Raw genomic sequence first — 72,089 nt, 5'->3', positions numbered from 1 at the left:
GTCAGACCTCATTTCGATTTTGGCATGTGTCTTGCTGGTCCTTCTTATCAACAATATGTGAGGCTCATCGAAAACGTGCTGAGACGAGCAATAAAATGCATAAGAAGTCTAGTATCAGCCTCATATAAGGACCGCCTCAATTACCTCGAACTACCCACTCTGGTTTACCGACCCTTTCGCAGCGATATGATGCTTACTTATAAGCTACAGAACGAAAAGTCAGCAATCTTTGCCGGCAATCTCAATAACAGCCAGCACAACATAAGAAGACACTCCAAGAAGCTACCAAAGTCAAGCTCCCGATCTAAAACTCGCCAAACATTCTTTTCGAGGAGAGTCATAAATCATTGGAATAAACTGAAAGATTCAACTGTCAGTGCCCCTCCATCCAGTCCTTCAAAGACCAACTTGACAAAAAGTGGGAGAAGAAGCAGTGGAGGTTTGACTGGCAGTCATCGACTCAAGAGCACTACAGGTCTTGAAGACCTTAAAGCTCTCAGATGGATTAAGGTAAGGTAAAATGTTTTACACATGTCCATTATGCTTGTAAACATTGGGTAGCTGGTGATCCTGTGAGAATCGTACTTTTTTATGACTATAATGAAAAGTGTAGATTATGCAATCCATGCTAATTGCATAGAGGGTAAGCAGTGCAAATTAAAGGCAGTAATTCCTGTTTTGAAGAGTTTTGTGACTCTCAGATTAGAAGTTTCCTATACTCCAATTGTCACTATGATAAATGTGGTCAATGGAAAATACTTACCCTGGCATGACTGCAAAAAACCCTAAACGTGATTTCAGTTTATTTTTGAGAGACTGGTATCGTCGTGGTTTTAAACTGTTTTGGGAAGAAGAACCTGGTCTACTCTTTAAATGCTGGAACAATATAAGAGTCTGGTTTCTACGACATCACTGTAAAGATACAGCTTACTATGGTTACAAACCTATTGACTTTTATTTGGCTCTTACAGAAAGTGATTCTTCATATTAGAATTTTGTGTGCCAAATTGCTTCAAATTAGCAAATTGAAACATGCGAATTTTATAATAGGAATCAGAAGGGTACTATTGACTAAACGAAGATATTTAATTTAAAAAAAAGTTTTTGTTAACTGAAAGTAAGGGTCAGCATTGAAACTTAAAACAAACAGATATTATTCCGAATATGAAACTGTTGTCCCCGCTCTTTACGCTAAAGTGTTTTATTGTTTTAAAAAGTAAAATTGTGAGAATGAGTCAAACTTAAGCATGTAGACTGGGGCATTAAGGAGAAGACAGTCCTTTCATGTACAGAATAATTTCTGTTCGTTTTAAGTTTTAATGTCGCTCTTTACTCTCAGTTAAAAGAAACTTTATTTTATTTAATTTCTGGACGTTTTTTGAATTAATGCAGGTTTTGATTTTGGCTCAACACACATGAATTATTAAAACGAAATTTGCATATTAATTTTGCTTTTTTGGCTAAATGGCTTTCTCAAAGTTTTGATCAGACGGTTTTGAGAAAAAAGGATAGGGGAGGGGTTCTAGTTGCCCGCTACTTGTTTTGGTCCCTTAAAAGGCCACTAGAATTTTTCATTTTATTTACGAACATTTTTATCAGTAATAAATATATTTAGCTTACAAAATAATTTTACATAACCAAATTCTATATTCGTATATTTTTATTATGTACATAAGGGGTTCGCCCCTTTGTCAATACCTCGCTCTCTACACTAAAGTTTTAATTTGTTCCAACTCTTTAAGAATGACCCCTGAATCATAAAGGCCGTTTAATTCGAATAGATAGGTCTTTTCAAATTACCAAAAATAGTTTAGTGTAGAGAGCGAGAAAATGAGATGGGGACGAAACCCTCATATTCGTTAACACTTCTTTCGTTCGAAGTTTTAATGTTGCTCCTTACTTTCAATTGAACAAACTTGTTTTTTTTTCTATTTAATTTCTGAATGTTATTGAGTTATTGCAGGTTTTAATTTTGGCTCATCGTAGATGAGCATTTAAACAAAATTTGCCAATTAATTTTTTTTTTTTGGCTCAATGGCTTTCCCAAAGTTTTGACCGGAGGATTTTGAGAAAAATGGGCAGGAAGGGGGCCTAGTTGCCCTATATTTTTTTTCTGTTTTTTTAGAAAGTCCACTAGAGCTTTTAATTTTATTTTAAGATCGTTTTTTATTAGTAACAAATATACGGAACTTACAAATTAACCTCCGCAATAAACTTAAATTTTTATATTCATATTTCTTATATGAGGGGGTTCACCCCCTCGTCAATACCTCACTCTTTGCACTGAACCTTGAACTTTGCTCCATTTCTATAAGAATCACCCCTGAATCACAAAGGCCATTTAATTAGAACAAATAACTCTTTTGAAATTACTAAAAATACTTTAGCGTAAAGAGCGAAGCACATAGGAGGGGACGAACGCCCACATAAAATAAAAAAATCACCAATGCAACAGCACAAACACAGAAATAAACGCACATCAAAGAACCAAACATAAAAAATATAAATTATAAAAATAAGAATAAATAATAAATATTAAATAATAAAAATCATATAGAATTTAATAAATAATAAATAATAGATAATATTGAACATTTTTTTAAGCCATATAAACAAAAATGAAAGACAGGAAGAGAGTTGAAGACTGTTTTCCTAGCTTAGTAATTAATATAGATCACTACTTGAACGAGGCCTGAACCCTATTCATCCATCCATTTACATAGGTCAAACAGCATACCCACTCACGATTAACCGCAAAGAATAATCCATGGACAGGCAGTCGTGTTGGAAGTAAGTATAAGTCGTCATATACCGAATATTAAAACAATAAATAAGACAAGTAATCCAAAGGTGACCATCCAACACAAGGGCTCATTAGGAGAATACACACTTGACTATTTGGTTTCGGTGCGTTACATTCTCTACCCATGCAAGTGGCGTTCCTACTAAAAATTACCAATGGTATCCCCGTGCTAAGTATCGCCCCCAAAATATATGCCTATTAAAAAAAAATATGAAACAATCAAATAACTCCAGAACTAACTTATCTTACCTTAGTTTTGGCCCTCGTGTATTTATGTTAGCCTGAATGATCATAACTATCCACATTGAATATTAATACTGAACTATTGGTAAAACATTTTTACATTATTTTCAAATCTTCTCTATCGATGTAAATGTAACATAAATAAAATTCAAGGAAATGAATGCAAATTAGACCTTTTGAGAATACAACATATGCAAACTCAGCCGGTAATCCACTGTCAAAGATCAGGGACCCACCATTCTCAGTGGCAAGGAATCTAAATCAACCAAAAATTTCACAAATTATTTTAAGATCATTCTTTCGGTATTTACTTAAAAGTTCATTATAATGAAAACTAGATTTTTCAAATTCCCAAGTTAATTTATTTGCAGAGAAACTTCTTAAAATCAATTTTTGGCTTAAAATTTTACATCTATTTTTAAAATCAATATAACTACTACAAATCATTGCATATCTAAGTAATTGTTAGTAACATGCTGAGTGTGTGATGTTTGAGTATATATTACTTTCGAGGGAAGGGAGATTAATCACTTCAAAATCAAAATCGTCCGTTTTATTATACATTTTAAAACCCATTTTGTCATTATCAGAAATATTAATGTTCAAATCTAAAAAATGATCTTCTAGACCGGTGCCATGACTAGGTTCAAGAGTCAGCTGTGATGGATTAATATTTTTAAAAATATCAATAAATTCCAAACAATTTAAAACCAAAATATCATCTAATTATCTTTTAGTATTTGACAAAGCATGTTTAAATTATTTGGATTATTCTTATCCATCATATATTTATATTCGAGTTGCCTTAAAAACAAGTCAGCTAAAAATGGGGGGAAAACAATGTCTAAGCTATAACATCTCGAACTCATTGTAGTGTAAAAAGCAGTTTATCCATCTGGCTTTTTCATTAAAAGTGTCGATTTTTAAGAACCTCTTAATAGATAAAAGGAACAATTTCTTAATGACGGTTATTAAGTTTCCTAACACTACATTATGTGATAGATTAGTATACATTGTCACAAAATCGAAACACTCGATTCATTTAGCCAAAACCATTGTTAAAGAGATCACCTGCAGTGAATTGTTAACACTCAAGTAAGGATTATAGCTCTAAAATTTTTTTATACCAGAACAATAGGTCTTGAATTTATTTATAGTTTCCTTTATAATGAAAGAGTGGTCAGTGGCAACAATTCGAGTTGGACATCTTGCTGCTTCGGCAATAAACCGTGGCTTAGGGGGATTCTTATGAAATTTTACAGTTAATTATAGGAAAGGGAACTTTTATCATTATCATTAATTCTAATATTAGATTTTTTAAACAATATTTCTTCTGTTTTTTTTTCAATTTAATTTTCAATTTCTAATTTTACCTTTTCATAGACATAGGTCGTACCTAACTCCCTTGTTAAGACATCACAGTACATCTTCTGACAAATGATGGCAAAATTTTTATTAGCTTTATCAACCGGTACAATTAAAAATTCATTCTGCAGATTAGCAATTGCTTATTTTATCCTAGCATTAAAAAATATCGATTTAATGTTACTGTTTTTAAGTTAGCATATATTTTATTTCGTATTCTACTAATAATTAAATTCTTCCAACTTTGAAAACTGTCTTTAGTTTTATTCTCGTTCTTGCACCACTTATCAATAAATAAATTAGAATCATTTTCTAAGCTACCATGAATACTTGATGGTTTCAAATAATGGGAAAGACGGATTTAGTCCTCAAAGACATAGTTATTAGATTTTTTGAATATGCTGAATAAACTACTATTATTAAACTGCTACTATTAACAATGACAAGGGTATTGTTAACGTTTTGAATATGGTCAAGAAAATCCGAGGATATGCAATAGAATTTGTGTTTGGACATGCGAGGATCCAAATTGAATATATTGATTATTTAATTTATATTCAAGGTGCCAAGTCTAATAGAACACTGCCATTAGGGGCAGATTTAGCATTAGGTTTCAGATTGATTTAGCAAGATTAATGTAACACTATTTTCCAATGGTTCAGCAAAGGTACACTCTAAGCATACAGTTCCCGTTTGAACAATAGTCATATCTTGAATGCCGGACAAATCCAATACAATGATAACGTGAGATTTTGCAAGCGTTTCTTCGGTTATAATATTTTCAAATAGTTGCGAATCTAGATCTAGAGATTGCATTGTCATATCATTTAAGTTCTTGTAGGATTTATCAAAGAATAAATTGTACAGTGCAATTCCATTTACCTTACATACAGGAGATGAAAGTAAAGAAGCACTTTTTACAAGAGCCAAATATAGTTTTGAAGGAAATTCACTATTAATAAATGATGAATCAGTGCAGTTACACGTATCCGTAGCAATATGTCGTTGATTTGGGATTGTATGAGGGATGAGAAAATTGATGTAATTTCCACTAGATCTTAATTTTTCAATTGTCAAAGCAGCAGAACTCATAAATTGTAACGAAAAGATTGATCACGCGGGCAGCTTCAGTTACCTTGTTAGTATTATTAGTGAAGACGATGGGAGCAGTGGAGACGTTGAAATTAGAATAGCCAAGGCACAGGGTGTTTTTTCGCAATAAAAAAAGTTTGGAAGAAGAGGAAGATAAGTTTGCAAACCAAATTTAGAATATTGGAAGGTACAGTGAAGAAATTGGTCAAATATGGCTTTGAAGAATGGGCGCTCAGAAAAGCAGATGAAGATTTACTAGACGGTTTCCAGTTAAATCGCCAACGGATTGTTTATGGTGCCCCGCTGACTGATAGTATTTTAAAAAGAAGACTGTTTGAAATACTATAAGAGTAAAAAGTGTGGTTCAATCCTGCTTTCTAGGGCTAAAAGGAAATACAGGTTGAGATCGTTAGGGCAAATTTTGTGGATAAAGACTGACAGTTCGCCGAAGATTGTCCAGTTTGGCCAAGAGTCTAGGGCTAAACAAACAGAAGGCCGTCCTCGTCTGGGGTGAAAGAATATCATAAAGAAAGAATTAAAGGAATTGGAACATCTTGGGATAATTTATAGAGAGATGCTCTGAATTGATTGGGACGGACAAGGAGCGAGTATATCTGTGTACACACCATATCAATAATCGGGTTTTCTCAGAATTTTTTCCACAATTTTGTATTGCATTCGTTAAAAGTGTTGTTTTACCAGACATTGATGGTCCGCAGAGAAATGATCTGAATGGTGTTCTAAATTAATATATATTCTTCTAATCTCAAAATACAACCGACAAAATTTAACCTCCATCGGTAAAGTAAATTGTCAAAAAATAAAATACATTTCATTAAAATATAATTAAATAAACTACGATTTTCATAAAAAGACAACATAAAATTGAAACTTGAATATATTTGCATAGGCAATAAAAAACTCTTCGGTATGCCACCGGGTGGGGGTCGGGCTGGGCTGGAGGGTTCGGCGGAAAAAACGTTGGTCGGAAGGCGCTGCCAGGGTTGGTTGATAGCACATAAAACAATATCATAATGTTATACACATTTTAAAACAACGATTCCGGTTCGCGCAAAAATAAGTAAATATGAATATATAAAATAAATGAAAAACAAACACATTGCTGAGCTGGACACTGCCGAGGAAGAGGTTGAGAAAAAATGGGCCCTCATCCCACCAACTATTGAACTTTCTCCAGAACGAGACACCGTCTATTCTCTACATAAACATTTCGATCTGAAGTGAGATAATGACCGTGAGTAGGCACTTTCTAACCGTCCGCGCATACATAAACTATGTCCGATACTGTCGAAATAATGTTTTTTTTATTCAAACCTTATAGTTTTTAAACTTTAAAGAGCGAATTGCATTGACCTTCGCTCTTGGAACTAGATTATTCTCTAAACAATTTCTATAAACACTCATATTGAAATTCTCCTTTATATAGTATAAAGGCATCCCCTCGCAGACTTTTTGATATTCTTAATGTGTTTTTGCATACAGTACACCTTCGGACCTGCAAGCACACCGTGGTATATCAGGTCACTCAAAGTCTCGGATTTTAAAAACAACTTATTTGGGGCCTGGTGCTTTACTAGTTCCGGGTAAATGGACTCGTCCATTTGGTGTAGTCCATTCGGGACCAAATGTGTATACTATCTTCCGAATCGTCTAATAAATTTTCAGTCTTAACTTTTGACACTAACAGATTGGTATCCCCATAATATATTCGAACTTGTCCCTTCCAAACCACTGGAGCTTACATACATTTTAATAAAATTCCAGCATAAGTTTTTTCGACATTTCTAAAATGGGAGGTCCAAACGTTTTTAGCAAATTCATAATTGACAGCTGTGCATTGACAATCGTGAAGTCAATTATAAAACGCTTCTATATGCGGCAATTTTTCCTCATATAGCCTCGAGATGGAATTTTAGAACATTTCATCACCTGGAAAGGTGTTTGAGGAGAAGTAAACTATTGAAATCGTCACTTTTTTGTACTTGATGAGTTGACTAAGGGATATGGGGAAGAAACTACATGAATCTAGGAAATGGATTTTATTCAAGTATGTTTTGCCATATTCAATCATTTTCCATTTAAATTCTCAGAGCAGCAAGTTCCCAGATGATTTGGGTGTGATGTTATAAGAAAAAGACCATCTACCCAAGTGTCATCTACAACTTCACCTTTCTGCAAACGTGCCAGCACTATTAATATGAATTTCAAATCTTAGTTTGAATTGTGCATTTAAACAGGTAGAAATATTGCTGCCTAACATTTGCATTTTAAGATTGATGTGCCACCCCCCGAAAGTTACTCCCTCCCTATAAAATAGGGTTACTTAAATGTTCATGATCGTGGACTTTCATATCCTCACTACCCTAAACAAATTTTTATTACAGACCCAACACATATCACTATTTTTAATGGCCAACTCGTCTTCTGGAGATAGAGCTATTGGATAATTTGTATTGCGCAGCCTCAAAATTGACTTATTGGCTGTTTTAATAAGTGCAACCATAGCTGTGCCTACACAATCTTCCCCACCAAATGTCTCAAATACCTCTACAAATTGCATAGTATTGCTCGAATATCTTTGCCAGTGAGCAAAAGAGACCGAAATGACTTCATGTTCTTGAAGACGATTGGAGTTTGATGGAACACACACGTCCATGAATTTAATCTTGATGTCTAATTCCACCTTGTCACTCTACAAGAGTGAATTCCGGAAATTGTTAAACCGCAAGATGGCATGGTCACCCAAAACTGTTTCCACAAATGGGCACCCACGACGCTTACAGTGGCTAAAGTGGAGTTTCAATTTTAACTCTTTGTAAAATCTAGAGAGACTCATTGGACAATAATAGCGTGAAGTGTAATCTTTCCCTTGACTTGAAATCCCAATTAATGTGGGAGAGAGGAAAGAAATGAACCGAGTCCAATTGAATCAGTGTCTTTGGCAGGCTCGTAAAGAAACCATAACCAGTGTTTCACCGATTCAATGGAAGGAGCACTTACTGAATGTATTACCCCTTTTTTATCTTTATTTTCCTCCCTCTTCATATACGGTATCATACTGTAATACTGAAACCCCAATCTTTAAATCCTCGTTGGCATTTTCAAAACTATATATCCCCTTAAATGTTACAGGAAAATGTCCCTTTAAACAGTTAAAATCTATTTTTGGAAACTCTACCCCTCCCCACCCCTATTAATGGCCAAATTGTCCAAATGCGTCTTAGTTGCATCCTGAAATGGCTTATGCCCTGCAACGAGGACTGAATACTTGAAGCACTCTAAGCCCATATCAAAACAAAAATGCTTTAAACCTCTACAGCCCTTTAAATCAGCATTATATTTTCTAAAATTACCCTCCCAAATCCCACCTCTTAAAACAAGTTCGTTTTTAAATTTTGTCATCTTTAAACCGAAACTTTCTGTAAAGAAAACTACCGGCCCACTCCCATCTTCATTATGATTCTCCACCCTATCTACTCTGCACAACGCCCTCAAAATTATGCAAGTCCGGTGAAGTATCTTCATTTCCGTTTGTTGGTAATGCGAGTACACATAACCCGTCTTTTCATTTAAAAATATTTTTGTTGCGATGGATGATTTCACAGTGTTCCTACCTGCCACCTCCCGAATGTGTTTTTCGAGAAATGCCCTAATCTTGCTGACATAGGATTGGGCTACGTCCAAGAGCTCTGTATCGATACTACCCCTTGTAAAAGTATTGAAAGGGCCTCATAACTCAGCTCTAGAAACATGAATTTCCGCAAAGCGGTATTTACTAAAAATAAATCGGGTAACAAAGGGGATGAGCTGGCACCACTTTGTTCTAGTTCTCTCATATCACTGTTAGGGACAGGAACCTGTTCTTTCGGTATCCTCTTGACCTTGGTAGGTGGCAAAACTATGGGTTCTATAACTATCTTAGTTCTATGACTATCTACCTTTGTTCTTCTGCCCTAGGAATGACGCATGGAGAAATAATAGATAGACTTATCTATTAACAAATGAACTAACATGTTTTTTTTTATACAATCCTCATAAGGGGGTTAATACCAGTTTTGCCTCTAACTCTGTTGGGCTATCTTTCTTAGTTTTTTCTGCAATTAGCCATGGCTTGATGTCCGCAACTATTCAATTTTCATTCAAAATCAACGGAGTGTGCTACGTCGACGGGATCCGTATGGATACTGCTACTTGTAATAGTATTGAAGGGGTCTCCTACCTCAGCTCTATCAATCAATATTTCAATCAATCAATATTTATTAATTCAAATAAAAAATATGCAAAAACAATATTATGCCCCAACAGAGAGCAGAGCTCGTAAGGCTGGGGCAGCACAAATGCATAAAAAACACAGCGTCTCGTCATACTAATAATTCCAAAAGGAGAGAGAAAAAACTAAGACAAATAAACCATACGAGAGAAAAAAACATACAAGGTAGGAAATCAGAGAGGAGGCCACCCCAGCGCAAGAACACCACAGCAAAATACATACTAAAATCTATTAATAATCAATCCCGACATCGAGGCAAAGAATTATTTTCGAAGTATTTTTTTTTTCAAAGAAAATCGACCTGTGAAACTTCGGGACATTTCTACTAATTTAAGTTTATTTGCAATATGAGGAATTTGGTATTTGATTGAGAATCTAGCTCTTTCTGATTTGATTGGCGGAAGGTGATACTTCTTGGAGCAGATGCAGGGGGCAGGAGAAGTGGGAGTCCCAATTATACCCAAATCATGGAAATAATTTGCTGAGGATTGGATATCATATCACATTGTCTTATGCACGTCCTTCAACTGTTTGAGATTAAGTATATCGAGAAAAATATATAAAGTTTGGGTTTTTGACAGATTTTTAAGTCTCGGAGGGCGATGAACAAAAGCACCCAGAATTCTAATTGCTTTATTTTGAATTATCTGAAGAGGTTGCAGATGGACAATAAATGTGTTGAGATAAACTATGCGGCAATAATTAAGATATGATTCAATTAGAGAATGGTATAAAACTTTAAGGATGGAGAAAGAAAACACCTGTTTCAATCTGTGAAGACAACCTAAGTGATGGGCAAGTTTCAATCTCAAATAATCAGAATGCTTACGGAAAGATAAAAGCTCATCGAGAATAACCCCAAGGTAACGAAATGAATGTACTCTTTTTATCCTACTTTGATTTACAATTAACTCATCTATGGTAATTTTATTTATCGTCCGTTGTGACCACCCGAAAATCATGAAATCAGTTTTAGAAAACTTCGGAGCTAGGCAGTCACACGCAAACCGTTTATTCAAAGATTTCATTGCTGTCACCATTTTCTCAACCAACAAAGATGGGGTTTTAGCTTTTACTGTTTCAATTTAAAGTTCAAGGTGAATGCATCTATCTCAAAACCGGATATTTATGAACGAAATCAAACGAATAAGCTTTCTCAGTGATCTTATGGATATTAAATTTTAATCCCAGTGAAGCTAGTAGGATTTTGAAAAATTTGGCAAAAGATTGGTTTTAATTAAAACTTGTCTGACTGGTTTACTCCAATTCCATTGCTGGATAAAAAGATAAATAAGGAATTAATTAGAACTTTGATTGATCGATATTTCTGATTGAAAAAGAGAGTAAAGAGTATATAAAGAGAGAGAGTTGTTAACTTTGGGAACGGTAGAAGCGCCGCATTACCCGATAATAAGCGAGCAGAAGAGGGGAATTTTCTTGTCGCAAGGGCCGTTGTACCTGCCGGGAGTGGTTTCTCCCTTAAACTGCGGGGATCAGGTAGCAAGAAACTACGCTGCCCTCACTTATTATTGACATTGCGAAAATGGGTGATAACCTAGTGCGGAATGCAGTGCTGAATTTTGTCTCAAGAGCTATGATAGCAGGTGTAAAAACAAATGTTTTTACTAGGCAAGGACTCGAGTTTTTCAGCCGTGAAGCGATTCTAGAAGCTAATCCGTCTTACTCAGTAGTCTTGAAAAAGCCTCCTCCTGCCGTTGCTACCGCAGAAGAAAGGAAAAACTTCCTGTCGAATATTTGTGGTGATGCTTTGAATGATGACGATTTTGAACTCCGCCGAGGGAAGTACGAATGGCGCCTCGTAAGTAAGAACAAATCTAAAGCAGCAGTACTAGCAACATCTATTAACAAAAAATCGCCTGAAGCACTGGCAATCGTTAAAACTCCCACTTTCATCGGTATGATCAAGTTTGTCCCAGCTCAAATTAATGGTGACGAGCTTAAAAGAATTATACCGAATTGTGAAAAAGCTGATCAATGTGGCAAAACCAGATCCTTCAAATTATACTTCTCATCCCGCCAGTATCTGAACCACGCCATAAAAAACCTTCCTAAAATTGACTTGGAGCGGTACCCCATCGAGGAATTTATCTTTCTCCCAAAGCGCTGTTTTAACTGCCAGAATTTTGGTCATATTTCTGCTAATTGCTCTAGCCGGCAAATTTGCTCTCGATGCGGAGAAGTAGGTCATAGTTCTAGCACCGACCAGTTCTGTGGAAACCCTATAGCACGCGCCCTCTGCAAATCAAAACGCCACACTTGCCATTCCTTCAAGTGCCCCAAAATAATAAAAATCGTCAATGAGCTGAAGCGGCCCAATGTCTAATAGCCCAGCCTGTGTCAAAATTGCGTCATGGAACATGAACGGAGGAGTCCCCAACAAACCCGCCATAATTCAAAAATATTCTGCAGACTGTGACATTATGTTTATACAAGAATTTATGCTCTCTCCTCACAATATTTCTCTCCTAATGTTCTCGCACGAACTTACTTTTTACTTCGAGCCGGCAAAAGTTTGGTCTTTCGGACGCCCCTCCGGTGGCTTGGAAATTATTTGCCACCCGTATATTGAAAGTAAGGTGCTATTTACGCATGATCACTTCTTGGCTATATCTTCCGGCAGTATCGCATTCTTCAACGTATGTCTTCCTTCAAACTACCATGATGACAAATCGGAGCGAAAGTTTATGAACGCAGTTCACGAACTAGCGAAGTGCCTGAAGTCTGTGACCCAGAGAGATTTGCATTGCGTAGTCATGGGGGACTTCAACTGCAACCTTCTTGACAGCAAGTGTGCCCGTAGTCAGCTTCTAAACGGCATATTTGATGACAAACTTATCATCCTCCCAAAAAACAGTGATTACTCCTACGTTCATAATTCTGGGTTCGTTTCGAACATGGACCATACGGCCTGCTCTAAGAATATTAACGGAAGTGTAACTGTTCTAAAATACGCTGTCTTCGCTGATCACTTACCCCTGCTACCATCTCTAAGCATAAAACCAGCTCTGCGTCAACCCAAGAACGACAAGTGGAAAGTAGTAAGTGAATGGGATAAAATTAACACTACTTTGTATCATCAGGTGCTGAACTCACTTCTTGTAAAGATTCGAATCCCCTTCCATTTACTCCAAGTGAATTCGAATTTTGATCCCGCGGATGCAAGAGTACTCATCAATATATTTTGTGCCGAGATTACTCACTCGCTTCTCGTAGCTGAAGTCCTGTTAACTCTAACATCCAGTCCTGTTAACTCTATCCATTTATGGACTAAACGAAAATTTGACAAGCAACTGAAAGCTCATCGTACCAAATTAAAAGAAGAGTACTCCTCCAGAATCGTAAGTGACCCAAAACTAATATGGAAAGCCCGGTTGAGCGAACCGGTCACGGGAAAACCCCATGATTTGATTAGTGAAAAAGATTGGGAATCGTACTTTTCCAACGAATTCAGTGCCCCCGACCCAAATATGTTTAATACCTTCGTAAACCGGCTAGAATCGGTATTATCCAGCCAGTGTGTCCCTGATTTTCTCGTTACTTACGGAAGCGTACATGAAGCTATTTTAAAGCTGAAGAAGAAAAACTCCCATGGTGTAGACTAACTGTGCGCGCTAAATCTGCTACACGGTACTACTATGCTTCTTGAATATCTGACGCTGCTATTCCAGATTATTTTCACCACTCGTATAGTGCCTGACTCTTTTTGTGTCCGTTTGCTCTCGCCCATCCTTAAAAAAGGGAAACCAACAGACCAATGCTCTTCGTACAGGCCAATCAATGTTGTTCCAGTGCTCTGTAAAGTTCTAGAGATCTTAGTCTCAAAAGAAATTCAATATTCGTGCCGAACGCCTGACCACCAGTTCGGTTTCCGACCGGGTCTGGGTTGTGCTTACGCTCTTTTCAGTCTTGCCGCTATTCTAGCAGATTCTCACAAATCTGGTGACCTTATAGTGATTGGTGCTTTTGATGTGAGTAGAGCGTTTGATTCGTCGATTCACGCTCAGGCCCTTTTAGCCGCTTACCAGCAAAGTGTAAACCTCCGTGTCACTAGCTACTGTACGATATGTATTGCCGTTTAAAAGCGCGTATAAAAATAGGTAACCGCATCACATCAGTGGTTGTTCCAGTAAAGAAAGGTGTCCGCCAGGGTTCATTACTATCACCAAGTTTGTACAATAACAGTGTTTTAAATGCCCAGGCATGTGTAAATGTTTCATGTATCTCCAAGAATGTCGCTACTTACATACGCGGACGATCTATTAAATCTAAGTCGGTCTATTAGTGGTCTGCAATCGAATTTCTCGATCTTGCGTGATGAATACCGAAAGATCGGCCCGGCTTTCAATACTTCTAAATCTGCAGTTTTTTTTTCAACGATAGTCCTTCTCAGCCTTAACACCTCCTACTGGGTAATGAGTCAATTACCGTTTCATCTCACGTCGTGTATCTGGGTTTACCCCTAGGCCGTAACCTTAATGAAACTCGTCTACTGCTCGTCAAACACGTCGAGAAAAAAATCTCTGCACCGCGTATGGGTCTAACGTCGACAGCAGACTCCTCTTATGCCGAAAGTATCTCGCGAAAATGTATAACGGTGTCGCACTGCCGCATATTCTATATATTGCGCCATTTCGAATTTATTAACTGACACCCAAAAACGCAAGCTCCGGTCCCTTTATTTTAGGTTCGCGAAGTTCCTGCTGCGATGCCCCTTTTGGACGAGAAATACTTATATGATTGATAAACACAGGATTGCAGACCCCAGTATCGCGGTAAACCGGTTGATTTCTATTTTCCAGGCAAAATGGAACCACCCCTGGCTTAAACATTTCTACAGTTCTTGATTATGTATTTTTCCATGTTGTGTTTTAAATTTCTCTCCGTTTTTCTTCTCTTTTTTTTTCTTTTATTGAATTTTTTTGTTTCATTTTACTCCGTTTTGTTCCATGTGAAAAATACGGGTAATAAATTCAATTCAATTCAATTTATTTATAACCTATCTACAAAAAGAGGGCGGAACGCCCTTAAGATGGAGTAATAAGAGAAAAAAAAGGTACAAATAAATACAAATCAACACAATCAAACAATTAAATAAGTAATGCTGACCATGGGTGAGACACTATCGACATAGAAGAACGAAAATCATGAAGCCTTTTATCAATAATAGATGTAGGAGAAACTAGGCGGAATTTGTTCACTAAGTAACTATTTCTAGTCCAAGGAGGGTAAAAAATATTTTACTTACTTACTTACTAATTTACTGTCACAGCCTATCATCTGCAAAAATTACTGCTAAGCTATTATCTTGGGGTAAACCCCTGGGAGGTCAATTATATAGATCAAAAATAGTATTGGCCCCAATACTGATCCCTGGGGGATTCCAACATCATCAATAACGATATGGCTTGATAGATTTCCATTTATTTCTACCTGAATTTTTCGATCATGCAGGTAAAGATTTTATTAGATCTAGGCCTTTACCTCTAATACCTGTGTTATTAATTTTTTCCATCAAGATTTCATGGTTTAGCGTATCAAATGCCTTTTTTATATCATCGAAGAGAGCAGACACATAATTATCATCATTTAGTGAATCATTAATCTCTAAGATTAGCGCAGCAATAGCTTGTTCAGTGGAATGACCCGACCTGAATCCAAACTGATTTTTAGTAAATAAAAAATAGGATACAATTCTTTTATTAAAATAGGATACAATTCTTTCTTGAATAATTTTTTCTAGAACCTTGGATATTGGAGAAAGAATAGCTATTTGGCGGTAGTTGCCTACATCTATCTTATCACTTTTCTTAAAAATTGGAATAACTCGTGCAGATTTCCATACTTCTGGAAAGATCCCTGATGCTATAGATGCGTTTAATATATGAAGCAATGGAGCATGGATTACACAAGCAAGTTCTTTCAGAATATTTGTGGAGAGCCCATCTAGACCTAAGGAATTCCCATGTTTTAACTTCGTAATTACTTTCTGGAATTTACCGAATGTAACATGGGCCAGGAACATGCTAGAATTTTCGGATGACTGTAGATAATCTTTATATGAACCAAATAAAGATTCAGGGGATTTCAGATCAGCAGTACAACTAAAATGGGAAAAGTAATTACAAAAATAATCTGCAACAACATCCTTCCCCTTCAATTCAACACCACTTTCATTCATGATCACTTCAGGATGTGATGTCTTAGTATTATTTCCAATTTTTTCCTTGATTAATTTCCATGTAGTCCGAGGTGAATTCGATTTTTCAAATGAATTTTCATAATAAATTTGTTCACTTGTTTTGAGAATTTTAACCAGCAAATTTTTATAATTTTTGAATCGCGGTACATTATGAGCTGAGGGGGATTTCATTTTTATCTTATAGAGTCGATTGTTTTCCTTGATAGATTTTAAAAGCGATAAACTTATCCAAGGTTTTTTGGGTGAGTTTCTTTTCCGGTAAGTAGCTCTAAATGGGCAATGAAGATTCAGTTTTTCGTTCAGAATTCGATAAAATACATCCAAAGATGTATTTGAATCATTCTCGTTAGTAACTTCACTCCAATCTATATCGCTTAGACTAGATTTCAGTTCATTCATTTTACTTTTGAAAATTTTCTCTTTTTCATAGGGTTTTCTTTATTAGCTATCTTTTGTGCTCTGAAGTCAGACATTAAAATACAATGATCAGAAGTATCTTCCATAACCATGAATGTAGCCTCACATGGATAAGGTGCAAAAATGTTATCAATCAGTGAAAAAGATGAATTTGTATTTCGTGTCGGAATAAAACATACTGGGCTCATACCATGTGAAAGGTTACATTCTAAAAACTGAAGGACATTTCGGTCAATCCTTTGCAGGCTTGATGGGAGGCATCCTATTAAGTCAATATTTAATTCCCCAAGGATAAAAAATGGCATTCGAAGATTTGATATCATGCTTAACATATTTTCAAATTTGTCAATAAAGTCTGCCATGCTAGATGAGGGAGGACGATAAATTACAGCAATTATTAAATTATTTTCATTATTTGTTAAAAAAATTCAACAATACAGCTTTCAAAAACCATCTCAGTATTCAGATATAGAAATTCTTTTCTCAGTCGTGCCAGAATATAATTTTTAACTAGTATTGCTAAACCACCTAGCTTTTTTTTATTTCTGCTTACGTGAAAGAATTGGATATCGCTAATATTAATTTTATTTGCGGAGTTTTCATCTAAAAATGTATCACAAACCCCAAGAATATCCGTTCCCGATTCAAATAAAAAATTTCAATCGTACCATGCCCACTCCTCCAACCACGACAGTTCCAAAAAGATATTCTCCTCATATTTTGGTTTTATGACCTATTTCATGAGAAAACAAATATTTTTTGGGGGGGGGACTAAAATAGAGTTTAAAATTTCATTATTATCGTGGGCTAGGGGAGTTTGGAATACATTAATAAAGAGAGCTGATTTTATTTCAAATTCTTCCAGTCGAGATGCTGGGATCCCATGAGCTTGATTAACCATTATCGTGCATTGACCTCACGGCAAGGAGTACCCCCCCCCATGCCTCTCCAACTGAAGAATAAAAGCACTAAAAATCACAGATAATTCAACATGAAATACGAAAGAAAAAACAACACGGGAATCCATAGACACTGTAAGTACCAAAATGCAACAACCAAGCAAACACTCTCTCCAAACTACAACTAAATTAACAAAAAAGAAAAAAGCACACAAAAAACTTTCTTCACTCGTAATTTTTTTACTACCCTTCATTTCATTCAAATTATCCCTTCGCGTGTCGAACCCAACCTTCAAACAAATCAAATACAGAAAATAACTGAAAAAAAGGAAAAAAGGAAAAAATTTCACTTTTCCATAGAACTTCCAAATCCACCCCTATGAATATCAACTCTATGAGGGATATGCGCCAAAACTGAATCCATAAAATCCTTATTTACTTTGTCAACAATCACTTTTAGAGGCTCAGTGTTTGGACACTGGCGTATACACAAAAGTGGTGGGATCAATTTCGTCACACAAACATCCCCACGATTAATTCCACTGTTGACTAATTTTAACCTCACAGCAAATAATTTTCTTCAAACTTCTCTAACCTGTTGCAGGGCATCATCTGTCATAAAGATATTAGAATGCTCTAAAATTTACTTGTTTTTCAACATCCTAGGGTTTTTCAGTATACAAATTCGGGGTTCTTTTTTTGCAAGTTCCGCTTTGATAAATTGTTTTTCGCGGTTAATGTCTACCACTGAATATTCAAAATCCAAATTCAAACAAATTCCATCAGTAATTACTTTTTCAAATGTTTTTTTAGCTGATTCTTCATCATTAACTGGGACATTCCAAAGCAATAAATTTTTTCAGTATCTCTGCTTTCTATTCTCATAGTTCTCCCTTTCAATAAAGATAACTCAGATGTTAAACGAACATTTTCTTCCGCTAATAGAGATAAATTATTTTTTATCATTTTTGAATCACTTTCAACAGTAGCTATTCTAAGTTTTAATTCGGAGCCTTCCTTTAGGGAGGTAGCAACAGAATTCTCAAGGTGTGATAATCGAGATTCGATGGACCTATCTGATCCAGATAAATCATTCGGAATTTCAGTGTTTGACTGAATTGTGGCCAAAATTGTGCTAATATTGTCAGCTAACGACCTCAGCGAAATATTTTCTACTCCTCTTGAATCGGGCGAGCTGGAGTCATTCAACTTTGAATTATCCGATGCCGATACAATCGCCATAGCTTGTTCTCTCCGTTTGACCTTCTTCCTTTTTCCAACCATTCTTAACAGTAAGTACAGCAACAAAAAGGGGTTGAAGGGGAAACAAAAATTGTAAATCACCTACCTTAAAAAGCTTTATCTAAGCTTTAAATATAACCACGGCAAGCAGCTTTAATCAATCTCAGTCCAGCACTACTATTATAAAAGCTTCAATTTTTCTTTTCCCTTTTTTTTCAATTTGTCATAGAAAATTCACTTCCATTATTTAATCTTCCGATCAATCTTGGCTAATAAATGAACAAAAAATACATCAAGGCAGGTACGGACGCGCGTTAGTCTATTGTTAGCCGGTCGAATTCATTTAGGTGATATTTTGTTACAACAGAATAAATTTAGTCTCTAATTGATTCAGAATATAATCCTTTTTCCACGCTTGTTCATAGACTGGTTATTAATCCTTTTGAGAGAATGAATAGGTCTTAACAGGTCAGAGACTGAAAAGCAACTGAAACACGAACATTCTGCAAACGGTGCGGAATCGTCTAAAAATTTAGCGTCGGGGTCAAGATCCGTCACTACAGAGCCTACATCGAAATTGGGGTAAAGTATATTATTATGGCTCACCCCCACGCTACAATCCCCCTTAGATTCACTATTCTATGGTGGTGTATATGAATTGACACGAAACCTGATGTTGCTGTAAGTGTGTGAACCTAGAAAATAATAAGAGATTATTAGCTCATTGAAACACTTCATCCTGTGAAAGAATTTATATTAGGTCAAAAAGAGAATAGATAAGAGTGAGTGTTCGGATGTATTGAGACAATATTACCACCTAAAGGTCTAATGACCACACATGGACCCTTAGGGTCCACTGCCCACAGCACTACCAGTTAAGAATGTAATGACCATACATGGAATCTTCTGCTACATAGCCCACCAAACTACCAGTTATGAATTTAATGACCATACATGGACCCTTCGGTTCCAGAGCCCACCACACTACCAGCTATAAATTCAATGACCAGATATTACAACAAAAGATTTCCCCCTTTACGTTTTAGGTAATATAATATTTTGAAGAGTCTTAAAAACTTACTGAGGAGGAGTTTATTTCTAATTCTACTTATCCCAAGAAATCCATCCAGAGATCCTTGAGCCAAGCTGGTTCATCATTATTGTTGGCCTGGATAAAGAATAAAATATCTACTCATTTGTGGTATTTATGATTTTAAGCTGCGAAAAGGATAATAATCCAAGGCTCCTCAAAGCCTCTAGAACTAACGGGGACCATAGGGGACCCATTATTATGCTGAAAAGGAATATTAATCTAAGGACCCTCAAATCCCCTTTTCAGAAAATTTTCAACGCTAGAATGGAATTATTTTTAGTTATTAGTATGAAAAGAAAGTCATATTTTTTTAGTTATTTCCCTGGTGTCTCCCCTCATAGTGAGGACCCGTGGTATTTCCCCTCGTTATTAATCTTGGGTAACGCCCCTCAAATCTCCTTCTTAGAACGCAGAGTCGTCAACAGCAGTTTCTTAAAATCATGGTGAAAAGGTTCCTATAGTAAACTAAAAGGAATGTGTTACTTTTTAAAGATTGGGGATAGCATTAATAGCTTCCAGAAATTTTTTAGCAAAAAGCTTTTCAAGGAAAGTATTATTTTTAGGATAGGGTAATAGCATTCACCCTTCTCTCTCAAAGGCAGGCTCTCTAATTGTCCTATTATCTCATGCTCTTACCTTGCAATAGATCCTAATATTAAAACGTTACCTCTAAAACATAAAGCTTTACAAAAATATATATGATTTGCACTTACTGTAAGTCTGGCAGCTCCATCTTAGCCGGAGGGTGCAGATGGGCCCTGCAACATCTTCATAAGGAGGCGGGAGGAGCAAAGAAGGATCCAAATCTTCATCATGCATTGGGGCCGCGGAAGGACCGGCAATTTTGCCATGTATAGGGTCCACAGGTCTTGAAGATCCAGCATACATCACGACTGAAGGTCTTGACGTGGGCACGGAGGAGCTGCCAATTTCGACATGTATAGGGATAGCGTTCTCATTGTATTACAGAATCCTCGGCTTCTTTGCCGGAGGAGGGTATTAGTCCAAATTTTCCTCAAAAAGGTATTAAACTTCAGTTTTTCATGCTGTGAAAAACTGTAATGAAAAAACATAACTCGCCCTATCGATGCTAGTAAATCCTAGTTCTCACGGCCCGCGAGGATAAAACTATTTTCAAAGAAAAGTAAAAGAATTCAATCTACCTAAGTATTTTTTATTCCTCAATTAACTTTTTTTGCTTTTATTGTTACTACAGATGTTTTACGCAATGGCGATATTTAAACACTTCCTCCTTCTTTATCATTGTCAGAAACCCTTTCTCTCCAACTTCAAATGTAAACTTTATATGCGAGTATTTAAGCTTAGAAGTAGTTTTCACGCCCCGCGATGATAAAAGTAGCTTTTTCAAAGAAAATTAAAGAAACAGGTTTAAAAATTTGGTATTATTCAGCTGTCCCTTGGGTTTTGGTGACTATTTAAATCGTGGTAGAATAGGTTTAGTACGCTCCTCAACCTTCTCAGGGCAAGTATGTAGACCCCTGTCTCATTTTCTAACTCGAAATAAGCTAAACTTGAAATTTATATGAAATATGTATAAAAGGGGCACTCTAGAGGGAAACTTTTCTCTGTTGCCTAGGGTTACAACTAGCAGGGGGGGAATCAAATAATTCGTTATTACTGTCGAAAAAAGACACTTGTTTGATATTATTTTGTATGATTAATCTATTCCTTTGATTAAATAAACAAAAAACTAGTATTTTTAACTGAAAGTAAGGAGCGACATTAAAACTTAAAACGAACAGAAATTACTCCGTATATGAAATGGGTTGTACCCTCCTCAACGCCTCGCTCTTTACGCTAAAGTTTTTAATTGTTTTAAAAAGTATAATTGTGGTAAAGAGTCCAACTTCAGCGTAAAGAACGAGGGATTGCGGAGGGGACAACCCATTTCATATACGGAGTAACTTCAGTTCGTGTTAAGTTTTAAATTCGCTCCTTACTTTAAGTTAAAAAAAACTAGTTTTTTTTTATTTAATTTCTGAACGTTTTTGAATTAATGCATGTTTGATTTTGGCTCTCCATACATAAATTATTAAAATGAAATTTACATATTAATTCTTTTTTTCGGCTAAATGGCTTTCTCTTAGTTTTGATCAGACGATTTTGAGAAATAAGGGGTGGGGAAGTAGGCCTAGTTGCCCTCCAATTTTTCGGTTACTTAAAAAGGCAACTAGAACTTTTAATTTTTAATGAACGTTTTTATTAGTAAAAAGTATACGTAACTTAAGAATTAACTTACGTAACAAACTTTTATATTCTTGTATTTTGATTATATATATGAGAAGTTTGTCCCCTCGTTAATACCTCGCTCTTCACACTAAATCTTAAGTTTTGTCCCAATTCTTTAAGAATGACCCCTGAATCAGAAAGGCCGTAGAATAAATAGATGCAATTACTAAAAATACTTTAGCATAAAGAGTGAAGTATTTATCTCCTCCAAAATACCTCGCTCTTTATGCTAAAGTATTTTTAGAACCCCTCATATGTGTAATAATCTCTGTTCGTTTTACCTTTTAATGCTACTCCTTACTTTCAATTGAAAAATTTTTTTTATGTTTATATTTTCATTGTTATTTTTTTTAATAGTCATGCTAGAAAATCCTGCTCCCTTTTCATTGAATTTCTCTTCCCCCATGAAATATTCCTCCAAGGAAAGATCCTCCCACATAGCCCCCTCCCCTCAACCCCAAAACACCCCCTGAAAAAGTGGGTACACTTCCCAATAACCATTACTGTATGTAAACATTTGTCAAAGTTTGTAACTTGCAGCCCCTCCCCCAGGGACTCTGGAGGAGTAATTCATCCCCAAGGACATAGTTATTATGGTTGTTGACTATGCGGAACAAAATGGCTATCTCAAAATTTTGATCCGGTGACTCTGGGGAAGAAATGAGCGTAGGAGGGGGCTTAAATGCCCTCCAGTTTTCTTGGTCACTTAAAAAGGGTACCTGAACTTTTCATTTCTGCTAGAATGAGCCCTCTTGCAACACTCTAGGACCACTTGGTCGATACGATGACCCCTGGGAAAAAAACAAAAAACAAAAAAATAAAAACAAATAAACACGCACCTGTGATCTGTCTTCTGGCAAAAAATACGAAATTCCACATTTTTGTATATTGGACCTTGAATTTTTTTCTATAGGGTTTTCTGATACGCTGAACGCGATGATGTGATTTTCGTTTAAATCCTATGACTTTTAGGGGGTGTTTCCCCCTATTTTCCAAAATAAGGCAAATTTTCTCAGGCTCGTTACTTTTTTATGACAAAGACTAAATTTGATGAAACTTATATATTTAAAATCAGCATAAAAATCCGATTCTTTTAATATATCTTTTAATATCGAAGTTCCGTTTTTTAGAGTTTCATTTACTATTGAGCCGGGTCGCTCCTTACTGCAGTTCGTTACCACGAACGGTTTGATAAATATATTTTTGTAAGCGCTAGATTTCCTAGGCGAAAGCAGCTGATATTTGTTTGATAGGTTTCCTAAACTAATTATTTGCGAGCTGTCTGAATGCATTAATTTTAAACCGGGTGTCTCCCCTCCTTTTTAAACGCACTTGTCCAACAGAAAATTGGAGTTTACACTATCAAAAGTTTAATGCTGGTTATGCCTTTCTTACGAATCCGCTTGAAAGTGGTTCAAATGAATTTTAGCGAGTAAATAAGGTTATTCTATTATTGCGACGCAATAGCTGGATGGGAGGGGTGTTTTTTAGATTGAAATTCAATGGAGAGAATTAAAGTAGCTCAAATTTAGTTATACGTACCTGGAAGGAGTGGGGGAAGGAGGGCTATAGAAAATGAGGCTTACCTGTTGGTATCTTTGAGACACATCCTTTTTTTAAATGTTGAGGTTTGTCTTTTTCAGAATATAAAACAAGACTGATTGGAATTCTTTTCTAATAGCCGTTTTTATATCTCCCCCTGGAGACAATTGAAGTACTTGTTTTCCACGTTAGAATCACAGAAGATGTCTTCCAGGAATTAGCAGGGATTCTTTGTCCCATGAAATCAATAGTCTCTCTAACTGCTCTGCTCCTAGAAAGTGGCCAAAATTTGCTTGCACGAAATGGCTGATATATATTGTCATGATAGAAGTAGTATGCCCTTACTTAGAAGGGCCCCCCTGATGGTTTTTGAAAGAAAATCTAGGTTTGATGGGGGTCTCGTGGGTTATCAAATTAAGAATCTTAGAAATCCTATGATAAAAAAGGCCCCTGAAGGTTTTTTACAGGAAATCTTGACTTGGTGGGAGGTTTGAAGGTTTTTTCAAAGTACAATCTTAGAAATCCTGAAGTAAACAAGCCCCTGAAAGGTTTTTAAAGAACAATTTTAGAAATCCTGAAGTAAACAAGCCCGCGTCCTCGTAGTTTTTTTTTTTTTTAAGAGACTATCAGGTAAAAGCCAAGGAAATCCTGAAGTAAACAAGCCCGAGGGTTTAAAAAAAAGAAACTCTTAGGTAAAACACAAACAAATCTTGATTTAGCGGCCCTTCTAAAGGTTTTTAAAGAAGAATCTTAGAAATCCTGAGGTAAATAATTCCGGAAGGTTGTTTTTAAGGAACATTCAAAGAAATCCTGAAGTGAACAAGCCTTGGCCTTAGTATGGTTTTTTTTAAAGCAACTATTAGGTAAAACCCAAGGAAATCCTGAAGTAAAGAAGCCCTAGCCCTCGTAGGTTATTGAAAAAGAAAATATTAGGTAACAACCCAAAAAATTCTTGATTTAGCAGGCTCCCTGAAGGTTATTTAAAGAACATTCAAAGAAGTCCTTGGGTAAAGTAGCCCTGGGGGTAAAGAAGCCCACTGGAGGTTTTTAAGGCAGAATCTTCGAAATCCTAGGATAGAGAAACTCCCTGAAGGTTTCCCTCCACGCTTAGGTTTTTCAAGCATAAGAACCATAAGAAAATCATTCCCTATGACGTAAAATGCTCCGGCTGGCTCCCATTGAATGAAGGGTTAGGGCACCACTTGCACTGCGTGAGGTCCAGTTGTGTGTATTAACGTCTTGAGGGGCTAGTAGCCCTAATAATTTAACCCGTATGGTTGACTTGACAACTGAAGGTAGGATGCTACTAGAAGGCAGTCCCCCTTATCTACAGAGTAATTTATATTTGTGTTAAATTTTAAATTTGCTCTTTACTTTAGTTGAAAAACCTTTTTTATGTGTTTAATTGCGTTTAATAAATTTCTTTAATAAAGTTTTATGGATACAATACTTTTGATATTGTTTAAAAACGATCAATATTTCAATAATCTCTATTTGGATTTTGATGGGTAGCCAAACAGTTCGTGATAACAAACTATAAGTAAGGAATGACCCGGCGGCAGTTCCCGAATTTTGATACCAATAGATGTATCAAAAGAATTGGCTTATTGTGCTGACTCCATATATGTAAGTCTTATTAAGTTTAGTCTTACTCATTAAAAGCTACAAGCCTGAGAAAATGTGTCTGATTTTTGAAAAAAAGAGGAAAGACCCCTTAGAAATCACAGAATTCTAATGAAAATCAAACTATCAGAGTCAGCGCATCAAAGAACCCAACTATAGAGGTTTCAAGCTCGTTTAAGCAAAACTGTGGAATTTGTAATTTTTGCCCGAAAAAAGATCACGGATGCGTATTTATTTGTTTTTTGTTTTCCCAGGGGTGATCGTATCCAACCAGTAGATCTAAAATGTCAGGAGAGGGCTCATTCTAACAGAAATGAGAAGTTCTAGTGCCTTTTTATGTGATCAAAAAGACCGGAGGGCAACTCGACCTCCTCCCAAGGTTGATTTCGAGATAAGTGTTTTTGTTCACAATAGTTGAAAGACCCAATAGCTACGTCTTTGGAGATAAAATGACCCTGGAGAAAGGTTTTAAGCTATGAAATGTCCCCAGTATTTTATTTGTTATCGGGAAGTATGCATACATTTTTCGGATGGAACGGGGAGAACACATGCTCTGCTGGGAGGATTTTGCACGGGGAGAATTTTCTATGGAGAGGGAAGTTTTCAGGGGGTGAATTTTTCAGGGGAAATTAGGTGAATTCGCCAGAATTCCTATACAAAATTTCTTTATATGTGTTGCTTTCTCTGTACCGATTCAATTTTACGCGTGGAGGTGTTACGGGCTATTTTACGTGGTGAATATGCAGTGTGAAGAGTGAGGTGTTGAGGAGGTGGGTAACCTCCCTAATATACAACCTAATATACGGTAGCCTCCAAGAAAAGGGATGGGACGAAAAATTCGCCAATTATAAAACAAATTCAGTATAAATATAACAAAGTGACATGAACAGTGGTCAGACCACTGAATTAGAATGTTTGTATTCTTTTTAACAGTAACCCCAGACGGTTCACCGAAAAGGACAATCTAAAACAATTTTTCATCCTTCATCCATATAACGTACCCTAGCCGCCTCAACCATTCTTCCTCTATAGCCCCAGAAAGCGAGATTGAACCATATTTTTCGTACAGCCTACTATTTGAAATACGGTCAGTCAGCCGGCTACCCAGACTATACCACAGGCAATTTCTCTGGAAAACATCAAGTAAGTCTTCATCCACTTTTTGGAGCGCCCATGCTTCAGAGCCATATTTGACCACTGTCATCACTGTACCTTCCAATATTCTAATCCTGGTTTTTAGACTTATCTTCCTATTCTTCCAAACTTTTTTCTAACCGTGAAAAAAACACCCTAAGCCTTGGTTATTCTACTTTTAATATCTTCACAGCTCCCACCGTATTTACTAATAATACTACCAAGGTAAGTGAAACTTCCAAACTAACCAATCCTTTCTTTAGTCAATGTCACCTTTTAATCTCCTCTTATTCCTAGCCTTAGCGGCTTCTTATCATTAATTTTCAAGCACCCTTTTCTAGCACCGTGAGTTTGCAAAACTTCTAAAATTTCATTCATTTGGCTCACACTTTCATCTAGGATGCTTTAATCATAGTATAATTCTCAGTCCAGGTCAGTTTTCCTCCCCATTTGATTCCGTTGTCCCCCATTGCGTTTTCCATGCTCCTTAAGACAATATCCATTACAATTACCATATAAAGGGGGATAGAACATAACTCAGCTGAAATCCTGATTATCAATCCTGAATTATCAACCTAAGAGTGAAAATTTGGTCGACACATCCTCTACTTGTTCTAAAACCGCATTGTTCTTCTCTTAAAAATTTGTCTACAGCATCTCTCAGTCTAAAAAGTATCATATTGCTAAGTAATTATTGCTAAGTAATTTGCTACCAATGGAGACCAGACTAATGCCTCGATAGTTAAAACACTCACTCTCATCACCTTTCTTATACAGTGGTCTAATTAAGGCTATCAAAAAAATCGTTAAACACTTCCCCTTTTTCCAAAATCATATTCATAATCTTCAGTAATCTATTTCTAACCTCAGAGCCACCATATTTAAGAAGCCCATTTGCCACACTATCAGCACATGGAGCCTTTTTATTTTATAATCCTTTTAGTATTGTCGCTAATTCTTTCTCACAAAAGATCTTCCTTCACATCCAAGGTATCACAGAGTCTTTCATTTTCCTATTTATTTTTTCCTGCAACTATTTTTCGGCTTAATACATTCTCACAATGTTCCGCCCATCTCTCTTTAACTCTTTCCTTATCACTAATAGTGGCCCCGTTCCTACCTTTAACTGGGACAATTCAGGATTGACTACTCCCTCTCAATTTATTAACATGCCTGTTCAGAGTTTTATTCACCAATAAATACAAAATGGAAATACAATACTCTTATTCCCCCTCGAAAGGCTCCATGGCCAGGGACACAAAAGGGGATGACAATATTTACTAATATGCCGTCTAGCTAAATCTCACAGATCCTCAGTAATTTTATTCATGGCCTCCACACCAAACCTCCTTAATACATATTTTAAGCTTTATCCACTTTCTTTATGTTTCTTACGTTTTCATATGATCCATAACTCTGTATGTACAAACCCCTTCTTATCTCTATTAAACATAAAGCTTTTTCACTAATCTTTAGAGCAGCAGTCTTAACTTTCTTCCCTAGGACACCATCAGCACAAATTATTTTTCTAAAATTATTCCAACCATCTTCAACATTGTCAAACTTTAAACTCTCAAATTTAGTATTCAACTCTTCCTGGAAATTTTCTTTCAAATTTTCAAACTGGAGTCTATCAACATCATAACTTTCCAGGAGGTAGTTACCCTTCCGAGATTGCAGCTTTAAATTAACCCTAGACACTACTAGATGATGGTCTTTACTTTTTACGTTAATAACACCACCCTTATATACCCTAGTATTTTGCATTGATCCTTCCAGTCTTCGGTTTACTATAGCTTAATTAATAAAGTTTGCTTTCTTACCGTCACATGAATGCCATGTCAACATATGGGCCACCATATTGGTTACAACTAAATTGTTATACCTACAAAATTGCAAAAGTTAGTTGCCACTGCTGTTTTATTTTCCTAATACCAAATTTACCTAGGCTCAGACCATCTATCCCTATGTCTACCGACCTGGGCATTAAGATATCATAGTAAAAACACCAGTTTTCTCCCCGGGACCCTGTCTATTTATAAAAAAAGACAGAAAGAGAAAGGAAGACTGTTTTTTCTACTTTAGTAATTAAGATAGATAAGTATTTAAACGAGGCCTTAACCCTACTTACCCATCCAACTATAGGTAAAACAGCATAGCCATGCACATTTAATCGCAAAGAACAGTCCATGGACAGGTAGTCGTGTCGTCAGTAAGCATAGGTCGTCGAAAACTGAATGCTTAAGACTATAAATCGAACAGTTGCAGTTACTTTAAATGATAATTCTTTGCGACCAACAACTGAACTATCAAATTAACAACCTGGACCATCAATTGCAGCAACACCAATACGGGCAGCTAAAGCAAATGCCATTGCTAAATTGTCTTAAGTAATCAAAATCCAAAAAACGTTTCAAAAATGAAAATGATAAGCAAAGATATGGGCGGTTAGAAAACATGCAAAAATGGCAATTAGAACGTGTAAAAAATGAAAATCAAAAGCAAAGACGCACACGGTTGCAAAGTCATACGATACCAAACATTTGAGCGAGTCAAAGTTCGGCGGTATGTCTTTCATAATGACAAAAGACAAGCCGAGGCAAAAGAAGTTTTTGTCCCACCACCTGAACAATTAAAAGAAACAAAGGTTCGGCAACATGTATTTCATAATGCCAAAAGGCAAGCCAAGGCAAAAGTTGAAGGTCTAATAGACAAAAACGCAATTTCACAAAAGCACTACTTATAATTTAAGGTTCATTTGGACGTCACTACATCCAGAAATGGCTCAAACTGTCAGCGTTTAGAATACAAGTGACAGTGAGAATTCATTTATAGAAGCCTGCCTTGTGCCCACCGTTTACAAATTTCGATAAGCATTGGTCTCATTTTTTCTTAAAACAATAGGCACTTGTTAATTATACGGAACACACCCAAGAAGTAAAGTTAAACTAATCTTAATGAAATATGCCAATTAATGATTAGAATATAATACTTTAGTTAATATAGTAATATATTGTGGGTTATATATTTACATGTTAGGAGTGTGTTGGGGTAAAGTGACCTAAACTAATCTTACCCCCACCCACCCAATGTGCAAGTATACTTTCTTTCACCCGTTATTTGTCTTTGTGGTATGAAACTGGTTTTCACAGATCGTGCATTATCTTTATTATTACTAGTAAATTATCCTTAGCATACTTTCATCCCCAGACCTATCCTCAGGTTTCCAGAAAAAAACATAAAAACTACCTTAGAAGTGACAGAAATTTGACGAAATTGTGGCAAGACCCAAGGTTAACAGTAACATCAAAACTCTTCACCTACGGCTATGATAAAACACGGTAATTATTACCAGAAAATCAGTTTATTAGATAAATAATATAATAATTATTAATATATGTTATCTTAGTTACAGCTAGTATACAGGCTGGTATTGTGGTGCTTGCTGGTAAGGTTCTGGCTGGTATGGTGGTGGCTGCTGTGGATATGCAGATGGTTGTTGCTGATGTGGCTGTGGATATGGCATCGACTGATATGGCGGTGGTTGCTGATATGGCTGTGGGTATGGTTGTGGCTGTTCATACGGCATTGGCTGATAGAGTTCTGGTTGTTCGTAAGGCATTGGTGGGTACGATTGAGGCTGTGGGTATGGCATTGGCATATATTGTGGAGGTGGTGATGGATACTGGGGAGGTGGTGATGGATACTGGGGAGGTGGTGATTGATACTGGGGAGGTGGGGATGGGTACTGGGGAGGTGGGGATGGATACTGGGGAGGTGGGGATGGATACTGGGGAGGTGGGGATGGATACTGGGGAGGTGGGGATGGATACTGGGGAGGTGGGGATGGATATTGTGAGGGAGTTGGATATGAAGGTGCCAATGGAGGTAGTTGCGGCAAGTCTGCCTTTGCTTCTACTGAGGCTTCAACAGATGCTTGCGCTGGTGGTGTTGGAACCATGTAAATTACTGGTGTAGCAGCTGATGCCCCTGCACTTGATGCAGAGGAACCATGTTTTTTCTTTATGACCATCATTTTCAGGAAACGTTTTTCCCGACTGTGGATCTGTTCATCCTCTCCTTGTTCTAGCTCATCCTCTTCTCTATCTGCCGCAGATACGCCTATCACCAAAGTCAACAGTAGCTACAAAAGAAAATATGAATCAAGGACTCGTACAAAACCTCAAAGTGTTCATCAATTCATCAGGAGTTCATCAATTATGCACCAATCCTTATTTTTTGTTTGTTAGTAGTTTCTTTTAGTTACGTTGGATCTGTTGATGTTTTTTTTTCTTGTATTTGTTATGACAAATTTCTTTGGAAAAAAAAAATACTAAGAAAAAATCAGTGTTTTTTGTGTATACTTGGGTGTTTGAATAAGGTCAGTGTTATTACGTATATTTTACGCTTTTTTGACATCTGTTTTACTAACAATTTCCTGCTAGCATATCTCGTGGCTCACACTTTTTGCTGACATATTTGTTGGTTACATTTTGAAAAAAAAAAACGTATTAACTTTGTGAGAAGTCTTAAAATGGGAGTTTTAAATCAACAGACAATATTTGAAACCTTTAATCTATCTTAAAGTGTAGGGTGAAACCGTGAAATATAAAAATTCGTCCTGAATCATTTCTTAAACTAAAAGGCCTGATTCTATTTTTATCTTTTGATCTTTTTTAATCCTGGGTTTCCAATTAAGTTAATTTCGTGAAACAAAGTTATTATTAAAGGTTTTACTAACAACTACAAGCAACAATTTTCTGTATTTTCTGTATCAACAATTTTCAGGTATTGGATTGTTAATAAAATTGTTTCTGAAGTTCCTTTACTCTGACAGCAAAAGCCCAGCGTTCAGCAGTTTTCTTATATATATATATAGGGAGGGGTTGCAAGCTACAAACTTTGACCTGTGTTTACATATAGTAATGGTTAATGGGAAGTGTACGGATGTTTTCAGGGGGATGTTTTGGTTTGGGAGGGAGAGTTGAGGTGGGGGGGTACGTGGGATAATCTTTCCATGGAAAAACTTCTCAATTGGGAAGAGACTTTCAATGAAGGGGGCGCAGGAATTTTTAGCATTATTTAAAAAAAACAATGAAAATATAAATATGAAAGGTTTTTTCTACTGAAATTAAGGATCAGCATTAAAGCTTAAAACGAACAGAAACTATTACACATATAATTTCTGTTCACTTCCTCCTAATACCTCGATCTTTACGCTAAAGTATTTTTAGTAATTTCAACTATTTATTCTACGGCCTTTGTGATTCAAGGGTCATTCTTAAGGAATTGTGACGGAATTTAAGCTTTAATGTAAAGAGCGAGGTATCGACGAGGAGTGAACTCCCTCATATACGCAATAAAAACATACGAATATAGGAGTTCGTTACGTAACTTAATTCGTAAATTACGTCTATTTTTTACTAATGAAAATGATCGTAAAAAAATTAAAAGTTCTAGTTGCCTTTTTAAGTAATCAAAAAATTGGAGGGCAACTAGGCTTCCTCCCTCTCTTTTTTTTTCTCAAAATCTTCCGATTAAAACTATGAGAAAGCCATTCAGCCAAAATAAATTAATATGCAAATTTCGTTTTAATTATTTATGTGCGGATAGCCAAGATCAAAACATGCATTAATTAAAAAACGTCCTGAAATTAAATAGAAAAACAAATTTTTTTAACTGAAAGTAAGGAGCGACATTAAAAAACTTAAAACGAACAGAAATTACTCCGTATATAAAAGGGGCTTTTCCTCCTCAACGCCCCGCTCTTTACACTAAAGTTTTTTACTGTTTTAAGAAGTAGAGTTAAGAGAAAGAGTCAAACTTTCATATACGGAGTAATTTCTGTTCGTTTTAAGTTTTAATGTCGCTCCTTACTTTCATTTAAAAAAAAAACTTGTTTTTTTTACTGATTTTGTACAGAATTCAAGTTATTCGTACAGACACATTACAGTTTTTCGTACAGTTTTATATTTATAATGATTCATTTAAAAAGAAAGGTTTTTCTGAGGATAATACAGAGTGAACTTAAACACACAAAAATTACTATTTCAGTTTAAGCAACATATTAATGAAAAATAATTTGAAATAAACTGGCTTTTAATGCTTATCCATGTTTACAGAATTCCGAACAACGAGCTTTTTACTGAGAATACAAAACCAGTTTGTTTGAAATCATTCTTTTTTTTCAAAAATTTTGCATAAACAGAGAAACTGTAATTTTGGAGGGTTTTAAGTTTACTTTCTTTACTCTCGTTACTTTCATCAGAAAACTTTTTTTGCAGGTAAAATTAATTTTTAATCGTTCTCAGGTTTTAGAAAATGCACAATAAGGCTTAAAAAGATTGTTGTCCAGCTTCGGCGAAAAATTAAAGTCAATTGGAATTTTTGTTAAGATAGGCTGTTAAAAACAGTTTTTACTTTGCATCACCGTCAAACTTTCCTTAAAAAACCTAATTTTGTCACATAAAGAAAGATTATAGGGCATATTATTTCTGGAATCTTTGATTCCAGAAATAATATTTATTCCATCTCTAAAGAAAAAAATCTATTAGTTATGAAATAATATACAGGATGACACATAGATTTTAGAAGCCTGAAGAACTTGACAATCCTGAAGGACTTTTTAGTACTTTCAAAAGAGGTATTTATTGTAATTAAACTTGTCTTTTTTAAACCGCTTTTAAATACTGCTGGGAAAACTGGCACCCCCTTCATTGAAAAATCTCTTCCCCCATGAAAAATTCCTCCATAGAAAGATCCTCCCACACACCCTAGTAACGGTGCCTGTGGCAGCTGTCCCAGTGGCCCCCTTCCTTTGAGCAGTTCTGCAATTTACCAAACCACCTGTACCTGAGCGTTTAATATTTATTAATCCTGTTATTTGTCTCTAATTTTTCATCGTAAAACAAATCTTGCTTCGCTTAAAAAAACTGCCAAACTTTTTTATTCGTTTCTGTAGCTTTGTCACGGTTAAGTACAACCTCAAAAGGTTTTACCCTGAACTCTTTCACTATCACAAATAGAAATAGTGTTTCTCTTTTTAACTGGGACAAGTCCAGATTGACTATTCCTTCTCGATCCTTTAACAGGCAAATATAGAATTTTACTGTTATGCCGTCTGGCTTCATCTTCCAAATCATAGGTAATTTAATCCCAAGTCTTCACACCTTCTTAGTTCACATTTTAATGATTTCTCTACTTTCCTTTCATTGCTCTTATTCTCAAATCATTTGTCGCTCAAATACTTCTTTAGACCCTCCCCCCGTCTTTTCTACCAAGCTTAAAGTATTTTTCATAATATTCCTAGCAACGTTTTTAACTTTCCCCCCTAACACTTAATATGCTACTTTGCAATCCATTCCTAAATTAATTCATCCTTTTAGTGTCAAATTTTAGACTCTTTAGTTTAATAATCAACTGACACTGGAAAGTTACTCTCAAATTTTTATGCTGCAGTTTACCGAAGTCATAACTCCTGGAAGGTAGTTACCCTTTCTCGATGTCAGCCTTAGATTAACCCCAAACACTAGTATATGGTAATTTTTACTTATAATTATGTAAACTGCATTCCAAATTTACCTAGGCTAGGATACCTTCTACCCCTATTTCTACCAGCTCGAGCGTTGAAACACCATAGTAAAAATGCCATATTTCTATATGGGATCCTTTCTGTTTGTTCCCGTAGCTATAAGTAAAATTCATGAGTCACTGCAGTGTCTACCAGTCGAGCCGGTAAAACTAAATCAGTGGGTTTAACCAACTGTTTCAGTCATTGAGCCTTGGTTCAGTTTTACTGAAACCTTGTACATTTTAGCCGAAAATTGAGGAACAAGCATTGTATTATTAATACCTTTTCAACCTAAACAAGACTTAACATCCATATTCATCACGAGCTCTAGTCCCTGTCTACGCACCCAATCCTTCCTGCCTGAATTGTTTTTGAACTGAATTGTTTTTGCTATTCCCAATCAATCAGTTAATAGTGCTAAAAAAATAAAATACTAAGACACTCTAGAACTTTCTAAGTTCTATCAACTCCCTATGCGGCTTTTGTTTCCTTTTCAAATAAAGATCTAAATAAAAGCACATTGATGCGGTCAAGGGCTATAATTGAACCCTTAACACAAAAATTGAAATGAAACTGCGTCTTTCTGACTCTTTCTAAGATGTTACGGTTGTCTACTAGCTCCAGCGGTGCCAACATGGGAGGGGTAAGCCTACGCCCCCTAAATTTATAAAAATACTTTTTTCGAGCATTTTCGTTGATAAATATCCTTCTTGGGTTGTCATTGAAAAAACAAATAGAACAAAAAAACAAATTCGCTCCAACCCAAATTCTTGGCAAGACGTCACTAGGCAAGATTAGAACGAATCTATCCACTAGAATCAGCCTTATTCTGTTGCTGTACTTTTTATTCCATTCCAACATGACTTTCAGGGGATTCAGGGTCCGCTTTTAGATTCACTGAATTTTTTTCAAATAGTATTTTACTGTTAAAATGAACTAAATAATTGATACAATTCCTGAGTTAATTATAAACAACAATTTTTTGTTACTAGGCACTTTTTCTTACACGTGTTTCCAAAGTTTTGATTACTATGGGCCATCGTCAGCTACAAAAGTGTAAAGGATCCATCATTATTTCTTAAGAACTAACACTTGAAAAAATGGTATGGTTCACAGATAAAAAGGGAAATCTTTGGGCTTTGTAAAAAAAAAGTAATAATACAAAAATAATAATAATAAAAAGAGAAAAAACTCACCAAGTACTTCGAGTTCATTGCGCTACAATGTTCGAGTAAAAACTATGGTAGGAAAAGCAGAATTGCAGCTTTTTATTCTGAGCTAATACCCGAATAAAAAATAACCTGGATTCAATTTTTCAAGGCACTTCCTTTACATAATTAATTTTATGAACTAATTTTATAAAAGAATCAGATAAAGAAATAATGTTATCGGGAACGATTAATAACTTCCGCATGATTAATAACTTCGGCGAACTGACGAATACGCGGAAGATGCTTAAGAATATTTTTTTTAAACGTTTGTTATGTCCCTTTAATCTATTGATTAAAAAAGTTCGTCAAAAAGATGTTGTTCAAAGAAAAGTGAAGAGCTACATTAAAGCAAACACGAGTGGAAATAAAGATGCAATCATAAAATAAACATAAATCACAATCAATTAATAAATGGAAACTAAAACCAACAGAAATTACATTAAATAATCAAGTCAATCCTAATATGAACAGAAATTACTTTAACTAAAGTAAGACTAACACACCTAAGCACTCTGTAGGTCAAAGTTCCAGTTGCGCTTCACTAAAATGATTTTGTTTTGAGCAGTATAGTCTTAACTTGTCGAAAAATCACCAGCAACAACAGCCAAAAAATAACTTGACAATAATTTCCCTTACTGAAACGAACTAATGAAAGTAGACTGACTAATGAAAACCCTGTGATAGCCAATCCTAGAAGTCTCAGCAGTTTATGATTTATCAAGGTTATAAAATAGATTTTATCAAAAATATATTTTGTTTTCAGTAAAGCACAGATAAGGCTTTGACCTTTAAAAGGCTAAGGGGATGTTAGTCCAATTTTCGTTTGTGGAAATCTTTGTTTGTTTTTGGCTTGGCGTAATTATTCATGTTTTTTCTGGTTTTATTTTGGGGAAGGGGGTCTACTCTGTTCGCAGGTTCTGTTAATTCAAATCTAATTGTTGTTTTATTTTAGTTTTCCTTATCTTTGGTTTTAATTTAATCTTTACTTTTGTTTGAAAAATTATTTTTTTCCAAAATTGTTTTATTTACTTTTTTTGTTAATAATATCAAAGTTTTTATTGGATAAGGAAAGAATTATAAATTTTTTGTCGGTTTCTCTGCTTAGGCCTCGAGGTCTTGATTTTCAATTTATACTTAGAACGCAATTTTTCAGCAAAATTTGATAATAGTTAACTATAGAATTTTGGGAGGATGGTGAACTGGAATATTATTCAAAGTTTTAATTTTTCATTCTACAGGGCCGAAGCTGTTCTTGATTCTCGTCATGTTACAAACTTGAATATAGACTAATATTGGTTGACCCTATTATTATAAGAATACATATTTAAAAAAAAAATTTGGCCGTCAAAAATCCATATAAACTGATTAAGAATCACCTTAACAACATTGTTTCTCAAAATATTATCGTCCTTCTAAGGACCCTTTTGATCCCCCAAAGTATAAATTTAAAATTTACCTGACAACCCGTTCTAATATTCCCTTGATATTTGAAATGTATCCCTCGAGCCGTTAATTTATTCCGTTATATGTAAGTGAGATATGTAAGTTGAGTATCCACCTCAAAATTCCCTGAAAGTTTCAACTTAATACCATTAGTTGGTTTGAGACATTCCAGATACGCAGTTTTGACAACCTGGATGCACAGAGTATCGTTTGAAATTATCAAAATTTCCCTCAACTTTCCCTGAAAGTTTCAACTTAATACACAATGTTGTTCCTGACAGATTGCAGATTTGTCATTTCGACAACCTAGACGCACTTAGAGCCCTTTGATTTAGATCAAAATACCCCGCAATATTCCCTAAAAGTTTCAGCGTATTACCTTTAGGCCTTCCTGGTGTATTGTGGATACTCACTTTTGACAAAGTGGGTACACGATGCGTCTTCTGATTGTTTTGAAAGTCCTTGAAACTGTCAACTCCACACCATCATAATGTCTTAATTTTTCTTAACCCCCCCCCCTCTTAAAATTCCCTCAGACTTTAAACTTAATACCCTCAGCTGTTCCCTAGTTGGTGTGGATATGCCCCTTTGACAACTTGGATAGGAATATAGTCGTTCAATTTATTTAAACATCGCCCTGAACACTCTCAGAAAATCCCAACTTGATACCCCTAGCCGTTTCCTAGATATCGCAGATACGCCCTTTGATCAACTGGCTCCTCATATTGTCTTTTGATTTAGTTTAGCATGTCCCAAAAATTTAAACTTAATACCCTTTGTTACTTAATACGCGCTTATGGCAACCTGGATACGGACAGTGTCTTTAATTTAGTTTAGTGTACCCTAATAGTTTTAAGTTGATACCCATAGCTGTTCATCGGATATTTTAGATATATCTTTTTGGTGACCTGGATGAACATAGTATCACATTGTTTAGTTCAATACCCTTCTTAAAATTCCTTGAAAGATTTAACTTAATGCTCATAGACGTTCCTCGGATATTGCAGACACGGCCTTTTGTAAACCTGGATGCACAGTATTCTTTTGATATAATTCAATTTCCCCTTAAACATACCATTAAAGTTTCAACTTGATACAATTTGCGCCTCCTGAATTATCCCAGGTACGCCCTTTTGACAACCTGGATGCTCTTAGTGTCTTGAGATCCATCATCCCTCTCTACATGCCCTAAAAGTTTCAACTTTGAACCCTTGGCCGGTTCTGAGATATTGCATTTTGATTATGTTCATGCTCTTCAACACTCTTTCAACTTGTCACCCTTTGCTGTTTCTAAGATATTCAAGACATGTCTTTTTGACAACCTGAATGCACACAGTGTCTTTCTTTAAATTCAACATTCCTCTTAACATACCACGAAACTCTCAGCTTTATGCCTTTTGCTCTTACTGAAATATTGCAGATCCATCTTTTTGACAACACAGATGTAAATAGTATCTTCTGATTTAGTTCAATGCCCACATGCCCTAAAAGTTTCAACTTAATGCCTAAGACGTTCCTGTAACATTGCAGACTCGTCTTTTTGATTGCCAGGATACAAAAACCGTTATTTGGTATAGGTCAATATGCAATGAAAGTTTCAGCTGAATAGTCTCAACCATTCTTGAGATACTGCTGAAACTCATTCACAGACAACCTGGAAATAGTCCTAGCCCCCTCCCCAGTAATTAGCCCCCTGTGGAAAATATCCCCAGAAATATCCCCAGCAGAAATAACCCCCCTAGAATTACTCCCCCCTCCAAGGAAAATCTCCCCCGTGGAAAATATTACCCCCCGGAAAATCTCCCCGTGTAAAATATTCCCCGTGAATATCCCCCGTGGAAAATCAGGCTTTCCAAATTTGAGAATTTTATTTGAGTTTTGATATTAATTTCCGCAGGGGGAAGGTACTTTTATATCATGCACCACTCAATCAAGTTTACGCTGTGTCAAACTTGAGAACAAACCAGGCTTCTCGTTAGTTTTTTTCAGCTATGCGCGAGACAAGACAAAGACAAGTGACAAAATACATGAGAAATGTATAATTTGGGCTATATATTTGCACATAGGGGGGGGGGGGTAAAGTATTTGGACTGTTTGAAGTTAGAAAACAACTCTTACTTCATAATATGTAGAATAATTATACCTAACACATCTTGCATGCAGATCCGCTATACTCTACCCCCCTCCTAGTCTGCAAATCTATAGCCCAAATTTGTTTCTAAAATAACGAAGAAAATAACAAAAAAAGAAACGGTTTGTTCTCGAGTTTCACGCAGCATACACTTTAGTGAATGGCGCATTATACACAAGTGCCAAAATTCCTCCCAAGCTATGGAAATAAAAAAAAAAAAAAAAACTAAAATAAAATTCTCAAATTGGGAAATTCTTATTTTCCACGGGGAGGGGGGATGTTTTCCTGTGGGAGAATATTTTCCTCGGGGGGTATATTCCGTGAGAGGGGACTATTTTCCGCGAGGGGTTATTTTCAAGGGGGGTGAACGCCGGTAACCCATGGATATACATAGTACCATTAAACTGTTTAGTATTGCCCAGTACATGATCTGAGAGTTTCAACTTTATATGCTCTTGGGTATTCCTGAGATTTTACAGATAAGCCATTCGACAAATCTAGATGAACATTGAGCCTTTTGATTTAACCCTCCCCCCTCAACATTCCGTCGCCGTTTCAACTTGATGCTCTTAGCCACTCTTGAGATATTGAGGATACACCCTTTTGATAACATTGTAATACATGCTGTTTTTCAGATACTTACATGCTTAGTTCAACATCCCCGCAAAATTACCAAAGAATTTAAACCTAATAATTTTTTAGATATTGCCGATGCGCATTTAGTGACAAGCTGGATGCACATAGTGCCTTTAGATTTGTACAACAATACCCCCCTTTAAACTGCTGGAAAATCTCAGCTTTACATCATTATCCTTTTATGAGATATTAAACACAGTGGCCGGTGTTTAACCCCCCCCCCCCCCCCGAGAAAAATGTCTCCTGCAGAAAATGCCACCAGAAAATACCCCTTCGTGTAAAAATACCCACTATAAAATTACAAATAAATAAAATATTATGCATGAAGACCCGCTATGCTTTATCTCCTCCTCCTTCTAATTTACAAATATGTAGCGCAAATTTGTGTTTAAAGTAACGAAGTAACTGACGAAGAAATCGGTTTGTTCTTGAGTTTTACACACCGTAAACTTGAGTGAGTGGCGTATAATAGACAAATACCGGAATTTTCACGGATATAGAGCCGGATTTCTCGGTATTATTTAAAAACGATCAGAAATTAGATTTAAAAAGAAAGATTTTTCAACTGAAAGTAAGGAGCAACTTCAAAACTTAAAACGAAGAGAAATTATTACGTATATGAAAGGAATTGCCCCTTCCACAAGACCTTGCTCTTTACGTTAAAGTTTTGACTTTTTGTCCTAATTCTTTAAGAACGATTTCTGAAACACAATGGAAACACCAAAATCTCCTCCCCGTGAAAATTTCTTCCCAGGGAACATCTCATCCTCAGAAAATTCTTACATGCCCTAAAATTTTGTTATATTTCCTAGTAACAAAGCTATACCTAAACAATGGACAAACTGCATAGCTTTTGCACCCCACCCTCCCCCAAACTCCAATATAAAACTTTTCCCTTAAAAGTCCCGCCAAAAACTTTCCTCCCCAGGAAAAATTCTGTCCATGGGAAATCTTCCCCATAAAATTCCCTTTGAAAGAAGTCCGCAAGTTATGCAGAAATTTGAAAACAATAAGTAATTGCATTCTTACACCCCTTTCCACAGAAGCTGTGGGGCGGGGGAGTGTTATCATCCCCAGAGACATACTTATTGGATATTTCAACTATGCTCAGCCCAATGGCTATTTTATAATCCTGAAAGGACGTCATTGGGGGGAAAAGGCTGTGAGAGGAGCGTTAATGATCTCTAATCGTTTTGATAAGTTGAAAAAAGGGCACTAAAACTATTAATTTCTGATCAAATGAGCCCTCTCCAGACTTTGTAGGATTGGTTTGATACGATTACCCCTGGCAAAAAAACAAACAAATAAACATGCATCAATGATTTTTCTTCTGCCAAAAATACAAAATTCCACGTTTCTGTAGACAGGAGCTTGAAACAACTACAATATTGCTTTCCGATGTGCTGAATCTGATGGTGTGTTCAAACAGTTCGTGGTAACGAACTGTAGTAAGGAATGACCCGGCTCAATAGTAAGTGAAAATCTAAAAAACCGAATTTTTATAACAAAAGCTATACCAGAAGAATCTCATTTTAATACTGAATTTAAATATATAAGTTTCGTTAAGTTTAGAAATACCCATAAAAAGTTACAAGCCTGAGAAAAATTACCTTATTTTAGAAAATAGGGGGAAACACCCCTTAAAAGTCATATAATCTTAACTAAAATCACACTGTCAGATTCAGCACATCAGAGAACCCTATAGCAGAAGTTTCAAGCTCCTATCTACAAAAATGTGGAATTTTGTATTTTTTGCCACAAGAGCGATCACGGATGCGTATTTATTTGTTTTTTTTTTGTTTTGTTTTTCCAGGGGTGATCGTATCGACCCATTGGTCCTAGAATGTCGTATGAGGGCTCATTCTAACAGAAATTAAAAGTTCTAGTGCTCTTTTCAGTGACCGAAAAAATTGGAGGGCACCTAGGCCCCCTCTTACGCTAATTTTTTCCCAAAGTCACCGGATCAAAATTCTGAGATAGCTATTTTATTCAACATAGTCGAAAAACCTAAAAGCAATGTCTTTGGGGACGAAGTACTCCTCCACAGTCCCCGTGGGAGGGGCTGCAAGTTACAAACTTTGACCAGTGTTTACACATAGTAATGGTTATTGGGAAGTGTATGGACGCTTTCAGGGGGATTTTTCTTGGTTGGGGGTGGGGGTTATGTAGGGGGATATTGCCATGGAGGAATTTGTCATGGAGGAAGAAAATTTTGATGAAGGGGGTGTAGGATTTCTTAGCATTTCTTAAAGAACAATGAAAAAATAAATACGAAAAAGTTTATTCAACTGAAAGTAAGGAGGAGGATTAAAACTTAAATTGAACGGAAATTATTACGAGGACGAGAAGTTCACCTCCTCCTAATACCTCGCTCTTTAGGCTAAAGTAACTTTATTCAAGGGTCATTCTTAAGGAATTGGGACACAATTTAAGCTTTAGTGTAAAGAGCGAGGTATCAACGAGGGGCTGAACCCTCCTCATATATGTAATAAACAATACGACTATAGAAGTTCATTACCTAAGTTAATTTGTAAGTTACGTTAATTTTTGCTAATAAAAATGTTCGTAAAAAATTAAAAGTTCTAGTTGCCTTTTTAATTAACCAAAAAATTGGAGGGTAACTAAGCCTACTCCCCCGCTCCATTTTTCTCAAAATCGTCTGATCAAAACAATGAGAAAGCCATTTAGCCATAAAAATAAATTAATATGCAAATTTCGTTTTAATTATTCATGTGCGGAGAGCCAAAATCAAAACATGCCTTAATTTAAAATCGTTCAGAAATTATATAAAAAGACAAGTCGATAACCATTATAACACTAAAAGATTTTGCTTTGTGTACTAATTCCAAATATATAAAGTTTATTAGGTTTCATGCTACCCACCAAAAGCAACGAGTCTGAGGAAATTTGCCTGATTTAAAAAAGGAGTGAAATACTAAGAATAAAGTAAGTTCATCTTAATAGCAATTAAATAAAAAAACAAGTTTTTTTTAACTGAAAGTAAGGAGCAATATTAAAACTTAAAACGAACAGAAATTACTCCATATATGAAAGGGGCTGTTCCCTCCTCAACGCCCCTCTCTTTACGCTTATTTTTTTTTTACTTTTTTAAAAAGTAGAGTTGAGAGAAAGAGTTAAACTTTAGCGTAAAGAGTGGGGCGTTGAGGAGGGAACAGTCCCTTTCATATACGGAGTAATTTCTGTTCGTTTTAAGTTTTAATATTGCTCCTTACTTTCAATTAACAAAACTTGTTTTTTTATTTAATTGCTATTAAGATGAACTTACTTTATTCTTAGTATTTCACTCCATTTTTAAATCAGGCAAATTTCCTCAGACTCGTTGCTTTTGGTGGGTAGCATGAAACCTAATAAACTTTATATATTTGGAATTAGTACACAAAGCAAAATCTTTTAGTGTTATAATGGTTATCGATATTAATTTTTTAGAGCTTTGGTTACTATTGAGCCGATTTGCCCCTTGCTTACAGTTCGTTACCACGAATTATGAATTTTCTTCCAAAAAAGTTTGGAAGAAACTGGCTAGCCATGCCAGGGTACTGGAAATGGTCGTAAATTTAGCCTAAAAGCTAGTGAGGGTCGAAGTTCTTGTAAATCTGTTGAAATTAACATGATATAAAAACATTTGATACAAAAATAGTAAGTTATAAAAACTGCCCCGCCGTAAAAAAAAAAATAATAAAAAGCAGTTCACCATCTATAAAAAAATATAACATTTAATATATTTTACATAATTTTTTGCCCTTGCACTTCTGACCACTATAGCGAGTGAGTTGAGCTTTTTATTGTCAAAAAAGGATTGGTCTTAAACCATATTTCGGGGTCCTGCACTCTTTGTGACAATTTGTAGAGGTAAAACCGTTTAGCATGTCACTTAACTTTATGGCATCACTTAGTCACTATGATAGTAATGAAGAGCAGAAAATGAGGATAAAAATATAACTAGCATATTCGTAAAACATGTATTAAACATAAGATACTAGTTCTTTTGGGGGTGTAACAAAATAGACAGAACGAAGAGATAGAAATGCAAAGAAGAAATTTATGACGAGGGTTTTAAGTATAGCCAATATAGCACTAACTAATCCCTATTTCTTTTTTAAAATAGTGTTTTAATAAACAGTGTCAACTTTGATAAAATCTCAAAAATTTACTAATCAAAATTTTACTTTTCATTACAACACAGCGTATCTTTCTACTTTTTAAAGTTCTATATATTTCGCTTAAGTCACAGATACCACAATTTTATAAGAAAAGTCTATTTCTGTATTTCCACAACTGCCATATCAATTGATTACACGGTCAATGTCTACCTCAAAATTTTGGTGAATGTTCATAATAGCTAGTCCTGTTAATCGTGAGTCCTGTCAGTTTAGAGCTCTTCATTAGTATTTCCTCTTCTATTCATCCTAAAGTATTCGAATAAAGATCAAAATCGTCAGAAAAACATTAACTCTATTAAGATGCATGTAGGTATTTGCTTCAAACTAAGTATATGAGTCGAAGTACTCCTTAAAAAAATTACGTGTTTGTTATTTTTGTGTTCGGTAGGTATAGATTGGTGAGTTAAATTCTTAGGTTCTCAAGCTGTGGTAGATTTCTAATTATTTTTTTTTAATCTTGAGATTTTCATATAGTCAATTCAAATTTTAAATATCGGTTTGTCTGTTGAGCACAAAAATAAAAAATTGAAAATTGATTCAGATTTAGCATTAAGTAAGAGAATTGTCCTGTAAAAATTTTGATTTATAAACAACTAATCGTGGAAATATGATTTGACGGCATGTATCAAAATAAGTATAAAAATCCTCTGCGGTATATATAGCAGTTTAGACAATTTTATGGACAAATATACGCAACTATATTTTATGACTGGTTGGTATTGAGAAGGCGAGAAATTCTGAAGTAATACTATACTTACATTCCGTTTCAGTGGTCACCTCAAGTTATGTGAATTTCCACTTTTTATCAACATTTTATTAGTAAATGTTTGAAGAAAAAAAAATCCTTGCAATTCCACAGATTCAAACTGAGAATTCAGAGACCCATCTATATCAGCTAGATAAAAAAAACAAAAAACACGTAATTATTTGCCTTCTTTTATAAACAAGTTTTCGAAAATCTATTCTTCTTAAATGATTCCTCTGACCTTAGAAGGAGTATTTCGGCTTATATACTTAATTCTAAGTATATACTTATACGAACCTTTATTAAAGTTCTAAGGAGTTTGGCCTTTATTTAAATGTTTTAGGATGAACAGAGGAGGTGATATGTCATATAATGCAGAGCTTTAATTAAATGATAATAGCAGTAAAGTGGCCCCCATTTGCTCACCAAAGTCGAAAACTTAAATTAATAATTTTTGCACTTGTCATACATTTACTTTCTATTATACGAATCCCCTAAAAAACAACAAAGTTGTAAAAACCACCACCCTGCTTTGCAAAAAAAGTAAACCAATCAAACCAAAACAGACAGCCAAAAAAAGTAATGATATGAATTTATTCGCCTTGGTGCCATAGCAAGACTCAAAAACAAATTTTTGACAATAAAAAGAAGTGAATATTTTGCTTTTCAACATCATTGTGACAGCACAATCCTGGAATATCATTTCGTTAGCCTAAAGAAATTAAGATTTTAAATTTCCCATCCTTGTTATAATGAAATGAAGATTTTCGCCTCCCAGTTGGCTTTTCTGGTAATGCAGACAGATTAACCTAAATTTAATTAAATAATTCTTGGTGGTCTTTGTTATTAGTAAAATCTAACAGAGAGCACGCAAAGTAATTGAAACCTAGTTTGAAACTTGTTTGCAAAACGAAACTGTCTTAATATTAACAAGAGCTAAGAGCTCATATGGCACTTGTGACGAGGTCGGAAGAGCCAAGAGCTCATACGGTATGAGCTCTAGCAAAATTCTAAAAATCAATAGATTGCTTTAAAGGAAAATCAGAGGCTTAATGCCGGTCGGGATTCAAAATAAGAGCTTCGAGTCATGAGGTCCTTCTAAATGTTAAAATTCATTAAGATCCGATCACCCACTCGTAAGTTAAAAATACTTCAATTTTTCTAATTTTTCCTCTCCCTTCAGCCCCCCAGGTGCTCGAATCGGGGAAAACGACTTTATCAAGTCAATTTGTGCAGCTCCCTGACACGCCTACCAATTTTCATAGTCCTAGCACGTCCAGAAGCACCGAACTCGCCAAAGCACTGAACCCCACCACCTAACTCCACCAAAGAGAGCGGATCCAGTCCGGTTACGCCAATCACGTATCTACGACATTTATAAGCGTTTTCCAAGATTTCCTGTTTCCCCCTCCAACTACCCCCAATGTCAAAAGATCTGGTAGGTATTTGAAATAAGAGCTCTTAGACATGAGTTCCTTCTAAACATTAAATTTCATTAAGGACTAATCACCCGTTCGTAAGTTACAAGTACCTCATTTTTCCAAATTTTTCCCAATCACTCTCCCCCCCCCCAAACTCCATCAAAGAGAGCGGATCCGGTCCGGTTATGTCAGTCACCTATCTTGGACTTGTGCTTATTCTATCCACCAAGCTTCATCCTGATCTCTCCGCTTTAAGCGTTTTCCAAATTTCCGCCCCCCCCCTAATGACACTGGATCCGGTCGGGATTTAAAATAAGAAATCTGAGCTTCGAGGTCATTCTAAATAAAAAATTTCATTAAGATACAATAGCTCTTTCGTAAGTCAAAAATACCTCATTTTTTCTAATTTTTTAGAATCAACCCTCCCCCAACTACCCAAAGTGAGCAGATCCGTTCCGGTTATGTCAATCCCGTATCTAGGACTTGTGCTTATTTTTACCACCAAATTTCATCCCGATCCCTCCACTCTAAGCATTTTCCAAGATTTGAGGTTCCCCCACTTCCCCCAGATGGTCAAATCGCGAAAACGGCTATTTCCAATTTAATCTGGTCTGGTCCCTGATACGCCTGCCAAATGTCATCGTCCAAGCTTACCTGGAAATGCCTAAAGTAGCAAAACCGGGACAGACAGACCGACCGACCGACAGAATTTGCGATCGCTACATGTCACTTGGTTAATACCAAGTGCCATAAAAACTCAACTATTCAAGACAAAAAATTATTTTCGTCTTAACCCAAACCAAAGCAAGCGGTCTCAACCACAAATCCACCACTACGTCAGGGGTATGCACACCTCCCCCCCCCCGCCCCCTCTGGGTCCGCCACTGTAACCATGGCAAAAAGAAAGAAAAGTTTAAAAAAAAGGCGAGCGTTAGGCCAGAAGGAAGAAAAAAAATGTCAAGTATATATTGACCAGTTCATTCCTGGCTTGGTGATTCAGTAGCAATTTTGAATATATAGGCTTGATCATTTTTTTTTTATTCTTCTTTGAGTTAAAATTTTTCTTTTTAAGTTGATATGTTGCAGCATTTTCATATTCAACGCTGAAGACGCCTTTTTGGATACAGGCAAAATATTCTTGTTATCCATTTGCTTTTTTCTTTGTTCAGTCGTTGCTTTGTCAGAGAGCCGGCATAAGTCCCTCCAGTGTATTCCCCCCTCCGAGGAAATTTATTAGAAGGGAAATTGAAAGGTGATTTTAGCTATTAATGTGGGATCCGGCGTTTAATACCCCTCGTAACACCCTTCCCCTCCCAAAAAATAGCCCCTTGGAGAATACCCCTTCAGAGAAATAACCTCCCCTTACCAGAAAATACCCCCTCCACATAGAAATACCCCCTTGGAAAAAAGCCGTGTGTGTAATGAGCACCCTCTGAAGTTTCTGCGGCCGCGAGGTGGAGGTGAAGATGAGGAAGGGGCAGTCCCCCTCCTATACGGAATAAATTTTGTTCATTTTGGGTTTTGATATTACTTTTTAATTTCATAATAACAATGTAGACCATAAATATTCCCAGAAATCAAGAGAAATTAAATATCAGTTTCACATTTTTGATACTTTTTTGAAGTTTTTTTTTTGTATTCAGTGAAAGCTCAATGAGAGTTAGGATATGTTGTCCTTAAAATGGACCCATTAAGGCATCTCCCTCCCTGCCTAACTACAACACTATCAGAGAACTCATTTTAGAGGTTTAATGCTCTTATATACAAATGTTTGGAATTGTAAAACAACAAGGAATTTGCCGAAGACAGTGAAATTTGTTTAGAACTTCGAATTATTTCGGCTAGCTAGGGAGGAAGGGAGATACCTCAAAAGGTTTATTTTGGTGCCAAGAGATTTCAACTCTCATTGAGCCTTAAGATAAATACAGACTTAGTTCAAAGGGAGAGACAAGGGGAGGGTGGAGGTAGTAATTGATGCTTAATCCCCAGGAGCGTATCCAGAACTTTTGTTTGTGGGGTTATTTTTTCGAGGGGGGTACAAAAAGCTTTAAAAAACAAATCGAAAATGTGAAATTGATATTTTATCCCTCTTGATTTTTGGGAATGTATCTGGTCTATGCTGTTTTATGAAAGTAAAGAGTAACATTAATCCACAAAATGAGCAAAATTTATCACTTATTTGGGAGGGACTGTTCCTTCTTCCTCCCCAGCTACACCTCATAGTTTTAAAAACTTTGGAGGATGCTCATTCGATCAGAAATTGAACTTTCTATTCCTTTTTTATAAGTCAAAAGTGATTAGAGACCAGCCTGTCGCGGGGGGTATTTTTGGGAGGAAGGTATTTCCTTCAGGGAGTATTTTTTGCAGGGGAGCATTTGCCACGGGGGGTTTATTTTCCGCAAGTGGGGGAATTTTCATTAGGGAGTCATTACCTGGGGGTGGTATTTTCCTGGGGGTACTTTCTGTGGGTAGGATAAACATCTAGACTCGTTAAAGTGCATGTAAATTGGTTGGTAGCTTCCAGCTTTTTCAATCTTCTTCTTAAGAATACAAAACATTGATTGTCAATAAAATGTTGGAAAAGATTTCATTACTTACTCAGATTTTGATTAACAGTAGTTTTGTTGAATAAGCTCTTAATAATAATTTTACTCAAGAAATTCGGGCGAACAGAGATGGGTATTATTGTTCATGTGGATGGAAGGTCTGCATGACTTGGTGTTCTACGGGACTGAAGTCATCACGACCTCCCCAATAGGGTTCTCTAATGTTTAAATATATTGTATACGTTTGCTTAAATACATTTAAATATTTTATCTTTTCCCCCTTTGTGCATATAGAAACGTGAATACAATGTTTATGCAGGTCCAGTAATTATACCTTTAGGGATGCCCACCGCATCAGCCCTCGGGGTAAGTTAGGCAATTCGTTCATTGTCTATATATAGTATATGTTATTTAGAAAGGTAAGCATGTTTGATCTTTACTTTCAAAAAAAAAAACGAAGGATATTCAGGTGAGCCTTTCAGAGAGTGTTGAGGGGAGTATTGAACTAAATCACTTTATTTAGTGCTGAATTAAATCACTAAATCACTGATTCAACAACTACTTCTATAGCAACAATGTCACAGCATTCGGATACATAAGGACATTTTTGTGGGAGGGGGATTTTCTTTTGGGGATTTTTAATGGGGAAGAAAATTTTCTAGAACGAATTTCCTTGAATTCTACATACGGAGAGAATGTTACGGTGGAACTGTCCAAAGTCTTCAGCGGACATCAAATTGTCTGGTCAAATTTTTCCGTGGAAAATGTGGGTAATATCCACAAAGGTACTGGAAGATGAAAACTCTCTTCTTATTACAGAGAAATGTTAATGGCGTTTATTTTAATCCTTTAATTAACTGAAGCGATGTGCTTCATAATACTGACCTCTATTACTAAGGAGGAGTGGCAAATCTTTGTATAGGGGGGAGGGAGAGATACTGAAAGAAGAACATTTAAATGGCCTAATTTTATCCCAGTGGGGGTTATATCAATCCAAGGAACTAGAAGATCGGAAGAGTGTTCATTCAAACAAAAAATTCTAAGTTTAAGTGCCTTTTTAAGTGTCGGGATATGCGCGTTGGATATTCTGAAAAAAAGTATTGAAAAAAACACGGGCATTTCATTGGATTATCAAGTTTGGACAAAAGTTAATGACTCATGACCAGCAGACTGGCAGTCAGTGAGGATAGAACCCTATTAAATCCTTCTCAAGGGAGAAATATGACTGGAGAATGCCAGGAGACCTGGAATCTTTCAACGAACGTTTATTCATGTAATCTTTCAACGAAACTTTTTCAACGAACAAGTTTATAATGGACAAGATGAGCTGATTCTTTATGGTATTGAATCCCCTTAACTCCTTCAGAAGAAATCTATACGGTCATTTAAGTCCCAGAGATGAAGTGGAGTAAAAGACTAGCGGCAAATCAGATACTGAAAACTACCTGGTGCCTTGAATTTGGGGAAAAAATATGTTTACATCAGGAGAAGTAGATGTTTGGATTGGTGAGACTAGAAGGCTTGAAGAAGAAATGATTTTTGTTCTACTAGGGGGAATCTATTTATGCAAGCGTTTTTAAACGCTGATTTAATTATTTGCCAGTAGGTTTATACAAATGTTCAGTAATTTTAATTAGTTAATTAAAAATAATTGCACACTTACTAAAGAGATAACGCTCATTTGAGTCATGTCAATTATCACAGGACGTATTGGACCTCTGGTTGAATTTCTTCATCTTGAGCTGGAGAAGGATTTTTTTTTTAATAATGTTCGTTGGAGAAGACAAACGAATCCTTGAGTTTCCCCAAATTCAAGGCACCAGGTACGTGACGTACTCTCCAGGTAAGTGAAACCTAAAGATATTCACTTAAGGTTTTTATAGTTGATTTGAAAAAAAAATCACAGAACATGTTTTTCAAAGAAAAATAAAAAGCTCCATTACACGAAAAATGAGCAGAAATGAAGGAAAATAAACTTCCAAGCGTAACACTACCAGTAATCACCTTCGATAAATAAATGAATCCCAGAAGGAACATAAATTACAATAAATAATCGAGTCAAACTCTAAACTACTGATAAAACGATTCAAAACTCATCACAACAAACTCATAGCTGCGCACGCTCCTCCTCTATCCTAATCTATTCGAAGCCTCCCTCTTTAAACTTTCCCAGGAGGTTTCTATTTCCCTTAAGTTTTTCTTTATGACATCCCCTCATCCAATCGCGGACGACCTGCTTTTATTTTAGCCCTAGAGGGTTGGCCGAAAAGGACAATCTTCGGCAATCTGTAATCCTTAATCCGCAGAACGTACCCTAGGCATCTCAACCTTTCACTCATTATAGCCCGGGAAAGCAGGATTGAACCACACTTTTCGTGCTGTCTACCGCTTCGTAGACTTATATTCCTATTTTTCCAAACATTTTTCACCTGTGAAAAAAATACCCTGAGCCTATTCTACTTTTAAACGTCTTTACTGCTCCCGCCGTCTTTACTAATAATTAAAAAAAAATCAACTAAAAGGTAGAGGCAACATTAAACTAAAAACTAAAAGAGGTTTATTCTGTATATCCAGGGGTGGCCCCCTCCTCAATACTTTGCTCTTTACGTTAAAGTCTTAAGCACTTTTAAAAAAGCTTAAAATTCTAATTAAACAGCCCCTGTGTTTCAGGAGCTGTTCTTAAAAGAACAGTGTAAAAAGTGTAAGTAAGTGTTTTAACAGTGTTAAAAGAACAGCTAAAAGTGTAAAGAGCAAGGTATTGAGGAGGGAGGGATCCCCTTCATATACATAATAAATTCTGTTCGTTTTTAGTTTTAATGTTGCTCCTTACTTTCAGTTAAAAACTTGATTTTTTATTTAATTTTTGATTGTTTTTCAGACAATACCGGTAAATCTGGTTCACCCTCCATTAAAAATTTTCTCCCCTTACGGAAAACTCCTATTTGGAAATTTACTCCCACTTAAAATTTACTCAGCTCCTCCGTAAAATTCTCACTTCTTGCGGACGATTGAGTTTGAAAATTGCTTCTTGGCGTACTTTTATTTGAAAAGACCTTAATTTGAATTGTTTTCCCGATCACTCCAGATCACTCCCGATCACTCCCTTCCGTGAAAAATGTTTCCCGTAAAACCAAACCTGCTAAAAACAGTTCCTGGACAGTTCCTCTCGAACATATCCAAGTGCAAAATTTATCTGGCAAAGAGAAAAGTAAGAGTAACAATTTTCGCACAGAAAAATTGTCAAATCCACCCAGTGTAGGATTTCCCAAATATTCCAAATATTTTTGCACAGGAAAACTGTAAAATGCTCCGAGTGAAAAATTTCCCCAGGAAGGTCCCCCGGAAAATTTTCTTCCCAATGGAAACCCACCGCTGAGCACAACCCCTCCCCTTGCCTCTAAGAATCTATTTATGCTTTCCATTACTAAATACGCAAGTAATAGCCAAATTAAATAACAGTCTCGCCACAAGTTGTGGGGGTCAGATTACCCATAAAAGCATAGACATTGGATCTTCCAACTATGCTGATCGGAAAAATGTTGATCGGACAACTTTCCTATTTTTTTGGTCACTTAAAAGGGAACTACGACTTTTAGTTTCTGTTCGAATGCACCCTCTCTGGATCTTTTAGTCATATTTTTGAGACGAGTACACCTGGGGAAAAAATTACATAAAATAAATAAACACACATCCGTGATCTTTCTTTTGGCAAAAAAATGTATATTTTTTTTTGTAGTTTGAAACTTCTACGGTAGGGTTATCCGACACGATTAATCTTATGGTGTGATTTTCAGTAAAATTCCTTGACTTCAGTGGGCATTTTCCCCCTTTTTCAAAAATCAGGTAAATTTTCTCAGGCTTGTGGGTTTCGGCGGGTAACACTAAATCTGATGAATTTTATTCACTTAGAATCAGCATACTAAGCCGAATCTTTCTATTTATTAATTTAAAAAAAAAAACTTTGACCATGAAACAAGTTTTTTCAAAGAAAAGTAAAGAGCTCCATTAAGCCAAGAATGAGTTAAAATAAAGTCTTCCAAGTGTAAAACTACCATAAATCGCAATCAATAAATAAATTAAACTCAAAACGAATAGAGACTACAAAAAAAATAGCTGACTCAAACTCAAAACGAGCAAAAATTAACATGAGTATGACTGATAACCTCCGTTCCTTCTCAAGAACAGAACAAAATTTGCGCTTTACTGAAAAAAGGAACATAAAAAACAAATGACCATGGATTGTCAGTTTAATTGACATATACTATAAAGTTTTGACATATACTAATTTATTCCTTAGAGTTTTAATAATTTCTTATTGAAGAAAGTGGAAAAAGTGAAAACATTTCCAACGTAAATTGAAAGGTGATCTAATATGAAGGTGAAAATTTGACAGAATTTTGAAGGGAGATTTGAACTAAATGAAAAAATACTATGTGCATGCAGATTGTTAAAGGAGCGCGTCTCAAGAATGGATTTGGGTATTAAGTTGGAGCTTTCAGAGAAAACTTAAAAGGGAAGATCAATTGACAAAAAGGTAATATATGCATGTCACTACTAACACTATTACCAACGCTACTTTCACTAATACTACTACTGCTACTAAACTCCTCCAACTAGTTCTTCAATTGTAACCACTTGTAAGGCCTAGAGTATCAAGATGAAAAGGGCGTCGAAAAGTGTTCATAAATGCAGATCATCAATATTTTTGGAACGGCTCACCGTGTTAAGGTGAAATTCTGGTCCATCATGAAAGGGATGTTCATTCGATCAAAAGCCAAGATGTACATGCTACTATCGTTATTGATAGTGCTGCTATTACTGTTACTATCACTACTATTATAATTATTATCACTGCAACTACTTCTACTATCACCAAAGCTATGGTGATAATGGTGCTATTAAGGCTAAGTCTATGAAGGTAAAATTTGAGAGAACATTAATGGCAAATTCGAACTAACAAAATACGCTATGTGCATTTAGATTGTTAAAATGGCGTATTTTAAGAATTGATTTGTGCATTAAGTTAGAACTTTAAGAGAATGCTTAAAGGGGCAGATCATTTGACCAAAAGGGAATATGTGCAGACTACTACTAATACTGCTACCACTCCTACATTTACTAGTTCTACTACTATTATTATTACAACGTACTACTATTACACCTTCATAGCTAGTAACTTTACAATACTCTTAAGAATCTGTACTCCAAGGAATCGGTTCATTTCATCCTAGGGCAGCTTTAGGGCAATCCTAGCGTTTGTTTTCCTCGTTGCATGAAAATTGATCTGGTCAACTAATCCAGCAGCCATGCTATTCGTGATGAAAGTTTTGATTAAATCAATGGGTAACTGAATTTCTGTCACTTTTGGGAGGGAAGCTTTCCAGATGATATCACGGGGCTCAATCTCTTTTCTTAGCCACTTGTAGTCTTTTATGGCATCTTGATTTGGGACGGTTGAAAAGGAAATAGGTGATGAGCTTGTCGATTGTATGGGAGACGGGGGAGCTTCAGAAGTGGGGAATGTAGTGGTTTCTCTACCATTACATTGGTCATATGCACCGTAAAAATTTCGACACGGTTCAACAAGCTGAGAGGTAAGTCTTCTGTAGGATTGTCAACCGGCTGAACAGGCTGTAGGATAGCGTATGTAAAGCTGTCACCAGGGGTTGGATTCCAGAATGGATCAGACTTGTCGTCATCATAAGACATGATTTCCATCTCAGATTCGCTGTCTAGTAGCAGAACCATCTCTGCAGCTCGCGCTTGGGTGAGCTTCTCTCTTAAACATTTGCTCGTTTCCTTGAAAACATTTTCTTCCTCTTTTCTTGGTTTGGAGTTTTAAAAGGAATAAGAGAGGCTCGCTGTCTCTGGAAGAGAGAATTGTGATCAGACCAAGGGTGCATGGTTGCTTCTGCTTCGTCAAATTAGAACAATCAGAATGAAGTGCTTCACGAATACAAAAAATGAGGTAAAAGAAAAAATATAGAGCACAATAGGCCAGCAAAAACAAAATAATATAAGAAAAGCATCTTCAAAAACTACCCGTCTCAAAACCTAAGGTTACCGTATAGTAACCATTAAAAACCCTCAAAGAAATGGGGAATGAAGATAAAACTAAATAAGATTCTTCTAAATAAAAGCTAAAAGTAGAGACTATAAGGAACAAAACAATTGAATAAAAACTAGAAAAACTCACCTGCATCGTTTTCATCATCGCTGTCAAAATCAGCTAATTTTCGCTTTTTAGCCATGGCAAAAACCTACTCTGTTCACTGATCAACTGACGACTTACGGAGCCATCTTTGAAAGTAAAAGTTATCGCAACACGAAGGGCTGAACTTGTGCTATCTGACGGTCTTAGTTCGAAAGTGGTATATGAACTACAGGAGACACTAGGTACATGGAAGGTACGGTCACCATATGGTTACCTACGGAATGCAAGGATTAAGATGAAAATTTCAATAAGTATATGGATATACAGGTTATCAAAAGGACATCAACAATGTCATAGCAACAGCTAGTTGTATTAAGTAAAGCACTAATACTATTGCTATGACAACTATACCTAAGGGTATGAAGCTGAAACTTTATCTAATTCTTAGGGGGGAGGGTAAACTAAATTATAACATGTCATCCTCATGCATTTCGTCCAAAGGGTATATCAGAAATATTTAAGAAACAGTTTTATATGGAAATTGAAACTTACAAATCTTGTTGTGGGGGATGTTGAATTAACCAGAAGACAATATTTGCATCATAATACTACTGCTTCTACTCCTAAAACAACAACTACTACTACTACTATTACTGCAACTACTACTACTGCTATTAAAGCTAACACTACTGCTATTGATTCTACTGCTACTACTATTACTGCTACTACTGTAGCTACAGGTGCTATAGTACAGGTAAAAAAAAATTTGCAGGCAAAAAATTTGGACAATATTGAATCTGTATTGAACGAAATCAAGACAAACTATGCCCACATAGGGTGTCAAGAGAACGCATCAGCAATGCTTCAGAAACGGTTGATGGTATTAAGTTGAAACTTTCATATAGGGCTTGATGGGATGTTGAAAAAAAAAAACAAAGATACTAAGTGCATACAGCTTCTAATGATACTACTGCTATTAAAACTATTGCTTCTACAAAAGCTACAGATATTAAGGTGAACATAGAATATAAGCAATGTTATAGGCAGCGCTGCTTTTTCATAGCTAGTAAATAGGTATTAAGTATTAAGAAATTAAGAAGGTATGAAGGTATTAAGTTCAAACTTTTATTTAAATTTTGATACATTAATACTACTTCTTCTCCCAAATCTAACAAAATCAAAAGATTGTAAGTTTATCCCAGCTATCAAAGAGCGTAGATAGAATATTTTGCGAATGGTATTAAGTTTTATTTTTCAGGTCAACTAGAGGAGGTATAAACTAAATTAAACACTGTTGCTTATGTTAATATTTTCAAAAGGGTGTATTTTGTTAAAAATCACCCAAAAAATTTCTCCAGCATAGAAATAGCAGGCCAAACTATAAATTTTTAAAGAAAAAACCGAGAAGATTTAAACTGTTATTTTTTTCCCCTAAAAAGTACTATCAAACAGTTCATGGTAACAAACTGCAATAAGGAGCGACCCGGCTCAATAGTAAGCAAAACTCTAAAAAACGGAATTTTGATACTAAGAAATACATTAAAAGAATCGAATTCTTATGTTGATTTTAAAATTGTAAGTTCCATCAAGCTTAGTCTTACTCATCAGAAGTTACGAGCCTGAGAAAATTTGCCTTATTCTGGAAAATAGGGGGAAACACTCCGTAAAAGTCATAGAACGCTAAAGAAAATCACACCATCACATTCAGTGTATCAGAGAACCATATTGCAGAAGTTTCAAGCTCCTATCTACAAAAATGTGGAGCTTCGTATTTTTTGCCAGAAGACCGATCATGGGTGCTTATTTGTTGTTTTGTTGGGTTTTTCCCCCAGGGGTTATCATATTAACAAAGTGGTCCTAGAATGTCGCAAGAGGACTCATTCTAACGGAAATTAAAAGTTCTAGTGTCCTTTTTAAGTAACCAAAAAAATTGGAGGGCACCTAGGCCCCCTCCCACGTTCATTTTTTCCCATAAGTCAACGGATTAAAATTTTGAGATAGCCATTTTATTCAACATAGTCGAAAAATATAATTGCTATGGCTTTTGGGATTAATTACTCCCCCATAGTCCCCGTGGGAAGGGCTGCAAGTTACAAACTTTGACCAGTGTTTACATGCAGTAATGGTTATTGGGAAGTGTACAGACGTTTTCAGGGGGATTTTTTGGTTGGGGGGTTGAGTGGAGGGGAATACGTGGGAGGATCTTTCCTTGGAGAAATTTGTCATGGGGAAGAGACATTCAATGAAGGGGGCGCAGGATTTTCTAGCATTATTATAAAAAATGAAAAAATAAGTATGAAAAAGTTTTTTTTTAACTGAAAGTAAGGAGCAGCATTAAAACTTAAAACAAATAGGGATTATTACGCATATGAGGGGTTCTTCTACTCCTAAATACTTCGCTCTTTACGCTAAAGTATTTTTAGTAATTTCAACAATTTATTCTACGGCCTTTGTGATTCAGGGGGTCAATCTTAAATAATTGGGACAAAATTTAAGCTTTAATGTATAGAGCGAGGTATTAACGAGGGGAAAAACCCGCTCATATACATAATAAAAATATACGAATATAAAGTTTGTTACGTAAGTTAATTCTAAAGTTACGTATATTTTTTACCAATAAAAATGTTGGTTAAAAATTAAAATTTCTAGATGCCTTTTTAAGTAACCGAAAAATTGGAGGGCAACTAGGCCTGTCCCCCCACCCTTTTTTTCTCAAAATCGTCTGATCAAAACTAAGAGAAAGCCATTTAGAAAAAAAAGAAAATATTGTGCAAATTTCATTTTAATTATTTATGTGCGGAGACGCAAAATCAAACATGCATTAATTAAAAAAGTTCAGAAATTAAATATAAAAAATCTAGTTTTTTAACTGAAAATAAGCAGCGAGATTAAAACTTAAAATGAACAGAAATTACTCCGTGTAGGAAAGGGGCTGTTCCCTTCTCAACGCCCCGCTCTTTACGCTAAAGTTTTTTACTGTTTAATAAAGTAGAATTGAGAGAAAAAGTCAAACTTTAGCGTAAAGAGCGGGGCGTTGAGAAGGGAACAGCCCCTTTCCTACATGGAGTAATTTCTGTTCGTTTTATGTTTTAATCTCGCTCCTTACTTTCAGTTAGAAAAATTAGTTTTCTTTATATTTAATGTCAATATAAAATGAACAGGAATTAATTAAGAAATACTTTTCCTCAAAAAAAGTTTTTCAAAAAAAGTAAAGAAGTCTATTAAACCATAACTGAGCGAAAATAAAATCAAATAATCTACCAAGTGTAAAACCACTACAAATAAGCATCAAAAAATAAATGAAACCCAAAACAAACAGAAACTATAACAAATAACCGAGTCAAGCTAAAAACAACCCGAAATCAACACGATTAGCACTCACAACCCCGATTGCCTTCTCAAGGAGATGTTTTACCTTTAAAACATTAATAAATCAAAAATTATTCAGATTTTAAGGAATAAATATCAGAATATGTATATTAAACTGACAATGCACATGCGCATGCATATCTTTTTTTCAGTGAGCATCCACTGAGCATCTATTGAGGCCATTTACAAGAATTGTTTCCCAATATCACGTCTGGAATTTCACGTTTCTTTTGTTTCCTCAAAAATGTTATTTGTTCTTTTTCGTTCTTGTGAAATTAGTCTTCTTCGTTTTAAGTTGTGAAATATGATATCTATTCGTTCTCCTGCTTGATCTTCACATAAGTTTTATCAAGCCATTCATTTGAAAAAAAAAGAAAAAAGGGTAGTTAATTACACTAAAGAAACCTGGAAGTCTTCTTTAGATTTTGCACCAGTGTTACCAAATACATGGTATAAAATGGCAATTCTATAAAAGCAAAAATGCACCAATCGCATCATTTCTCGGGTGAAAATACGCCGAATGATTAACTTATAGTGCAAGTTTGTTTTAAAAAAATGTGCCATTTCGAGTAATTTAATGCTGAAAATCCTCGTTTTGTACACAATTATTGCATATTTTCCCCATCTGACAACACTGTTTTAAATACACCTGTAACTTCTAGTTAAGACTCAAGACAAGTTTTGTGCTGTCTGCTGTGTATAATTTTTAACACTACAGTTTTTGGAATATCATCTCTGCCACTTTTCCTTCCCCCTCTGTAAAGCCCAATTTGTGATGCCATTTTCCTTTCACTCAGTAACATTAATGATATATGATGTCGTATTTATGTTGGTAATAATTTATTCCTGACACTGTTTATTTCTACGTTAAATATGCTGACACAGACAATCTTTATTAGAATGTCTAGGCTGAAATGCTAGTTTTTCTTTTCGCTTTACTTGGTAACAAAAATAGAGCTAGAGTCATTTTAAATTTGAAAACTTTCCATTGTGATATTCAAATGGTTCTAGAAACTGCGTTGACTATGTAAATTATGTAAAGAAAATACGGGCATTGTCAGGTATAATTGTCGTTAACTTACCGAAAATAAGAGGGCAGGAAAGACTGCCAGGAATCAGGGGCACAGGCGAGGGGTGGTTTGGGGTTCGAAATCCATTTCCATACCAAGAAAAATTTACTTCAAGATTACATAATGCATGCAATAGACTGTATTTCGACTCATCCTCTCCTCATTAATTGAATTACCTCGTCTCAAGACTGAACCCTAGATACACCTCTATGTGGATGTCTACTCATAATTGTATGCTAGGAAAAGGATCCCTTATTAGGATTGACTCCATGAGACTATTCTGGTAAATTGTTTTTAGGTACATGAAAACGCGGAAAGCGGATCCAATAATGTCTCTTCTAAAGCAGCAGATTACGCAGAAAGAATCTTATAGCCTCTGTAATCTGCGGTGGGTCACCGAGGGAATTTGAACAACATGGTGTGCATCCTATCAGTGACGTCAATTCGGGTGGGAGGAAGGAGTGAGGAGGGAGGATAAGTCTTCCAATAATTTCTCCTCCCCTCTTAGAGTTTCAGAAATTCCTCTTTTTCATTTTTGTTGAAAAATTGACTTTGATATTTTCAATTAAAAACTAGAGTAAAAATAGCAAAGTTGCCACCCCAGATTTCTTAAATTTAATCCTCTCCCCTACATTTCTGTGAACTGACACCAGGGGCGGATTCAGGGTTTCTCTTAGCGGTGGTGCCTAATAGTTTGCTTCTGTAAACTTGGGAACAAAGAAATATAAGTAATTTAAAGGGAACCTCGACACTCGTGCGTCGTAGGTAGGTAGTGGAAATGGTCGCAGATCTAATCTATAATAGGGTGAGGGTTGAAGTTCTAGTAAATATTTTGAAACTAAGAAGATGTAAAAATACTAATAAAAAAAAAATGAAAGTTATAAAAACCACCCCACCATGAACAAAATCTGCTCACCAACTATAAAAAAAATGGTATTTAATATTTTCTGCAAAATTTTTCACTTTGACACTTCTGATCACTATAGTGAGTGAGTTAAGCTTTGTACTGTCAAAAATAAGTTGGTATTGAACAATCTTTCTGGATTATACAATCAATGTCACTGTAGGTATGGGTCTAACCATTTAGCGTGTCGCCTAACTTCATGGCATCGCTTAGTAATTATGATAGAAATGAAGAGTAGGAAATGATGATTCAGATACAACTTGTACATTCGTAAAAGATGTATTAAACATTAAATATTAGTTTGTTTAGGGCTATAACAAGAAAAATAAACTAAAGAGATAGAAATACATAGAATACATTTAAAACGGGCATTTTAAGTATAGACAATAAAGTATTAACTAATCACTATTTTTTTAAATAGAGTTTAATAAACAGTGTCAACTTTGACGAAATTTCAAAAATTTACTGATCTATATTTTACTTTTCATAACAACGAAGTGTTAGTTTCAACTTTTTAAAGTTTTATATATTTTGATTAAATTATAGAATTCACAATTTTATAAGAAAAAGTTTATTTCTTTGTTTCTACTCTCGCCATATCTATTTATCACACGGTCGATTTCTACCTCAATATATTGGTGAACGTTTATAATGCCTGGTCCTGTCAGTTTAGAGCTCTCCGTTAGTATATCTTCTTTTTTTTCAACCAAGATATTCGAACGAAGACCAAGATCGTATGAAAATTATGAACTCTAAAAAGATGCATGTACGTAGGTGCTTCAAATTAAGTATACGAGTTGAAATGGTCCTTAAACAAACAAATTCTCAGGGTTTCAAGGTTTGATAGATTTCTACAACTTTTGATTTATAGATAACTAATAGTGGAAAAATCATTAGATGTCATCCATCAAAATAAGTATAAAAATCCTAGTCGATATATAGCAATTTACACTATTTTATGGACAAAAATATGCCACCCCTATGCAAAAATATAGCTATATTTTGTGACCGGATGGTATTGAGCAGGTGAAAATTCTGAAGTAATATTCTACCTTCATTCAGTTACCGTAGTAAAATCAAGTGGTGTGAATTGCCACATTTTTTCAACATCTCATTATTAAATGTTAAAAAAATCGATGTCATTCTACTGATTCAAACCGAGAATTCAGATAACCATCTATACCGGCTAGATAAAAATAATGAACACAAAATTATTTGCTTTCTCTTACAAAATAATTTTTTGAAAATCTAGTTATCTCAAATGATAACTCTGACCTTTAAAGGAATTAAATAAGAAAACAATTTTTTTTAAATGAAAGTAGGTAGCGACATTAAAACTTAAAACGAACAGAAATTACTCCGTATATGAAAGGGGCTTTTCCTCCTCAACATCTCGCTCTTTACGCTGAAGTTTGACTCTTTCTCTTAACTCTGCTTCTTAAAACAGTAAAAAACTTTAGCGTAAAGAGTGGGGCGTTGAGGAGGAAAAGCCCCCTTCATATACGGAGTAATTTCTGTTCGTTTTAAGTTTTAATGTTGCTCCTTACTTTCGTTTAGAAAAACTTGTTTTTCTATTTAATCTCTGGATGTTTTTTAAATAATGCATGTTTTGATCTTGGCTATCCGCACATAAATAATTAAAACGAAATTTGCATATTTATTTTTTTGGCTAAATGGCTTTCTCATAGTTTTAATAGGAAGATTTTGAGAAAAAAAGAGAGGGAGGAAGCCTAGTTGTCCTCCAATTTTTTGATTACTTAAAAATGCAACTAGAACTTTTAATTTCTTACGAACATTTTCATTAGTAAAAAATAAATGTAATTTACAAATTAACTTACGTAACGAACTCCTATATTCATATGCTTTTATTGCGTACATGAGGGAGTTCACTCCTCGTTGATGCCTCGCTCTTTACACTAAAGCTTAAATTCCGTCCCAATTCCTTAAGAATGACCCTTGAATCACAAAGGCCATAGAATAAATAGTTGAAATTACTAAAAATAATTTAGCGTAAAGAACGAGGTATTACGAGGAGGTAAACCCCTCATATGCGCAATAATTTCTGCTCGTTTTAAGTTTTAATGCTGCTCCTCACTTTCAGTAGAAAAAACTTTTCATATTTATTTTTTCATTGTTTTTTAAATAAAGCTAAGAAATCCGGCACCCCCTTCATTGAAAGTCTCTTCCCCCATGAGAAGTTTTTCCATGGAAAGACTCTCCCTCGTAACTCCCCCCCCCTCAACTCTCCCTCCCAAACCAAAAAATCCCCCTGAAAACGTCCGTACACTTCCCAGTAACCATTACTATATGTAAACACAGGTCAAAGTTTGTAGCCTGCAACCCCTCCCCCGGGGACTGCGGGGGAGTAAGTCGTCCCAAAAGACACAGTTATTTGTTTCTTTTTTATTATGGTGAATAAAATTGCTATCTCAAAATTTTTATCCGGTGACTTTGGGGGAAAATGAGCGTGCGAGGGGGCCTAGGTGCCCTCCAATTTTTTTGTCATTTAAAAAGGGCACTACAACTTTTAATTTCCGTTAGAATGAGAACTCTTGCGAAAATCTAGGACCACTCGGTTGATACGATCACCCCTGGAAAAAAAAAAAAAAAAAAATAAACACGGATCCGTATTTCGTCTTCTGGCAAAAAATGTGAAATTCCACATTTTTGTAGATAGGAACTTGAAACTTCTACAATAGGGTTCTCTTATACGCTGAATCTGATGGTGTGATTTTCGTGAAGATTGTATGACATATAAGGGGTGTTTATCCCTATTTTCTAAAATGAGGCAAATTTTCTCAGGCTCGTAACCTTTGATAGGTAAGACTAATCTTGATGAAAGTTATATATTTAAAATCAGCATAAAAATGCAATTTTTTACGTAACTATTGGTATCAAAATTCCGTTTTTTAGAGTTTCGGTTACTATTGAGCCGGGTCGCTCCTTACTACAGTTGGTTACCCCGAAATGTTTGATATTTTGACTTATATGCTTAGTTTTGATTGTATATTTATTCGAACCTCTATTGAAGTTCAGACATTTTTAAAGAGTTTGGCCTTAATTTTAATGTTTTAGGATGAACTGAGGAGGTGATATGTCATATAACGCAGCCCTTTTATTAGTTGAAAATAGGCGGTAAAGTGGTTACCATTTGCTCACGGAAATTCAATACGTAAATTGATAACATCTTTGCACTTGTCATACAATTACTTTCTATTATATAAATCCCTCAAAAAAGTAACAATGTTGGAAAAATCACCCCTCTTTGGAAAAAAGTAAACCCAAATTTTATGACAGATAAAAAAAAATTAATGATGTCAGTTTATTTGCCTCTGTGACATAAAATGAAAAGAAAACAAATTTTTTTATACTAAAAAGAAGTTTAGATATTAGGTTTTTTTAGCCTGAAATTTCAGCATAATCCTGAAATTTCGTTTAGATACCTTAAAGAAGTTAGGATTTAAAATTTCCTCTCCTTCTTATTGTAAAATGAAGATTTTTGCCTCCCAGTTGGATTTTATGGTAATACTGAGAGATACCCTTGGTAAATCTAAATTTCGTTAAATACATTTAGGTAGTATGGATCATCAGTAAAATTTAACAGAGACCACGCAAAGGAATTCAAACTTTGTTTCTAACTTGTTTGCAAAAAGAAACAGTCTTAACAACCAAAACATATTAATAGCTCAACAATTAAAACCAATAACAAGAAAATAACTTTCGTCCCAACGCCAACCAGACCAAGTGGTCCCAACCCCGAATCCACCACTACTTTAGGAGGGGGCAACCCCGCACCCCCATCTAGATGCGCTACTGATTGGGATCACAGAAACGTATGCAGTCATTACTGTTGTTCCTACGTTTTGATTTGGGAAATGCTTCAATTCTCTGAACAGAAGCAAGATGAGGTTGAATACACTAAAAAGTTTAATTAATCAAACATGATAAAAACATAAGAAACAAAAAGTTTCATTTTTGGTTTCTCTTCTTTTATTCCTTATGTCCAAATAAAGTCTTCCCTATAACTTGGAGCCAACCTGTTTTTTCTTTTACCCCAAATGGATGGCCAAAAAGCACAATCTTTGAAAATACATTTCTGCTCAACCATTAAGCACGACTTAGCCCATCTTAACCTGTCTTTTGTGATTGTCCTACAAAGTGAAATCAAAGTGGTGTGATTAGCCACTGTGAGTATCTTGGCTTCGAATGTTATAAACTTAATGCATAGCTTTCCTATCTATTCTTCCAAAGATTAAATAAAAAAAACTAATTTTTTTTGCTGAAAGTAAGGAGCGACATTAAAACTTAAAACGAACAGAAATTACTCCGTATATGAAATGAGTTGCCCCCTCCAAAATCCCTCGCTCTTTACGCTAAAGCTTTTAATTGTTTTAAAAAGTAGAATTGTGGCAAAGAGTCAAACTTTAGCGTAAAGAGCGAGGGATTGCGGAGGGGGCAACTCATTTCATATACGGAGTAATTTCTGTTCGTTTTAAGTTTTAATGTTGCTCCTTACTTTCAGCTAAAAAATTAGTTTTTTTTATTTAATTTCTGAACGTTTTTGAATTAATGCATGTTTGGTTTTGGCTCTCCACACATAAATTATTAAAATGAAATTTGTATATTAATTCTTTTTTGGCTAAATGGCTTTCTCTTAGTTTTGATGAGACGATTTTGAGAAATAAGGGGTGGAGAAGGAGGCCTAGTTGCCCTCCAATTTTTTGGTTACTTAAAAAGGCAACTAGAACTTTTAATTTTTGATAAACGTTTTTATTAGTAAAAAATATACGTAACTTAAGAATTAACTTACGTAACAAACTTTCATAACCTTATATTTTTATGGATGTGTACGAGGGGGTTCGTACCCTCGTTAATACCTCGCTCTTTACACTAAATCGTAAGTTTTGTCCCAATTTTTTAAGAATGACCCCTGAATCAGAAAGGCCGTAGAATAAATAGTTGAAATTACTAAAAATACTTTAGCATAAAGAGCAAGGTATTTATCTCCTCCTAAATACATCGCTCTTTATGCTAAAGAATTTTTAGAACCCCTGATATGCGTAATAATCTCTGTTCGTTTTAAGTTTCAATGCTACTTCTTCCTTTCATTTGAAAAAACGTTTTCATGTTTATTTTTCATTGTTTTCTTATAGTAATGCTAGAGAATCCTGCGCCCTTGTCATTGAATTTTTCTTCCCCCATGACAGATTCCTTCAAGAAAAGATCCTCCAACATAGCCCCCTCTCCTCATCCCCACCCCCAAACAAAATAAAATCCCCCTGAAAACGTCTGTACACTTCCCAATAGCCATTACTATATGTAATCACTGGATAAAGTTTGTAACTTGCAGCCCCTCCCCCAGGGATTGTGGGGGAGTAAGTCATCCTCAAAGACATAGTTATTATGGTTTTCGACTAGGCTGAACAAAATGGCTATCTCAAAATTTTGATTCGTTGACTTTGGGAAAAAATGAGCGTGGGAGGGGGCCTAGATGCCCTTCAATTTTTTTGGTCACTTAAAAAGGGCACTAGAACTTTTCATTTCCGTTAGAATGATCCCTCTTGCGACATTCTAGGACCACTTGGTCGATACGATGACCCCTGGGGGAAAAAAACAAACAAATAAACACGCACCCGTGATTTGTCTTCTGGCAAAAAATACAAAATTCCACATTTTTGTAGATAGGAGCTTGAAACTTCTACGGTGGGGTTCTCTGATACGCTGAATCTGATGGTGTCATTTTCGTTAAGATCCTACGACTTTTAGGGTGTGTTTCCCCCTATTTTCCTAAATAAGGCAAATTTTTGATGGGTAAGACTAAACTTGATGAAACTTATATATTTAAAATCAGCATTAAAATGCGATTCTTTTGATGTAGCTATTGATATCAAAATTCAATTTTTTAGAGTTTTGGTTACTATTGAGCCGGGTCGCTCCTTACTACAGTTCGTTACCACGAACTGTTTGATTTCAACCGTGAAAAAACCTAGACGATGACTTCTCTATGTTTTACATCTTAAGAGAATCTTCCACTTTTACTATTATGACTATCCAAGGAAGTAAACGCTACCTAATTGCCCACTTTTCTTGCTAACTAACGCACCTTGTCACCATGGTTTATTCTTATTATAAACAACTCAATCTTCTTAACATTAGCGTTTCAACGTATTCCTGCATCTTAAGACATCGTTATAAAAACGGCCATCAAAACAAAAATTGCATCATTAGAATTACCTCGCCTGAAAATCCTTAATGAATGGTGTCCAATTCCCCCTAAATAAAACTACCACCCCATTTGCATATTGAAAATACAGCCCCCTGTGGTTGAAACCATTGTTTAATGTCAAACACAACTGCTTTAGCTATAAGCCACAATCCACAAAAATTTAGGGTGAGGGGATTTTTTTAATGAAAAATTCAGGATATCAAACTCGAGTTTTCCAGACTTTATACTGTATCTGTTTTGGCAAATGCCTTAGGCTGAAAAAGAAAAAGTGCGCGAAGTTGAGGGTGTGTCACTTCACCTGGTGAATGGTACTCTTTTTTATGAAGTGTTAACATTATTGCACCAGATCCTATTCGTTGTCACTATTGAACCCGATTTTTATCTGAGCAGGGCAACTTACGCCCATCCTAAAAAAGGGAAGCCCAATGAATCTAATATGAATTTAATATGAATCGCCCAATTACTGTGTCACCAGTTTTGTATAATTTCCAAGAAAGCTCATATTGTCGAATTTTAGACACTGCTGCCACACGCCAAACCACCAGTATGGCCTTACGGTAGGACTCGATTGCGCTGATTCTCTGTTTGCGCTTGCTGCTATTTTGTCTGATTCTGAGGCAAAGGGCGACCCGCTATTTTTTGGTTCTTTTGATGCAAGCCGGGCCTTTGACTTGTCAGTGCACGTGCAGATCCTTTTAGATGCTTATACACAAGGACTAAATCTGAGCATTTTTAGAGTACTATATTATATCCACAATAACCTCAGAGCACACATCAAAAGACCCTAAAATCCGGTCGAATCTGCTATTATACCGGTCCGTAAAGGAGTGAGAAAAGGTTCAATTGTGTATCCAAGTCTGTAAAGCAATAGTTTTCTGCCGGCGCAATCCCAAGCAGCTACGTTTTGAGTTTCAAAAGAAACTGATGTTTTGTTGATGACGTATGCTGACAATCCACTTAATTTTAATAAGTCTAGTGATCCACTATCGAAGAATTAATACAATAATATTAGGTTTGTATTTTAATGTTTCAGAATCTGTAGTCCTGTTTTTCAATGCGGAGCACTGCGAAGAAGAAATATCTTTTGGGCGATTCAGTTGTGAAACAATCTGGGGATATTACTGACCTTGGGTTACCAATTGATCGAAGCCTCGACTTCACTGGAACGTTGCTTTTACACCTTGTATACCTTCAGTCAAACCCTTCTTTTTAGAAAGTAGATAAGAATAAGTAAGATAATTATAGAGAGGTATTAGCTTACTTCATGTAGCAAGAAAAGTTACTTAATGACACTTAGAAAAAACTGCATAGAGAAAAAAACTGCCATCTGACACTGATTCAGGAATGGTAACTATTATTTCGGTTCGTCTTAAAAGTAAAATTTTATTGCAAAAAGAAATTTATGGTTGTTTCGAAAAAAAGCATGAAACATCCCAATAACTGTGTCAGATCAAAATGAAAAGTATGTCATTAGAATCAGCATAGTCAGAAACCTGATTATAGCATAATCGGGAACCCGAGTATAGGGAAATTCCAGTCCCCCACTTTGAACAACACGGGAAAATCACTTTTTTGTATAGGTAGCACTGATCTGTCTTTTGCTTTTTTTGGGCTAGCGGTTTATAAGAAGATAGCTTTGAATCTAAACAAATATTAATCGACCGTCCATCTCAAAACACCCTGAAAGCTTCAACTTTACTATTTATCCGTCCTTGAGAAGTCACAGATACACACTTTGACAATATTGGATGCACATAGTGACATTTAATTTTGTTTCTTCGTCCCCCTCAACATGCTGTGAAAGTTTTAAAGTAGCGCCCTTAGCTAATCCTGATATATCGCAGGCACGTCCTTTTGACCATCTTCTTTTACATAGTGATATTTAATTTAGGCCAGCAATATGTACATTGGGTATTTTGCTTTGTTCAGCATCCCCTTAAAATACACTGAAACTACATAAGACTCCAAGCCATTTCTGAAAAATAGCAGTTCCACCTTATTGACAACCTGCATATATGTGGTGTGCTTTTATTTGGCTGAACAAACCCCTTAGAACTCCCGGAAACCTTTTTTGTATTATCATTAGTCTTTTCGGAGACACAGGGTCAAACATGCCCCTTTTCCCCTAAAACATAACCTATATGTAAAAAACGGGCTATTTACAAAACTTTTATCCCTTGATCTAAAAGTTCTTAGGGCCATGTCGCCCAGAAGATACAATTTGTGGACCTTTCAACATATGAACAAAATTCTTAATCAAAATTTTGATCGAATGTCTACCAGGGGAGGAGAACACCTAAGGGTAACATGGAAGGGGGATGGTTCTCCTCAATCTCTATTAACACTTCAAATTGCACTAGAAGTTACAAATTCCATCAGAACAGGCCCCTCTGAAGTTTCTGTGGCTACTCCTTCCATACAAAGTGGCCTGGAAAAAATCTTCTAAGCATTCTTTGTGCCTAACATTACAAAATATAGAGTCTGGAGATGTCTAGGGATTCTTTAAATGTTAGATTCGAGGCAAAAAATTTGTAAGGACGCCCTCATGTATGCGATAAGTGGCCTGTAAGAGCTAGCTTAATCATTTCATTTTAATTATAAATAGAAAGACAGTATGGTCTAAGGAATTATTAAATTAAAAGTATATTCACCTTGGTCGTAAGAATCCACTCTTAGCCGATGAACAGTTACTGACCAAATAGCTCGAGCCAAACGAACAAATCAAATTAAATACGATTGCATCCGATTGGCTCAAGTAATCTGTCAGCTATATCATTAGGACAGTTTTTCACTCCTTTCTCAAAAGTTGAATTGACACTGCCTTTAGGGGATGAAACAAAATGTTAGACCCATTGTAAGACACACACGTTTCACAGGTGGCGAGATAAAAACAGGTGTGAATATCAATAATGATTGTTCTAATTCCATCTTTCAGTAGAGCAATAGAGGAAAGTTTTTTTAGGACTGCAGTTTCCTGTTGCATCCTATTCAATCTTTCCAAGTAGCAACAGATCATACATTTTTTAGGTAGTCTAACTTTTATGTCATGCTGATAGACTCTGTTTCAGTACTAAATACAATACACATTTAAATAGAAGTTTGTAAGAGGTTCTTCGATTTCGTTACAAACGAATGACAAATGTGTATGGAGATTGAGTAAAAAAAATTCTTAGTCAGATTACAGCAAAACTTAAGAAGTCTGTGAAGCTGGCGTATAAGAACAGTCGATAATAAATTACGAAAGTCTAAGAGTCAATCAAGCTTCTGGTGATAAAATATCCCCCGAAGAAACATAACTGATAAACTTTCTGACCGGATTATACCTGGTCAATTTGTGTCTGTGCTTTCTTTTGAATTTATATAGATCCACTGCCTTTGGGCAATAACAATTGGGAATAGCTTAGAGAGTCTTTCATCAGGGTAATGTTTTACTTTTGTGTGGGGCCCTTCTACCCTAAACATATGGAGTAAAATCTCCTTGTTGGTCCATCTGATTAATCTTGAAAAGCTTAGGGGAAGTTGAAACTGGCCCTTCTCAATGTAGTACAGTAGTCCTCCTATTGGCTTTCCATTTTTTTTTTGCTTTCATTTTTTGCCCTGGCTACTTTACATCGAAGGAATGGTCATGAAAACCTAGGAGGGAGCCCCCGGTTTGAAATTAGAATTCATAGTCCAACTTTTAGAAGTTAAAAGGGACTAGAGAGGCAGGTGGCCACACTCCTGTACCCTTTTTACTACCTGTTTCCCTCCGAGACCTACCCTCCGAGACATCTGATTAGGATTTTGAGATAGTCCTTCTGTTCAACATGTTGATAATAAAGCAATAAATATTCGGACGGAGAGTCACCAAACGTGCAAAAACAAATTTTGGAGTACATCTCTCCCAAAGCTTGAGACCAAAAACAGGCAATTTTTTTTCCAATCGACTTGAAATTCGCATCTTGAGTCAATAGACTAAAGGGTTCACAATAGAGAAAAAAACTAATGATTCCACCCAAAACAGGAGGCCAGAAAGGGCCATAAAACAATGCAAGACTTTTCCTCCCTGGCCACTTTGCATAGGTGGGATGGAAACTCTAGGGGGGGGGGTACATATATTGTAAATACAAAGCTATAGTGCCATTTTAGAAAATCAAGAGTGATTAAAAGGTCTCCTACCCACCTTTCATGGCCTTTTTTGCTACCCGTGCACCATTAGTCCCAAAAAAAATTTTGAGGTTATTATTTTGTTAAAAAGTTGTCGAAAGACGTAATAGATAATCGAGCTGGGATGACTCAACTCTAAAAGCCCAAGGAGCAAGGACCATTTATTATGTAAATTACCATTTGTCTCCAAATCGGCTTTATATTAATAAAAGGGAGTACGTCCAGTGGTTGGAAACTTTTAGGGGCTGTCCTTTGTTACAAAATAGCCACATATTTTGTGAATTAAACATATTTAAACATCGTCTCTTTTAGTTCTGAAATTGGAAATAAAAATAATTGGGATATACAGGAATTAGTCATCACATATTAAATAATTATTCTACTTCTGTTATTTCTTTTAATGATTAGTTTCATGGTCTTCTTTTTCTTTTTTTATCAACGTTTTGACATATAAGAACCCCACTATTCAAAATACATTACTTTTCCAATGGAACACAAATAACAAACAACCTGTTTAAAGGGTTTGTTTGGGGATGGAGGGGGGAGTCACTCTTGTTTTTAAAAGTTAACTAGCCTTGTAATATAAGTTTTCTTTTTTAATTTATGACATTAAAAGTATTATGAATACATAACGGTTTCAGTAAAGCACAAATTAAACTCTGGACCTTAAAAAGTTAGGAGTGGGTGGCCAAACTTTTGTTTCTGGTAGCCTAATGTCTGTTTGTTAAGAGTTTGACTTGATTATAACTTTTAATCTCTACTCATAATGGGATTCATTTTACAACCTATAGCATCTGTCTTATGTTTAATGTGACTATTAGTTTTTAATTTCTGTTTCGTTTCCAATTAACTTACTCGTTGAATCAATTTTGGTTCAATTCAAATCTGTATTTTTATAAGACTTGATTTTTGCTCAATTTACAATTTAATATGACCCTTTACGTTTCTTTGCATTTTTTTTAAAAAAATACTTTAAATTAATCTCATGATAATGGATTTTTCCAAATCTTCAAATTAACAAAGGACTAAGTGACGGCAGCCACCCCAAGTAGCTAAATGAAGTACAAACTTTATATTTGCTACTCGGTGCAATAATTGACTATGTTTTTTAGCAATTCATCAAGCTAATAGCCGCTAAATAAACCCTTTTGGCAAACAACGTTACCTGTGTCACTTGATACTGCCTGACCACGACGTCTAACGAACAAGTCTCTGATTTACACTGGTATTTCTAGTTGGAAACGTGTTGACAGGCAAGAATCTTTCTTTTGTGTTAAGTTGGACGAAGCGTTCACGTTTTGCTTATCAGATTTCTAAGTTACCAAAGACCGGTTTTTAGACACTCGATATATGGCATTTTCTTATCAAAGAATAAGAAATAAATGCCACAAAGTTCAAGCAGCAATCTTTTAATACCACTTCATGGTTCATTCTCTCAATGTTAGAGCATATTCATGGACAGGGGTTAGTGAAGGAGCTGCACTCCCTCTCCAGTGGTTTTGTTGTAGTGACTTTTCCCTTAAATAAGTATTTTTAAATGCCCCAGTAGGTCATAAATTCCTTTTAGGAATTTTAAGACTACTCAGGACAAATCAGCTCCGTGGATTTTAAGATCTATAAATATTCTTTTGCGCGAAAGGAGATTCGTTTTTAAATTATAGCTGTTTTTATTTAAATTTAATTTTTACTGATCATTAAAGAAAAATCTCTGAGCTACCGGAAATAGTTCAAATACGTGATGTTAGTCTATTTGATTATTTGCTCACGGCCATATTTTTTTTCTTACTTTCTTTATTTTCCTTCCCAATTGGCAATCCGCGGGATTGATTTTAAAGAGCAAAGCTTTTCTTAAGGAAATTAATTTAAAAAACTTTCCACAGAACAAGTTTTTCAAAGAAAAGTAAGGAGCTCCATTGAGCAAAAAATGAGTGAAAATAAATTCAGATAATCTTCCAAGCGTAAAACCACCACATATCACTATTAATAAATAAACGAAACTCAAAACGAACAGAATTTATAACAAATAGCCGAGTCAGATGCAAAACGAGCAAAAATTAACGTTGATAGGGCCGATAGCACCCATACCTTCTCAAGACTAGAATATAATTTGTACTTTACTGAA

The 72,089-nt window shown here is 35.6% G+C and overlaps 1 protein-coding gene across 2 annotated transcripts; it reads right to left on the bottom strand.

The window, feature by feature from the left end:
* Positions 1-29,559: 29,559 nt before the first annotated feature.
* On the bottom strand, positions 29,560-68,582 carry LOC136029719 (uncharacterized). 2 transcript variants are annotated; one of them, XM_065708230.1, is made up of 3 exons: positions 68,473-68,582; positions 54,295-54,526; positions 29,560-30,358 (listed from the first exon to the last, which is right to left on the bottom strand). In XM_065708230.1, exons 2-3 carry the CDS (start codon positions 54,310-54,312, stop codon positions 29,630-29,632), a joined length of 747 nt encoding a protein of 248 aa, XP_065564302.1. In that variant the 5' UTR covers positions 54,313-54,526; positions 68,473-68,582; the 3' UTR covers positions 29,560-29,629. The 2 variants fall into 2 exon arrangements, with proteins under 2 accessions (XP_065564302.1, XP_065564296.1); XM_065708224.1 differs by lacking the exons at positions 54,295-54,526; positions 68,473-68,582 and adding an exon at positions 34,981-35,134.
* Positions 68,583-72,089: the final 3,507 nt, after the last annotated feature.

This window comes from Artemia franciscana, chromosome 1 (assembly GCF_032884065.1).
Source record: "Artemia franciscana chromosome 1, ASM3288406v1, whole genome shotgun sequence".
Taxonomy (NCBI): Eukaryota; Metazoa; Arthropoda; class Branchiopoda; order Anostraca; family Artemiidae; genus Artemia; species Artemia franciscana.
Note: the sequence above shows the minus strand (reverse complement) of the source record. Positions and strands in the feature narration are given on the sequence as shown.